Below are 72,089 nucleotides of genomic sequence, written 5' to 3' on the forward strand. Positions count from 1 at the left end.
TGCATTAAACTTTCAGGTTGTACTTGATGGGATCTAATTTGTTTTGTTGTAGTGTAATGGTAATGATTTGAGCCTAGGTATCTTAATCTTTATTACAGGTTCTTGAATCCATAATGATAAGAATTTAAAAAGAGGGGTACTCACTTAATGTACATTTAGTGCAAATAGGGTTTATTTAAATGAGAGAGTGAAGGACCCTTTCCCTGCTACCAGTTTCTTTTATGAGATAGGTGATGATGCCTACTTGAGCAAACAAATAGAGTGGGGTCTTATCATGTGTAAAGCTCTCTGAGATATTTATGGGGTCTCTATGTGGAGTTTAAACTTTCGTGACTATCATGGAGTTTCCTCCTTCCTGGTCCCAGATGAGAAACAGGTGCATCCTGGGAAGCCAGGCATATTAGACTGCAGATGAAGGGATAAAGTTACAGTGCAGGGCTGGCAGAAAAGTCCAGCTCACTGATGTCTTACTCCTTTACTAGATTCCCCACATTAGTTTCAGCTTAGTGGCTAACTGATTCCTATTCATATCTCTTATTTTTAATTGATTCATATTTCTAACCCTCACCTGATGTTTACCTTGAAGTTGTTCAGCTGACTTCCTGCTTTCTGGAAAACACATTGATGTTGTCTACCTGAAATTAATTGAAACTCTCCGAACTTTTGCCAAAATGGATTGTTTGGGGGGAGAACTCAAGTGCTCTGTGCTCATTTATTCAATAAAATCATCTGGTAAGGGTTAACTGCTGGCAAGTGAGGGTTGTGGTGGTTTTATCTGCCTTCTGATTGCTTGGGCAGGTGTATGTCAGCTGCTTTCTCTTGTGCTGAGGAGTCAAGGGAGTCATGAGTGGCTCCTGTAGCTGGAATAAATGCCAGCATGTCGTGCAGCCCTTGCAGCCTCTGGTAAATGCTGTGTGTGATTGGCAGGTCCTCCAGGAAGCAGCAAGGCTGGAAAGGAGACAGAAGGGAAAGTGAGAATGATATCAATAGCCTCCACGGGGGATTTAGTTTAAAGCTTGCCATCTTGTCAACATTGTTTCAATACGACAGCTGAGGCTTTTGCCAAGTATTGAACATCTGACCCCATTTGGCTTGTCACTTTAAGCTGTGCCTTATTCTAAATGGAAGGGCTGACCCTCTGAGAAGCCAAAGTCTGAATCTGAGTTTGGTTCATCACCAAGTTCACAATGATTATCTGAAGTTTGTTTGAACCTCAAGGGAGAATAAAATTGAACTGAAAATCTCACCCGAGCAAATTTCTCCAGTGATTTCTGGCCTTTCAGCTTTTGCTTAGAAATGACATGAAAGCAGGATTTTGTCCCCTGGCCATTTGGGATGAGAGGGAAGATCCCAGACATATCATATGTCCTTCTGGTAATAATCCGGCAGGGAAAGAAATTTATTTAATCATTTTAGAAAGAAATAGGCCATGAGTTTAGAGCAGATTTAAACATTGTTTCAGTTGTGTTTCTTTAAACTATAGCTATTTTAATATGCAGCAGTTTAGCATTTCCACTTCCAGAGACTAAGATTTTTCATACCTAAACTTTAACAGGTAAATGAAATTTACATTCTCAGAAATAGTCAATAAAAATGCTAATTTTGTAGTTAGATTTGGGTTGAAATTTGGGATCTACCACTTCCTGCAGATGAAACCAAATGCAAGTTATTAACCTTTCTGAAATTCAATCCATTTGTCTTTAAAACTGGATTGGCAATGCTTCCTATAGAGGGTGGGAATGAAGGTTATACATACCATCTATGCATAATTTCTAGAACACAATAAGTTCTCTATAAATGGTAAAAATTTTATGTTAATAGTAAAGCACAGGGTAGACATGTAATAAATGAAATTAGACTACTAACTTGCTTATGTCACAATTGCCAATCTCTTCCAAACCAAGAGGCCTCACTAAAAACAATCATTACAGTAACGAAATGATACTTTAGAAGGAGAATAATACACTAAATATTGCCATTTAATATAGAAATGTTTATAATAGAAAACTTATATTTGGGGCAGGCATTGTGGTGCAATAGGTTAAGCTACCACTTGTGATGTCTGCATCCCATATTGGGGTACCTAGGTTCCATTTCCCCTTCTATTTCCAACCCAGATTCTTGCTAATGTATATTCTGGAGGCAGGAGATAATGGTTCAAATACTTGAGTTCCTGTCACCCATAGAGATAGAGATCCTGGCTCCTGGCCTTGTCCTGGATGTTGAGGGCATTTAGAGAATGAACCAATGGATGGAAGTTTTCTCTCTCTCTTTCTCTTTCTGTAACTCTGCGTTTCAAATAAATAACTTAAAGACATTATATTTCACTAAACATTGGAGACTTTTCTTCAGTAAAATATGCCATTGTGAACGTGTCATTGGTGCTATGGTTAGGATGCTGCTTGGGAAGCTCACACTTCATTTCAGAGTGCCTGGTTCCAGTCCTGAATACCCCATTTCTGATTTAGCTTCCTGCTAATGCGTACCCTAGGACGTAGCATGTGATAGCCCCAGTACCTGGGTCTCTGACTCACAAGTGGGAGATCCAGATTTACATCCTGGCTTTGGTCTTGCTCTGTTCTTGCTGTCCCAAGTATTTGAGGAGTAACCCAGTGGATGGAAACTCTTTTACTCCTTCTCTTTTTCTCTGCCCTTCAAAAAATGGAAAAAATTCAAAAAGCTTTGATTTATTTATTAAAGGCAGAGTTACAGAAAGAAAGAGAGAGAGAGAGGGAGAGAGAGATATATCTTCCATTCACTGGTTTACTCTTCAAATGGCCTCAATGGCTAGGGCTAGCCTGGGCTGGAGCCAGGGGCTTCTTCTAAGTCTCCCAGGTGAGTTCAGAGGCTCAAGTACTTGTGCCATCCTTCTCTGATTTCCCAGGCATGTTAGCAATTAGCTGGTTCGAAAGTGGAGCAGCCAGGACGTGAACTGGTAGCCATATGGGATGCCTGTCCCATATGCGTACTGTCACAGGTGGCGGCTTAACGAGTTATGCCACAATGCTGGCCCAAATAAACATTTCTGAAAAAAGAAAGAAAATATGACATTCCACACTCCATTAGCCAATATTTTAACAATTCTTTAAAAACTGAAAGACATTCATGATGATGGTAAATGAGAGGCATTTTATTTTTGGGTTTGCAGATTATAATTTAAGGAGTGTTGTTCCTTGATTTCTTGCCTTCCTAATGGAAGAATATTACCTTGAATTGCAAACACCTATGCCAGGAGTAAGAGTCCCAAGCCAATCACAGAATCTGCAGTTGAACTGAAAATGTAGGGCAACTGATGATTGCAATATATTAACTAGTTTGTGACATTTCAGTGGGGCTGTGTAGGTAAACTTTGTTACTTTTACTAAAGAACTTAGGATTTCTCCAGACCACTAAATCTGTGCTTTGTACTTTCGCTAGTCTCTTCATTAGAAAACTGAACATTCTGAAATAAAGTATTAAAATTCTTTTAAGTTCAATATCAAAAGAGAACTACTTGTTATTAGTAGCCAGTAATTATGTTCTACTCTTTTCCCTTAAACACTAGTTAACGTTCATAGGAAAACAACACAGTGGACAGTTTTATTGCATTTAGTTCTCTAAAAACAGGCAGTTAATTTTCTTCAAAGGACAGAAAACAATTTTGTTTTCCCAAAGTTGACTAGTTAAGCACAGGAATAATCAAAGTAACCAATTCTGGAGCAAAAGCCAGTGCTTTATGAATCAATCTATTTACTAAATACACAAATTTATTTTATTTTTTTTAACTTTTATTTAATGAATATAAATTTCCAAAATACAGAATATGGATTACAATGGCTTCCCCCCCATAACGTCCCTCCCACCTGCAACCCTCCCCTTTCCCACTCCCTCTCCCCTTCCATTCACATCATGATTCATTTTTGATTCTCTTTATATACAGAAGATCAGTTTAGCATACATTAAGTAAATATTTCAACAGTTTGCTCCCACACAGAAACATAAAGTGAAAAATACTGTTTGAGTACTAGTTATAGCATTAAATCTCAATGTACAGCACACTAAGGACAAAGATCCTACATGACGAGTAAGTGCACAGTGACTCCTGTTGTTGACTTAACAAATTGACACTCTTGTTTATGGCATCAGTAATCACCCTAGGCTCTTGTCATGAGCTGCCAAGGCTATGGAAGCCCCCTGATTTCACCAAATCTGATCATATTTCGACAAGGCCATGGTCAAAGTGGAAGTTCTTTCCTCCCTTCAGAGAAAGGTACCTCCTTCTTTGATGACCCATTCTTTCCACTGGGATCTCACTCGTGGAGATCTTTCATTTAGTTTTTTTTTTTTTTTCCCGCAGAGTGTCTTGGCTTTCCATGCCTGAAATACTCTTATGTGCATTTCAGCCAGATCTGCATGCCTTAAGGGCTGATTCTGAGGCCAGAGTGTTGTTTAGGACATCTGCCATTCTATGGGTCTGCTGTGTATCTCACTTTCCATGTTGGATCGTTCTCTCCCTTTTTTTATCCTATCAGCTAGTATTTGCAGACACTATTTTTGTGTATGTGATCCCTTTGGTTCTTAGTCCTATCATTATGATCAATTGTGAACAGAAATTGATCACTGGGACTAATGAGATGGCACTGGTACATGCCACCTTGATGGGATTAAATTTATTTTTGTTTTAATAAATAGGCTTAAAGATACATTGCTCTTCACAAAGACAACTACAGATACTTTTAACCTACAATCCAGGAATATACAGCCATGCAACTCAGACCAATTAAGCAGATAAAAAATAAACTGGCTTCTTATCATAACTAACTTGTAAACACTGCAACCCTTCTCTCCAAGATGACCCTAACTGGGCAACAAAACAGTAGCCATGGGGAGCCAGACATCTAGCTTTGTGACTAAAGGGGAAACATCATAGGAAACATAGCAATTGAATGGTTAGTTGGTGAAATCAGGAAATTCAGTGTTAAGTGTCTTTCATTGTGTTGCTTCTTTCTTACTCTGGCTTTTTCTCTCTTTATTTATTTTTCATCTTCTTGAACACCTCATTTTGCCTTTCTTTTCTTTTTTTTTTTTTCCTTATTGGAACTATGTTTTCTTGAGCTTTTTTTAGACTCTGAATTTCTTTTGAATCCACAATGACTCAACCACAAATTAGGGAACATTGCTTCTGAGACCCATTCCCTGAGTTCAGTTTCTACTGGGGAAATACACCTGAGTCTCAGTCCTTTCCACACTTACCTCCTGGAAAAACCAATCTCACATCCAGGTACTCATGGTGAGTGGAAGGAGAAGAATCGTCTATACTTTTACAAAAAATACAGGATATGATGTAAAATGTCATAATGTCAGGTGGAGCTACCTAGACATCTTTGTTCGTTTTTCTTAGGTAAAAGGAATTATGGCAACTTTTCATTTTTTCTCTCATTCCTCTATGTCCAAGGCTGAAGGCAGATTAAACTATAGGGTCCATCACTTCTTCTGAACTGAAAAACCACTTATGCCATTTTTCTTCTACACAGCAACACAGAAAACAGTCTCAAGTGCTATGTAAGAGTCCACAAAAAAGATGAAGGAATTTGTAACACAGTGGCCTCCCATCTAGGGAGGTGAATAGCATTCTAACACTGGACACAAAAGTTTTGCTTTCTCACAATATCATTTCAAGTAAATCTAACATTCATTCACAGGGTTAGTCACTATGCAATCTGGCCCTTCCTTAGGAAAATGAAAACACATTTTAAAAAATGAGAAGTCCAAAGACTTCTGAGAAAGAAGTCAACACTTTCTTCTCCAGGAGAAAAATCTCTCTTTTATTTCAAAAATGTGGATTTACATATGTAAAAATTTGTATTTGAAAAGAAACCATAGTGAAATGAACCTTGATATTCTGTCTTTATGCTTCTTTAATAGCAAAATTGGACCTTTGATCTTATCTAAGAAATCTGTGTCACAGGATGAGCTAGGATTCGAATATATAAATATGTCACTTTTTAGCATCTCTTTTCATTTCAAATTAGAATGTAGATTTGGAATGTACTGCTTCAGTCCCAATTTGCTTATCATACTAGTGGCTGAAACTAGAAGACAATTTTGAAAGCCCTGCAGTCATCCATACTTGTCTTGAACAAAAGGTAAAGAATTCATAACTACAAACATCTAAGCACCTGTTTCAAATTAAACATTAGCCTTCAGCATGTAAAATAATTTCTTTCTAATTAGGCAAACTGCAGTAGAACAGTCATGTCAGTTGCTTCTTTCTTCCTGGAGAAGTCAACAGGAAAGCTGCTTGCCACGGGGTTCTCTGTTGAGTCTGAGAAGCAGAACAAAAGAAAAGCGGTCTTTTCCATCCCAAATCATAGAGGTAATGTACAGAGAAGAAATATCCACATTTCAAGAACAAGGAAAGTGACTAGATCAAGGCAGCAGGACTGCCCACTCTATGAGGCAACATAGAAATACTTGTCAAATCCTGAGCTCCAAATCCTGTTTTTCAGATGGATAAAGAGCACCTAAATGTCAACGAAAATGTTCTTCCTGTGATAGGGAACCTTGCATGGTCCAGTTGCCACACTTGGCCTCCCCAGGGTCCCTGGCATGCCTCATCCGCCAAATTTTCTCCCCATCATGTCATCTTTCATTAGGTTTGAATAGACCATGGGAAAATTACTACTTTGGAGCTCACTACGGTGCTGATCTGTTTTTCCCATCAGTAGGTCTCAAAGCCTTCGTGGAGCCTTTTCTTGGAATGGATTTAGTTAGGCCATTATACTTCTTCTGGCTGATGAACACATTCCCCGACAACTGGGAATCTGCAATAGTCTGTTCAGCCCCATCAGGAACCACTTGCTTTTCGGCAGCAGCATCCTGGGTCTGCTGGCTCTCACACATTTATTTTCTGAACTGCATCATCTGGATAACAAGATGTCGGGTCTCCATGAGTAGGACAATGCGAAGGATGGCATTAAGCTGTTTGATATAGAAGGCAGTGCTTGTATTTATAAAGACTACAGCAAGGAATGTTGCCTTTGGGTCCTGTATATGTATCTCTAGGTTTAATTAAATCTGTCATAATATGATCTCATATTAAAAATATTATGGGTTCCTTGCACAGTAGGTTAACTATAGGTAATGATAATGTACCACATATTTCTCTGAAAAAAGAAAGGATTTTGAGTGTTGTCATGACAAATAAATGTTAAATGTGTGATGGGCTATGTTTATCCTAATCATTACACCGTGTGTACATGTATTAACAGATCATCTGATACCTCAAATATAAACAATTTCTGTGCCAGTTAAAAAATTTAAAAATTGTATATATAAAAAAATTAAGAATACAAAAGAAAACCCTCGTGTATTCTTAGGAATTATGATAGCACGGAGTGACCATCTGCTGAAGTCCATTATAAGGTAAACTATCTTTTGGGTCAGTAGCTTCTGCTCTTTTTTTTTTTTTTTATAATGTCTTATACTTTAATCTATTCTCTAATCTCTGTGAATGCTTCTATCTCCACATGACTTGCAGAGTATACACTGGCCATAGTGTTTTGCCAAATATCTAATCTTTCCAATGGCTCCTGGCTTATATGAATTTTCTTCAAGGAAGACACCCATATCCAATATGAAATCATTTTATTAATAGTATTCATCACATGCAGACCCATAATGTTCTTGGTTTACTTTTAACAATAGCATCTCCTTGTTAGAAGTTGTTTCTTTTAATTCTCTCAAACATCATTTGAGACAATAAATTGTACTCTTCTTTGTCTCTTCATGACCATGGTCAATTAGTTTCTGCTCACTTTTCCATCTAAACCAGTGCTGGCTTGAATACCACTTCAATGTACTTGGCAGATTTCTAAAAAGTTAATTAAACAGATTTAATAATGACTAAAATCTTTCAATATTTTATTCTTCCTACTCTTTATTAACAATATATGGTCTCATCTTAAAGTGGTCATATCTTATTTCTCATTGAAAGAAGGAGTTAATACAGAATGTTGTAATTAAATTCCACTAGTTTAAAGCAATAATACATTGCATGGTGAGCACTTAGTTTTAGCCTTTAAATGTTTCCCATGTTTCCTAGTTTATTCTCATGGTGTCAGGTGCACAAACAACACAGACCACATCTTTAAAATTTTTTTGTAAAGATTTATTTATTTAATTGAAAGGCAGAGTTACAGAGAGAAGGAGAGACAGAGAAGGGGAGATCTACCATCTGCTGGTTCACTCCTTAAATTGCTGCAAAGGCAGCAGCTGGGTCAGGCTGAAGCTAGGAGTCTGGAACTCCATCTGGGTTTTTCATGTGGTTTGCAGGGGCCCAGGCACTTGGGCCATTTTCCCACTGCTTTCCCAGGCACATTATCAGGGAGCTGGATTGGAAGCGGATCAGTAAGGACTTGAACTGGCCCTCAATTGGGAGACAATGTCTCAGGCAGCAGCTTAATCCACTGTGCCACAATGCTGACTTCAAAAGACTATGTCTTTTATGGGCATATTATGAAATAAAATGAAATGACCATACAGTATGGCAATATCACTGTCCTGAATGTTCATAAAATTGCTGCCTCTAACTACATTCTTTTAATGGTATGAGGTTACATCATACCTATGTTTCTTTTATTTCCCCACTATGAAGTATACTAAAGAGAAGCTCTCTCAGGTAAAGTTCTGTTTAATTCTTTTGTTCCACTAGAAATCTTGGTATCTTGTTCTCTCCTCAGTTCTCTCTCTTTGCAGGAGTTTTGTTTCTCAACTGATCTCAAGTAAGGATGAAGAGATGGTTGCCTCCTTGGGGTTTTGTAAGTCTTTTAATGACTTCCACATTGTTCAAAGGCCTCTCTTCCCTACCTGCGATCTCTAGAAATCATTCCATTTTTTCCCCTGTCTGAACTTTGAACTGGTGGTTAGTATTTGAAAAGTGAAAGTTCCTCATCTACACCTTTAGAAGTGAATATCAATACAAGTTTCATGGTCACTTTTTTCCAAGGAAATGTGTCATTATATAACATAAGGAAGCTCATTAGTTGACAAAAGAAGCATGGACAAATTTAACCAGGGAAATAAAGGAAGCCTGGCAACCTGAGATAAAAGCCTGTTTTACAAGTTGTAAAAAGAAGACCATATTCTAGGTGTAGGAAAACCCTCCTAGAATTGTGCAGGGGTCATAAAATATACAATGAGTTCTCTGCTTTAAGAATGATACAATAGAATAATGCTGGGAAAAAAGCCAAATGATTTGTATTTGCTCTTTGTTCTCACATTTCCCTCTGCTGCAGCCAAAGGGCTATTGCCCTAGTCTCAGAAATGTTGAAGCATCCGAAATCCTGTTTTCTGTGAAGAACTAAAACATGACTATGTACTACATAAAGTGAACTTTCAACTGCTGAGCGTCTGATCTCCTGATCATCTTATAAGGGAAGGACAATCCATAGAGCTAATGAGAGTGTTTGATTTCATGTAGCAATATTCACAAAAAGTTGAATACAATGCTAAACCCCATGCATTGAATTGTAACTGAGCCCTTCTTGAAATGAATGCAGGCTCTTAATTTATTGAAACTAATTTTGAAATCATGGTACCATACATGCTGTCTACTGTAGAAATAATTTATAAACATTAATTGCCGGAAAGAGAGGAACCATTTGCTTCAAACAGCCCATCAGCAAGCTGTCCTTCCTGTTTTATCAGTAAGCAAAGCTGAGAGCCAATAACAGATGGAACTGTCCTTTGGTGGTGGCACAGAGCACTCATGAAATATAGCACAATCTTCCTCCAGTGTGTTATGTTTTTAACAGTGGAAGATCAGAAGCAGGGGTGTTGTGGGCTAGGATGAATGACTGTCTCTGATTAAACACGCTTTTCTTTTAGCAAAAGTTCTCCGCTAGATTGGGTTTTGGCAGATGATCTTGGTAGCTTGATATAGTGCCATTATAAACATGCATCCAGAAGATTCTGTGGAAAAGAGAGAAACCCCTGACTACCAATGCCTAATCTGGACTGTTAATGGATGAGTCAATTCTAGCTCTTTTAAATAGACATCCAAGATACTACAAAGCCACAGGTATGGCTGCCACAGATAGCTAGCTATATTTTTGGTACTCATTTGCCATCTGTCAAAATCATTTCATTCTCTTGCAATATTTTAGTCTGCTCAGTATAGCTATAAGAAGGCTAATATTTGCGCATTTTATGTGTGTGGGTATGTAGCTAAAATCTTCTGCATCTGTTGTTTGTACAATCCTATTCAAGGTTATTACTAGGACTGTGGAATCTGAATTTAGTATACACTTTTTTTCCTCAAAAGAAAATTATCAGCATAACCTAAATGACTATTATTTTTTTATTTATTTTAAAAGTGGGCATTTTATTTTTTTTTCCAAAGAAACCTTTTATCTAAGGAATACAAACTTCATGCAATCCATAAATACAACTTTGGGGGCCGGCACCGTGGCTCACTAGGCTAATCCTCTGCCTTGCGGCGCCGGCACACCGGGTTCTAGTCCCAGTCGGGGCGTTGGATTCTGTCCCGGTTGCCCCTCTTCCAGGCCAGCTCTCTGCTGTGGCCAGGGAGTGCAGTGGAGGATGGCCCAAGTGCTTGGGCCCTGCACCCCATGGGAGACCAGGAGAAGTACCTGGCTCCTGCCATCGGATCAGCGCGGTGCGCCGGCCGCAGCGCGCTGGCCGCTGCGGCCATTGGAGGGTGAACCAATGGCAAAGGAAGACCTTTCTCTCTCTCTCTCTCTCTCTCACTGTCCACTCTGCCTGTCAAAAAAAAAAAAAAAATACAACTTTGGGAACATAGTGATTCTTCCCACTCTACCCGCCCTCCCACCCACACTCAAACCCTTCTTCTCCTCCCCTCTACTATCTCCAGTCTTATTTTAAACTAAGACCTATTTTGAATTAACCTTATACACAGAAGATTTACACCATACTAAGTAAGGAGTTTAACAAATTCTATGAAAAAAAAAATGTTCCTCAACAGTTGAGACAAGGGCTGTTCAAAGTCATTGCATCTCAAAGTTAATTTCACTTCTCTTTTTTTAATTCTTTTTTTGATAAACTTTATTAACTTTAAAGAAGAATCCAAGCATGATACATCTTTTGCAAGCACTTAGACATAAGTATAGCTTATGAGTCATAAGAATATCCTTCACTTAATACACGAAAATTGGAAATCTCTGAGGAAGTTCTACTACTAATTCTCATAACACAATGCTTTGTGGACACAGGTCCTGCATGGGAAGCGAGTGTGCGGTGACTCTTGTTGTTAATTTAACAATTAACAATCTTATGTATGATGTCAGTGATGACCTGAGGCTCATGACATGAACTTCCTAGGCCATGGAAGCCTTTTGAATCCACAAATTCCTTTAGCACTTAAATAAGGCCATAAGCAAATTGGAAGCTCTCTCCTCCCTTCAGAGAGAAGCACATACTTCTTTGGCGAACACTTCTTTCCACTGGGGTCTCACTCACAGATGTCCTTCATATAGGACACTTTTTGTTACAATGTCTTGGTTTTCCATGCCTGAAATGATCTCATGGGCTATTCAGCCAGACCAGAATACCTTAAGGGCTGATGATGAGGCTCAGTGACTATTATAATTATTATTGTTTTTTTTTTTTTGGACAGGCAGAGTTAGATGATGAGAGAGAGAGAGAGAGAGAGAGAGAGAAAGGTCTTCCTTCTGTTGGTTCACCCCCCAAATGGCCGCTATGGACGGCGCACTGCGCTGATCCAAAGCCAGGAGCCAGGTGCTTCCTCCTGGTTTCCCACGTGGGTGCAGGGCCCAAGCACTTGGGTCATCCTCCACTGCCTTCCTGGGCCACAGCAGAGAGCCGGACTGGAAAAGGAGGAACCGGGACAGAATCCGACTCCCCAACCAGGACTAGAACCTGGGGTGCTGGTGCCGCAGGCAGAGGATTAGCCTGGTGAGCCGCGGCACCGGCCTCAGTGACTATTATTAAGGAACTTTTTAGGCAATCAGAGAGGAAACCATCATCAACTCCCCCCCTAGATCATTACTTAAGCCTATCTCACAATCACATTTTATAGTAGCCTTTCTTAGTGCTTTCCCCTCATCTGAGGTTTTTTTTTTTTTTTCACAATTATTGCATTTAATCGAGAACACATATTTGTACGAAGACTTGGTCACAACCCTAAAACTTCTCTAACTTCGTATTACACACAACATGGGATACTTTTATTGGCAGTGAAGAGGTAAAACACCACTGTGTCACCTGCAGTGTAGGAAATGTGCTCCCTTTATTCTGAGTTCTTGGGTAGACTGAGGGATAACAAGGCCAATCTGAAGCATCACCTCCAAGCAAGGTCAGCAAAGCCAGCCACAGGCGCCACAGAGGGTCTTGACGGCCGTGCTTCTGTCTGGTGACTTCCACCACGGAGTCTCTGATGAGGCAGCAGTGCAAAAAAGTGAAATCTTTCTCCCATCTTCTTAGGGTTCATGAGCATATCATATCCCTGAAGTAACTGTTGCCTAACTGAAGGCTCATGTGATTTATCTGCAAGAATCTTCAGCCGAACATCAATGCCCATATTTTTTAAAAATGTTTGTTGTGTTATTGGGCCCAGCGAGGCTACTTGTCCTTGTGCCATTCTGCGCAGGTAACTGAAGTCCACGTCAGCTGTTAGGTCTGCCATTCCTGGGGCGACCAACACATCATGCAGCTTGTGGCCACAGAATCCTCTGAAGGTATCTGTCTTTGTTCCATCATGGCCGTAATCAGCAATCAGCGCAGCACCTCCAGTCAGTGCAATACGTTGAGAAAGTTCCTGAATGACGACACCGGCGTCGGGACACACTTCAACGTGATCCCTTTTTTCATCGTGGTGTATGAAGGCTTCTGCTGGAGTGCACAAGGCGCCAAGACAAACCTCAGTTTATCAGAAACTTGCCGATCAATATCGATGAGCACTTCTCGCCATCCTTGTGGTGTTTTCTGAAACTTATGCACAGGAAGAACATCGAAGAATTCATGTGCAAGATAAAAGCTGTATCCTTTTGGGACATCTTGCAGATTTCGGTACCAGCAAACTGGAATCCCAGTCTTAGAAACACCTTTCATATACACTGGGGAGTCAGCATTCCGCTCTAACGGGACCTTCTCTTCAGTCAGCGTCACTGCTTGAATCTCACTTAGTTTTTGGCTCACCTCCACCAGATGTATGGAAATGTCACAGTTTTTCAGCACAGATCCAAGCTGACTAAACACCCTCAAAATATCCCCTGCGAGGGTTCCCCTACCAGGGCCCAGTTCCACCAGCTGGAAAGCTGCACTTTTTCCAGTGGCCATCCACTCACTAATGAACCATATCCCTAGCAGCTCCCCAAAGATCTGACTTATTTCAGGTGAAGTAACGAAATCTCCTTTTTCTCCCAGCATGTCACGGTACACATAATATCCCTTGGCTGGATTGGTCAACACCTCCTTCATGTACTCGGCCACAGTGATGGGGCCAGTGGACTTTATTTTATACACCAGATGCCGCAGCATCGGCGTCGTCGGGTTCTTTTCTGCCCGCTCATTCCCAGTGCCGAAGCATTTCCCTCTCCAAAGACAGGGAAAGACCCCGCGCGCCGCAGAGCACAGCCAAGCCCGGCCGGACAGCAGCAGGACACTCATGCCGAGCTCGGCTACCCGGGGACGCACCGCCTCATCTGAGGTTTTTAAGTCTGCTTCACTCCTTCAACTTTGAACACTGCTCCCATGTTCTATTAGAGTAAAAAACAAACAAACAAAAGCACCAAGGCTGCTAGATCTCCTTTAATAAACAACTGTAACCTACCCCTTCCAACTTTTAACAAACCTATCTACATTAATTCTTTCCTTCATTTTTCTTCATTTTTAAAAGATTCATTTATTTATTTGAAAGGCAGATTTACAGAGAGGCAGAGGGAGAGAGAGAGCGAGCGAGAGAGAGAGAGAGAGAGAGACAGAGACAGAGAGGTCTTCATCTACTGGTTCACTTCACAAATGGCTGCGACAGTCTGTTGTGCAGAGCCAAAACTAGTGTCCAGGAGCTTCTTATAGCTCTCCCAAGTGTGTGCAGGGGCCCAAGGACTTGGGCTATCTTCCACTGCTTTTCCAGAGACACATCAGCCAGGAGCTGGATCAGAAGTGGAACAGTCTGGACTTGAACCGGCACCTATATGAGTTAGCAGGAATGCAGGCAGTAGCTTTACCTGCCATGTCAGTGTCGACCCCCACCTTCATTTCTCTTTTGGGGAAAAATTTTTACCCTGTTTTCTCATAAAGTTAATGGAAACTTTGATATGTGTTGTAAATATTGCCTATTTCCATTCATCTTTCAATTATCTACTTAAGTACTGAAATTCCATTTTCTGTAAAATGCATACATTGATTGATTTGCATTCATCCCTTAAACATGAAGGAAACAAAGCATTGCTTCTAAATCTGTGTTGCCCTTCAAGCTACTAAGTCGTCCATTATTACAAAACTTCTTCAAAGACTCATCTACAGTTCATCTCATTGTATTTATTCTTTTAATTTACTCCTCTTTTTATTGCAGTATCACTGGCTGCTCCCCCATTCTCTGCAACTGTTCTATGAAATACACAATTCCTATCTATTGAGTGTTGAGAGTAGTAGTTTTATACTTGGTGTCTGAGAATTCTTTCTGTGCTGAGTTTTCAAGTCTTGGCAGGTGGCAAGCCTGTTTTTCCAAGGATGAACAGATTAGATGTGCTTTCTTTTTGCACCTAGACAGTCATGGCACAGGCATGTAATCTTGGCAATCAGATGGTCTTATCTGAGAACAGAGGAGAAATTATTCACAGAGAGTAGCAGAGGGGACAGGGGCGTCATAGTGTTCATACTCATATGAGTATTCATGAATTTTGATATTTTGCACCAAAAATAGACTTCTTTTAATTCTATTTTCCATGTTTTTTTGAAATTCTCTCATGTGTAATAAATCTTCCTAGTTGGCTGGCACTGCGGCTCACTAGGCTAATTCTCCGCCTGAGGCGCCGGGACTCTGGGGTTCTAGTCCCTGTCAGGGTGCCGGAATCTGTTCCGGTTGCCCCTCTTCCAGTCCAGCTGTCTGCTGTGGCCCGGGAGTGCAGTGGAGGATGGCCCAAGTGCTTGGGCCCTGCACCCACATGGTAGACCAGGAAGACGCACCTGGCTCCTGGCTTCGGATCGGTGCAGAGCCAGCTGCAGTGGCCATTTGGGGGATGAACCAACAGAAGGAAGACCTTTCTCTTTGTCTCCCTCTCTCACTGTGTAACTCTACCTGTCCCCCCCCCCCCAAAAAAAAAAGAAAAAAAAATCTTCCTAGTCTGCAGCAAAGGATCTCTGGCTGTTTGCTATTGTATCAGAAAAATGGCTCTTAATCTTGGCCTGCTCTTTGTTCTAGATTGTCTAGGAAATGCTATTCTTTTGAAGAAAAAAATTCCAAGAGCTACTGTTCTTTTATATCAACGGTTTAGCAAATGTCATGAACAGTGATATTACATTCTAGTGTAATGTGCTCTTAGGGGTCTACATTCACATAAACATGTTCAAGTACCAAATGTTATTGTTTTGACTTTGTGACAAAAATAGATTGCTTGCATTTCGGGTCATGCTGATAAAGTATGTCCTAGAATCTGGCTACACAGACATTTCATGCCAAGTATTTTCTGTATGTGAATAGGATGTGATGAGAATGCATTAGAATGTGAATAGAATGAAAAGGAACTATAAAATTCCACATAATAAAAATACAAGTAGCAAAAATGCTCTGGGAATGGGAAATAAGCAAACCTTTGGATTATCGTTAAGCACTAACTCTTAGCTACCCTACTTCCTGGGGGGCAGGGGTGAAGAAACTTTTTTCTAACAAAGGCTATTTGGTTATTTATGATATCATTTGCAGGCCATATAAAATTATCAACTTAATAATTAACCTGCTACAGATTTGTTAAATTTTGCCTTGGCAGGCAGATCTTCCCTACCTCTGCAAGGGGCTGAGAACACCAGCATCTCCACAGATCTGATCAGCATCCACAGATCAGATAACACATTGGACTTCAGTTTATAGTTGAATTTTGATCTGAGTGAGCCTTTAGTTACTCAGTCTTATAGTTATTTTTACTATTCCAGAACTAGTAAACAGATGGCAGATTCCCCAACTTGGTCCCTGAGCCATAGAATAGAGCTCATATTATAGCAAATGCCAGTCTTCCAGGGTTGTCCCTACTGAATATAGTACTAAAATCCAAAGCAATATTGCATCTGTAGGTGAAGCATTAAAAGTAAAAAAAAAAATTACCAAAGCATGAAATATTTGCATTGATGATTATTTTTGCATCTGAATTTCAGCCAGTGAAGAAAATATACAGGTTTGGATGATATAGAAACATTACATGGCTATCAATTGTACCCCCAGTTGTCCATTTCACAAATATTTATTCTAAACAAGCCGTGGTTCCTGCTCTGTGGTAGGTGGCAGGAGTACAATGATGAGCAAACCTTAATATAGTCTTTGCATTTTTATCACTGATATTTTAATGGTACAAAATAGACTGATCTTTCTCAATATGAATCTATGAGCTTGTGTTACAGGCAAATCTGTGTTGTCCATATGTTGGTGTGTTTGTGTGTGCAGGTGATTTGAAAGGACGTAACAGGCACGTTAGGGAATGTCTTTTTTCCTCAAGGGATACTTCAGATGAACTCTGAGGCTGAGATGGGCATACGCTGGACAAGTAAGGAGAGATGACTGAAACACCACAAAGTTATCTATCCAAATTCCTCAGCAGAGAAAACAGTGTGCCTCAGGACTGATTGGAATCAGAACACCTGGAATGTGTCAAAGTGGCAAACCTGTATATTTACATACACACAAACACACACACAAACACATTGATATTCCAAATGTGTTGTCATCCAATATGTCCTCATATATACAGATTTATATGTATAATATAATATAGATGTCAATGTTAAATACATATATATATATATATATATAGAGAGAGAGAGAGAGAGAGAGAGGGAGAAAGAGAGAGAAAGAGAAGATAGAATGAGAATGAACTCTGAACTTTGGGCCAGTGAGGGGCCTGACACATTCATATGAAGATGTCATTCAGAAAGAACATCTAGAAAGTGACACAACTTCTGCTAAAACTGGAGTAAGAAGACCAATATATAGTGAAGCTTGGGTAGAAAATGGGGGGAAAGTTTGTGAGGAAAAAACCCAAAGAAATCAGCAATATAAATGTATAAGTCATTTGAAGAAAGAGTGAATTGTTGAAGCTCACAGTGGAAGATCATCCACATCAGTATGCAAGGAAAATACTAATCATGTTATGTCATAATTGAAGATGACAAATGATTAACAAAAGAAACAGAAGCCAGCACCATAGACACCTCATGTGGTTGAGATTACATAATTGTGACTGAAAAATTAAAGTGGAATGAACTTTATTCTGCTCAGTGGGTCCCAAAGTGGTGCACCAGATCAGCTTCAGAGAACAGAGTTTTCAACAGAAATTCTTGACAAATGGAAACAAAATACTAAAGCATTTCTTTCAAGCATTTAAAATTTTTTTTTATTTATTTGACATATAGGGTTATAGACAGAGAGAGAGAGAGAGAGAGAGAGAGAGAGAGAGAGAGAAAGGTCTTCCTTCCATTGGTTTACTCCCCAAAGGGCCGCCACAGCAGGCGCTGCACCGATCTGAAGCCAGGAGCCAGGTGCTTCTCCTGGTCTCCCATGCAGGTGCAGGGCCCAAGCACTTGGGCCATCCTCCACTGCACTCCCAGGCCACAGCAGAGAGCTGGACTGGAAGAGGAGCAAACAGGACAGAATCCGGCGCCTATATGGGATGCGGGTGCCACAGGCGGAGAATTAACCAAGTGAGCCATGGCACCAACCCCAAACATTTTAACAAGAGATGAAACATGGCTTTACCAGTGACCCTGAAGATAGCATATAATCAATGTAACAATTACCGAGAGGTGGACATGGTCCAGCCAAGAAAAAGCAGATCCATGAGAAAAGATCATGACAACAGTTTTGGGGATGCTCAAGGCATTTTGCTTGTTGGCCTTCTAGAGGTTGAAAGAATGACCACATCTACTTACTAGGAGAATGTTTTGAGAAAATTAGCCAAAGCTTATCAGAAAAATACCTGGAAAACTTCATCAGAGAGTCCTTCTCCACCATGATAATTGTCCTGCTCATTCCTCTTGTAGAACAAGTGCAATTTTGCCAGAATTTCATGGCAGGTCATCAGACTTCTTTACAGCCCAATTTGGCACATTCTGACTTCTTTTTATTCTTTAATATTAAAAAAATGGCATGCATTTTTCTTTTATTAGTAATGTAAAAAAGACTATGGTAACATGGTTATATTCCCAGGGCCTTCAGTTCTTCAAGGAGGGCTAAATGATTGTTATTATTGCTTACAAAAATGCCTTAAAAGTTGATGAGGGCTCATGTTTACATATTTATGTTTATATGGCCTACAAGTTTATGTCCATTCAAAGTCTTTTGGTTGGTGAATTTAATACATTAAATTCAAGGTTAGTATTGATAGATAAGAACCAAGAGCCATCATTTTACTGATTGCATAATCAGTATGTGAGTTTGTTGTTAGTGAATTTGTTGGTGTCATGTGCTTCATGATGTTTACTTCTAATGCAGGGCACCCTACAGAATGTCTGGTAAGGCTGATCTGGCAGTAGTGAACTCTCAGTTTTTGCTAATCTGGAAAACACTTTATTTCTCTTTCACTTCTCAAAGATAGCTTTGTTGGATATAATATTCTTTGTTGAAATTTTTTTTTCTCTTTAAGACCTTGACTATTACCCCACTTTTTTTCTGGCCTGTAGGGTTTCCACTGAGGAGTCTGATGTTAATCTAATTGGTTTTTCTTTATGTATATATTGATGCTTTTCTCTTATGGTCTTTATGATTTTCTCCTTGTGATTTTTTTTTTATTTGACAGATAGTTAGACAGTGAGAGAGAGAGACAGATACAAAGGTCTTCTTTCTGTTGGTTCACCCCCCAAATGGCCGCTACAGCCGTTGTGCTGTGGCCGGCGCGTTGAGCTGATCCGAAGCCAGGAGCCAGGTGCTTCCTCCTTGTCTCCCATGAGGGTGCAGGGTCCAAGCACTTGGGCCATCCTCCACTGCCTTCCTGGGCCACAGCAGAGAGCTGGACTGGAAGAGGAGCGACCAGGACTAGAACCCGGCGCCCATATGCCGGAGCCGCAGGCAGAAGATTAACTAAGTGAGCCACGGTGTCAGCTCCCATCCTTGTGATTAAATTTTTACAGTTTGACAATAATATGCCTTGGAGAAGACCTGTTTTGGTTGAGTCTGCTTGGGGTTCTTCGAGCTTGTTGTGTCTGGATGTCTATATCTCTTTAAAGATCTGGGAAATTTTCAACTATTATTTCATTTAGCAGGTTCTCAATGCCTTTTTCCTATTCTTCTTTAGGAATACCTGTATTACAAATATTTGGTCATTTAATGGTATCCCATATTTTGCATGGACTTTCTTCTTCTTTTTAGTTCTTTTCTCTTTATTTTTGTCTATTCCGGTTATTTCAAAAAGCTTGTCCTCAAGGTCAGAAATTCTTTCATCTACTTGTTCTATTCTGCTGCTAAAGTTCTCAATCATATTTTTTTTTATTTCACTGATTGAAGATTTCATTTCCAAAATTTCTACTTGGCTCTTCTTAATGAGTTCTATCTCCTAAATAGTATTTGCATTCATGTCACTCATTGATTTGCTCATTTCTTTAATCTTTCTGTATTCTCTTGAATCTTTTTGAGTTTCTTTACAATTGTTATTTTGAAATCTACATCTGTTATTTCATAGATTTCCTTCAGTTCAGGATTTAATTCTGGAGGAGTATTGTGTTCTTCCGGAGGCATCTTGTTACCTTGCTTCTTCATGTCTCCTGTGTCCCTATATTAACTCTGACCATCTAGTGTATTTGTCCCTCTTTTTTTATGGAGTTGGTTTTACTGTAAAAGGCTTTATGGTTTAGCTGATATTCAAAGTATTACTTGGTTTGTTGCTTTGGCTGTAGTTCTAGGTGAGCCCAAAAGTGTAGTCTCTGAGTGATTTCTTTCATGGTAATTAATGTCAGCTGTGTCTATAAGTGGCACAGTAGACTAGTCTGCTGCAATTCATAGGCATAGAGGTGTTGCTTTGAGATCCATGAGGATTTGCGTGGGTGTGTACCTTTGGTTCACAGAGAGTTCAGTGTCAGTCTCATTGGTGATATCCAGGGCCTTTTTCTTGGTGCTGAGGGAGACAGAGGTAGCAGACAGCTTGTTCTACTGTCAAGCCTGAGTGATGCTGGGGCTTTTGGCACCAACAGCTGTGGCTCTAGGACTCTGTGACATGGATATACCATTCCTCAGTTCCTTCTAGGAAAGTCCAACAGATGCTGAAGCTTATAATATTAACAGCCCTAGTCCTAGGACTGGGGGATGTGAGTTAGACCCTGTTACACTCCTACAGGGTGACTACAAAGTATACAGAAGATTTTACACTGGAGTCCAGAGAGTTGGAATGCAGGAAGGTACTTCACTATATCCACCAGATAGATTCCAGTGGCATAGAGAAATTTAGAATGAATTGTTATAGTCTTGGTGTTTCACGGTATAGTGGGGTCATTACTCAGATTTCCGGGATGGGAGCAGATTTTTTATGGAGTGCTTCTAATATAAGCCCCCAGAAGCTAAGGTGAATCCCCTTACCCATGTAGAGTGTGTGAGTGTAGCTTTGGGACTAATGCCCCAAGACTCCCACGGTTGCAGGATACAGGGCATCTGTCCTTTGCCCCACATATTGCCCTGGTTCTACGATGCTTGTGGGAGAATAGAGGTGTGCTGTGTCACTTTTTGCTGCTGAATAAGGCACTCTGCAGGAGTGGCCAGAGGGGATAGGAGCAAGTCAGCTTCACTGCTCCAAGCTGGGCAATTTCTCAGATCAAAATCAACTCTCCAGGCTGAAGTAAAAGTCAGTGGGTGACTGTGGAATTCCCTCTCTGCTAAAACTGCAGGTGACAGGACATGCAGCAATTTCTCCCTACCTTGGTGTGGAAAGATGGCAGCTCACAGCCAGTGCACAGCTGGCTACAGTGTTATCTTCTGACTTTTCTCCTCTTGTCCCATGGAGCCTTCATTGTTTTCACCCATCAGACCTCCGGAAACATAGCCCTTCCTTTGTTCTTTGCATATCCCAGAGCAGCTTAAGTTATTGTGGCTATACCTTATTCAGCCATATTGGATCTCCAGACACAAAACATTCCATGTTCAATTGCATTTTGCATTATTTGTCTTAATTCTTCTGGTTTTGTTAATCTTGAGTATTAGGTATTTGATCAAGTAATTCAAATAACATGTGAAGTGTTTATCATTTATGAAATGAGTTTCTAATATTCTCTATTTCACCCTCATCTCCATTTCACTTTGTGTGAAATCACTATTTAAATTTACTCCTTGGCAGATCTGTGTTTAAATTCTTTATCTGGGAAGCTACTCACCAGTCAAGCCTGGGAACTTGGTGGAAGATGCTTGTGTCTCATGAACCTGAAGGTTCACAAAGCTGGTGATGTCTGTCTGCTAACATGTTTCTGATCCTTATAAATACTTTTTTTCTTTAAAGTGTGTTTTAGAGGCTGGTACTGTGGCTTAGTGGGTAAAGCTGCCGCTGGCTGTGCCAGCATCCCATATGGGTCCCAGCTCCACTTCTAGATGCTCCACTTATGATCCAGCTCTCTGAAATGGCTTGGGAAAGAAGAAGATGGCCCAAGTCATTGGGCCCCTGCACCTGCCTGGGAGACGCAGAAGCTCCTGGCTCCTGGCTTTGGATTGGCATAGCTACAGCCATTGTGGCCATCTGGGGAGTGACCCAGCAGATGGAAGACCTCTCTCTCTCTCTCTTTCTCTCTCTGGCTCCCTGTAACTCTGTCTTTCAAATAAATAAATAAATCTTTAAAAAAATTAAGTAAAGTGTGTTTTAATCCTTGGTATAATATGCACATGTATTGTGTGTGTTGTTGTTGCCTTAAGGCAAATAGGTGTCAATTAAACACAGACTTTTATTTTCATTATTTTACTTAAATGTAAATGCCAGGGGATTGAACTTTCAGCTTAGTCATTAAAGACACCTGTATCCCATATAGGAGTACCTTGATTTGATTCGCAACTCCAGGTTCTTTCTAAAGCAAACCCTTGGAGGCAGTAGTGATAGCTTGAGTAATTGAGTTCTTGCCATCCATGTGGGAAGCCTGGACTGCATTCCCAGCTCAAGTTTTTGCCCCCTACCCTGGGCTTGTAGTGATACTTGTGGAGTGAATGAGCAGATAAGAGTTTGTCTATCTACTTCTCTATTTCCCTGCTTCTCAAATAAATTTTAAAATGTTTAAGTAAACATCAGTTACTTTAATAAGCTAATAGTATTTTTAGCATTTCTCACAGTCTCCAATTGTTCTTCCCTGAATATAAAAATGCACTTCTGAAACCAGACCACTTGAGGGAAGCATAGTGCAAAGCTAGTGTTCAGTTGATTCTTCCTCATCCAGTGTAGACTGCTAAGTCTCTCTGCCACAGTTTTGTTGTGACACTAATGTAAGCAGACCCTTTGTCTGTCTGTCTGTTGGTCTATTCCCATTGTCAAATTCTTTCCTCTCTCCTAATTCCAGGTTTCCTTGTGAATTAAAACTTCTGTTGTTGAAACTTCCAAAAGCTTAATTAATAAACATGAAAACCAAATCAAAGCTGGCCCAATGCCCTGTCTTGCTCAACCACATGGGCATGCTAGGGTAATTGCAGTTATTCACATTTGGCTTCCAACTGACTCAATGAGCAACATTGCTTTTTTTTCCCCTTACGAGTACTGGAGCTATTAAATTAAACAGGTTAATGTGGCTACAGCATTTCACCCCCTACTATCCCCACAGCTATAGTAAATCTGCCACCTGTTTATTTCCATAAAAATTCAATTACACTCCACCAGTTATTCTTCTTATGCGAGCAATTATCTTCAGGCAGTATCCAGCCAAAGAAAAAGGGCAGCCTGGCCTGTTCCTTTCTCCCTCTGCTCCCGTTAGCCGCTGGTTGTTTCCTTAGCTAAGTGGCTGTGCACCTTCACACCAGTGAGAAATGAAAGAATAGATTCGACTGCTGGGCACTGTCATGACAGTGAAAAAGCAAAAACTGAAAAATCACAAACAAGCCTTCTGTCTCCCTCAACCCCAGCAGTGGGGAAGCTTTGCAGGCCCAGGGAAGCAAGCAGCAAGCCTGGCAGTCTGGGCTGCAGAGACGCTCTTGTGTTCTTTGATAATACACTAAAATGAAGAAGAACTGCTCTAAAAACTGTTCATTTTCTTGCTTCTGTATCTGTAAATAATGTGATCCTGTGGAGAAAGGTTGGTGAAATGCCACGGCGTCCTGGCTAAAGCAAAAACACAATCTTGGGGAGATGAAACCCCATTCATCTGGGCTGCACAGAAAATGCTAGAACCAGAGGCAGCCTATAGCAAGCACATTTCTTCTCCCCTTTGAGAGGAATGAGTCTGAGGTTGCTAATGCTGACTTTTCCTATCTCCCTTCCTTCCTTCACTCCTTCCTTCCTTTTTTCATTTCTTTCTTACTCCACTGCCCTCCACTTCTCTCCCCCTCTCCATTCCTCTCTTTCTATCTCTCTTTTTCTTTTGTGTCTGTTTTTCATTGTCATAGTTCTTTTCCTTCTCACAGCACTCTACTAACAAAAATAAAAATCACTAAATCTTGTATACAGTGATTTTCTCCAGGATCCAATTGCTGAAGAGAGATTTATGTACTTGCTTCCCATCAATCCCTCTGATACCATTGAAGCTGACTTTGTTTAAACAACTGATATTTATTTATTTATGGTAAGGATTTTTTCTATTTGAAAAGCAGTCACAGGGAGAGAGGGAGAGAGATCTTCTGTATGCTGGTTTACTCCCCAGATGGCTGCAATATTCAGGGTTGGACCAGGCTGAAGTCAGTAATCAGAGCCAGGAGTTTCATCCAGGTCTCCCACATGGGTAGCAATGTCCCAGGCATTTGTACCATCCACCACTCCTTTCCTAGGCACACTACTGGGCAACTGGATCAGATGTAGAGCAGCCAATATATGAACAGGTGCCTATATGGAATGCTGGCATCACAAGCAGCTGGTCCCATGATATACATATATATATATATATATATATATATGTATATACACACACACACACACACTAGGTGTATAAAGGTAGTTTAAGAACAGGTTAGTCTCTGAAATGACTATTAATTATATCATATTTGGGCTTGATATTAAAATCAATACTTCACATGTGGGCTGGTACCAACTATTATCAAGGTGTAGTTAGTATCACAAATAAAGAGATCAACAAAAGTGTGAAAAGAGAACTAAGGTGCAAGTGACAATAGGGATCTTGAGCCCTTAGCAAGGACAGGTGGGTGGAGGGTTTAGGTTAGTTATCCAAACTGACATGTGTCCCATATAATCCCTGGGCAGCATTTGCTCAGGCACCATTGCTGTACAGTGTTGGTAGATGTCAGGTGTCAGCCAATCCTAAAATATTCCCAGTGGATGGGTGAGTGGTGAGTAATATAAATCTCCTTCCTTTCTTCCTATATCTGAAGGTGTCTAGCATCCAGTGGCATTAGTATGCTGCTGAGGTAGAAGAATGTAATAAAGAGGACTTTGAAGGCAGTGTGTCACAGGAAAAAGATGCAATCTAATTAAATTTAATCTTCTTCTAAATGGTTACTCAAAAGAGAAACTCTGTTAGAAGTTCAAAAGGGTATATATAAATCCTCACCATACCTGGGGCTAACATATGGCAGTTGGAAGAGGGCAGAATTTAGAACCTGTGTTTCATCTTGATAGGGCTGATGGGATTTTAATGAAGACCAATATTCTGTGGTCCTGAGACCATATCCTCTGCTGTCAAGCAGGCTCAAGTTCACAGTCTTGAAAATTGTCGTTTTTCCTATCTTCAAATGTTCTCATGAGTCCTTTGCTTTTCAGTTCAAAGTAGACATTAAAATAGTTTTTAAGTGTTTATTCTTCATCCTAGATTTTGGGCAGATGCCTAATTTCCATAGCTTTCTTACCTCCTGAAGAGTTGCAGTCTTTTTGCCTGTGCCAAAATGAAGAAAACATACAGCTTAGTACTTTGAAGTCTGGGTTAAAGCAAAACTAAATGGACCATGTTTATCTGATCAATTAAGGCATTGCCTGCATCCTTAGTACTGATGTTTCTCATTTAAGCAGCATTCTATACAATCCTCAGGAAATTAACAACAGAGATTGAGTTTGGGGAAAGGGGGTCATTATACAAAGAAATGTGGGAAGAAAGTGAAAGAATTTGACTAGATTCCAATAAAAGCTCCATTAACTGACTGGACTCCAATATACACTGAAGAATGTCTTTGTAGAAGTAAACCATAGAAAAAATATCAATAAATGTTCCCCAAATAGAAGTTTTATTTAAAACTCATATTATGTAATGTGATCTAGTAGATTTAATAGCCTTTTGAATAATTAATGTTTTTAACTAAAAAAAAAAGACTTCATCTTTTTCTCAGAGATTAGTATGTGTGCAATTCAGTTTAACCATAATTCAACAAGAAGAGCTCTATAAATAGTACCATGATAAGTATAAGATTGAAAAAATAAGAAGATCATAAATTAAAAATCTTCCAGGAGTTTATACTTTTTTGATACCAAAAGCTAATCAAGACCAGTTAGTTAGAATGAAAAAAAAAAAAATGGCAGGTACTTGAACCCTTAGACTTTCCCTGGCCATCATCCTTTTCTATTATTCCCAGTAATAGTTTGAATTGCTCTTGCTTGGCTTCCTTTCCATTAGCCCATGACTAGTACAAATGATCTGCTCCAGAAAGACAGCTAACTAGTTCCTCAGAAATCCTACCAGGTCCATTAGTCCTTGGTTTGAACAATCTGTGTCATCGAACTAGCATCAACAGGTTTAAAGTGCAATAGGATAATGATTTTGTTTTTCATGTTTGAGACTCAGTGAATTTGCTTTCCAAATTCAAATATCTGGTGAGAGCATTTGACTGAGCTGTTAAGATATCCAAATCCTGGCCAGCGCCGTGGCTCAATAGGCTAATCCTCCACCTTGCGGCGCTGGCACACCAGGTTCTAGTCCTGGTTGGGATGCTGGATTCTGTCTCGCTTGCTCCTTTCCAGGCCAGCTCTCTGCTGCGGCCAGGGAGTGCAGTGGAGGATGGCCCAAGTGCTTGGGCCCTGCACCCCATGGGAGACCAGGAGAAGCACCTGGCTCCTGCCTTCGGATCAGCGTGGTGCGCCGGCTGCAGCACGCTGGTCGTGGCAGCCATTGGAGGGTAAACCAATGGCAAAAGGAAGACCTTTCTCTCTCTCTCTCTCTCTCTCTCTCTCTCTCACTGTCCACTCTGCCTGTCAAAAAAAAAAAAAAAAAAAAAGATATCCAAATCCCATATCAGAGTACCTCAAGTCCTCACTCTGGCTACTGATTCCAGCTTCCTGTTAATGCAGACCTTGGGAGGCAGCAGTGATGGCTCCAGCAATTGGATCGCTATCACGCAAGTGGAAGACCTGGATTGAGGTCATGGCTTCTGGCTTCAGCCTGGCTCTGCTCTGGCACTTGTGAGCATTTGAGGCATGGACTATAACAGATGGAAGAGCGCGCTCTCTCTCTCTCTCTCTCTTTCTCCCTCTCCCTGCGTGCTTGTATGTCTAACTCTCTGGTTTTTACAAATCAATCATTTGTCTCTAAAGTTGTGGCTTGGTATGAAAAGTAATGTACAACCTTTGGGTATGGGTTGTATTTTATATAGTGGGTTTTGTTTTGAGCCATTAATCTCTTTGGCTATAAATGGGGAGGAATGGCAAACATAAAGCTATAGAACTGTGCCTATTTGTAGAAAATTTATTTTTCAGTTTACTTATAATTCAAATTGTGTATCATCAAATGGATGAGAAAGAGAGAGAGAGAGAGAGAGAGAGAGAGAGAGAGATCTTCTATCCACTGGTACAGCTCCACAATAGCCACATTGGCTGGATCTGGCCAAGCCAGGAGACTGGAACTCCACCCAGTTCTCCAATGTGGGTGGTAGAGACCCAAATCCCTTGGGACATCTTCCACTGCTTTCCCAGGGACATTAGCAGGGAGCTGGATCAGAAGCAGAGCAGCTAGAACTTGAGCTGACATGCTGATGGAAGATGCTGCCATTACAGCAGTGGCTTAACCCACTGCACCAAAATGCCAACCCCATTTTCTTTTAAATCACATTTTAGGTTAATCAGCCTTATAACTTCACTTTTGTCAGTTTTGAAAGGAGATTAACAAATATTCTCCTATGTATAAATTTGATGTAACTGACTCCATTTCACAAATTTTGCTATTATTACTGTTTTCTGTTCTTGGTCAATCATGAAGCAAGATGTAATATTATTTTACATTTCAAACTACTACTATCCTTTCCAATACACTGTGTAAATCCTTAATGATATGTATATATTTCACCAAAATGCTTACATCGAACATCAAGCAAATTTTTTAAAAATTTGGGATTAGATTCTTACTTTCAAATTCTCTCTTTTGTACCACAAAGCAGCCTTCACTTTTAGAAGGCAGCTTGTTTATGAGAAAAATAATTAGCTATATTCTTTACAACTGCAAGTACATTTTTATTTGTCATATTTGTGGTTATTATTGTTTCAGTTGCCTTGAATGGACAATTTCTCTTGCTTTCTAGCTACTACTGTAAGAAGAAATGTCTTCAGGTGAAAAATCTAGAATTAACACCATTGTACTTGATAATGTCTTCTAAGATCAATTCATGTGGCTACTTTGGGATATATTATGCAATTAATTAATCCTAGCAGATTCTCCAGTAAGCATGTTGTTCAAAATAATTATTTATATAGTGTCCATTTCACTTCAACAGGTTTCCTTTTAGGTGCTTGGTTAGTTGTCACCGATCAGGGAGAACATATGATATTGTCCCTTTGGGACTGACTGAATTCACTCAGCATGATGTTTTCCATATTCCTCCATTTTGTTGTGAATGACCAGATTTCATTTTTTTTATTGCTGTATAGCATTCTATAGAGTACATGTCCCATAATTTCTTTATCCAGTCTTCTGTTGATGGGCATTTAGGTTAATTCCATGTCTTAGCTACTGTGAATTGAGCTGCAATAAACATTGAAGTGCAGACAGCTCTTATATTTGCCAATTTAATTTCCTTTGGGTAAATTCCAAGGAGTGGGATGGCTGGGTTGAATGGTAGGGTTATATTCAGGTTTCTGAGCAATCTCCAAACTGACTTCCATAGTGGCTTTACCAGTTTGCATTCCCACCAACAGTGGGTTAGTGTCCCTTTTCCCCCACATCTTTGCCAGCATCTGTTGTTGGTAGATTTCTGTATGTGAGCCATTCTAACCGGGGTGAGGTGAAACCTCATTGTGGTTTTGATTTGCATTTCCCTGATTGCTAGTGATCCTGAACATTTTTTCACCTGTCTGTTAGCCATTTGGATTTCCTCTTTTGAAAAATGTCTATTGAGGTCCTTGGCCCATCTCTTAAGTGGGTTCTTTGTTTTGATGTTGTGGAGTTTCTTGATCTCTTTGTGGATTCTGGTTATTAACCCTTTATCTGTTGCATAGTTTGCGAATATTTTTTCCCATTCTGTTGGTTGCCTCTTCACTTTCCTGACTGTTACTTTTGCAGTACAGAAACTTCTCAATTTGATGCAATCCTAATTGTTAATTTTGGCTTTGACTGCCTGTGTCTCCGGGGTCTTTTCCAAGAAGTCTTTGCCTGTGCCTATATCTTGCAGGGTTTCTCCAATGTTCTTTAATAGTTTGATGGTGTCGGGTCATAGATTTATATCTTTAATTGATGTTGAGTGGATTTTTGTGTAAGGTGTAAGGTAGGGTTCTTGGATCTTGCTTCTGCATGTGGAAATCCACTTTTTCCCAGTACCATTTGTTGAAGAGACTGTCCTTGCTCCAGGGATTGGTTTTGGATCCTTGATCAAATATAAGTTGGCTGTAGATGTTTGGGTTGATTTCTGGTGTTTCAATTCTGTTCCATTGGTCTATCCATCTGTTTCTGTACCAGTACCATGCTGTTATTTTTTTTTTTTATTTGACAGGCAGAGTTAGACAGTGAGAGAGAGAGACAGAGAGAAAAGTCTTCCTTCCTTCCTCTAAATGGTCACTACAGCTGGCGCTGTGCTGATCTGAAGCCAGGAGCCAGGTGCTTCCTCCTGGTCTCCCATGCGGGTGCAGGGCTCAAGCACTAGGGCCATCCTCCTCTGCCTTACTGGGCCACAGCAGATAGCTGGACTGGAAGAGGAGCAACCGGGATTAGAACCTGGTGCCCATATGGGTTGCCGGCACCTCAGGTGGAGGATTAGCCAAGTGAGCCACGGCCCTACCATGCTGTTTTCATTATAATTGTCCTGTTGTATGTCCTGAAATCTGGTACTGTGATGCTCCAGCTTTGGTTTTGTTATACAAGATTGCTTTAGCTATTCTAGGTCTCCTGTGCCTCTATATGAATTTCAGCATTTTTTTGTTCTACGTAATACTATTGGTTGAACTCTTTAATTTTTTTTAACTTTTATTTAATGAATATAAATTTCCAAAGTATGGCTTATGGATTACAATGGCTTCCCCCCCATAACGTCCCTCCCACCCGCAACCCTCCCCTTTCCCACTCCCTCTCCCCTTCCATTCACATCAAGATTCATTTTCAATTCTCTTTATAGACAGAAGATCAGTTTAGCATACATTAAGTAAAGATTTCAACAGTTTGCTCCCACACAGAAACATAAAGTGAAAAATAATAGATGATTTTTTAAATGATGATGAAATCAGATCAGACCTATTGTCATGTTTAATCCCAGTGAGAGTCAAGTTGGGAATTGATAATTTCTTCTTCTTTTTTTTTTAACAGAAGATCAGTTTAGTATGCATTAAGTAAAGATTTCAACAGTTTGCACCCCCATAGAAACACAAAGTGAAATATACTGTTTGAGTACTCATTATAGCATTAAGCCTCAATGTATAGCACATTAAGGACAGAGATCCTACATGAGGAGTAAGTGCACAGTGACTCCTGTTGTTGACTTTACAAATTGACACTCCTGTTTATGGCATCAGTAATCTCCCTATGCACCAGTCATGAGTTTCCAAGGCTATGGAAGCCCCTTGAGTTCTCCGACTCTTATCTTGTTTAGACAAGGTCATAGTCAAAGTGGAGGTTCTCTCCTCCCTTCAGAGAAAGGTACCTCCTTCTTTGAAGACCTGTTCTTTCCACTGGGATCTCACTCACAGAGATCTTTTATTTAGGGTTTTTTTTTTTTTTTCTCCAGAGTGTCTTGGCTTTCCATGCCTGAAATACTCTCATGGGCTTTCAGCCAGATTGGAATGCCTTTAGGGCTGATTCTGAGGCCAGAGTGCTGTTTAGGACATCCGCCATTCTATGAGTCTGCTGAGTATCTCGCTTCCCATGTTGGATCACTCTCCCCTTTATTTATTCTATCGGTTAGTGTTAGCAGGTACTAGACTTGTTTATGTGCTCCCTTTGACTCTTAGTCCTTTCATTATGATCAATTGTGAACTGAAATTGATCACTTGGACTAGTGAGATGGCATTGGTACATGCCACCTTGATGGGATTGAATTGGAGTCCCCTGGTATGTTTCTAACTCTACCATTTGGGGCAAGTCAGCTTTAGCATGTCCCAAATTATACATCTCTTCCCTCTCTTATTCCCACTCTTATGTTTAACAGGGATCACATTTCAGTTAAATTTCAACATTTAAGAATAACTGTGTATTAATTACAGAATGAAACCAGTCATATTAAGTAGAACAGACAAAAAAAACTACTAAGAGGGATAATGAATTAAGTTGTTCATTATAGTCAGGGCTATGCTGATCAGGTCACCATTTCTCATAGTATCCATTTCACTTCAACAGGTTTCCTTTTTGGTTGTACTCTTTAATTAACACACAATTATTCTTTGGTGTTTAAATTTAACTGAAAAGTGATCCCTATTAAATATAAGAGTGGGAATAAGAGAGGTAGGAGATGTACAGTTCAGCACATGCTCAATCAGACTTACCTCTAATGGTAGAGTTAGAAACGTGCCAGGGGATATAGCCATTTGGGTAGTGAATCAGTTAATGAAAGATATTTCTCTGTCTCTCCCTTTTTCTCTGTAACTCTGCCTTTAAAATAAATAAATCTTTAAAGAGTTCTTTATATGATTTGTGTCTGTATCTTTTATTTATAATTATTATAAAATATTAATATCAAACTCAAGTCCCACATTTCCTTTAGGGATTTTTTTTACATTGTCCAATTAATATTCTTCATTTGAAAATTCACATGAAGATGTTGAAAAACAGCATCCCAAGCTAGTTAGAAGTATTGCTGTAGATCCCCCAAATCTAAGTCTGCTCACCCAAAATACAGGAAGCCAATCACTGATGTCAGGGTGGAGGAAGGAATTAGATATTAGTTGCAAAGTAGAGAGCAAGGAATGGGGCAGCTATTGCTAAGTTCCCATGATCCCTAAGGAGTTAGGAGTGAAGTTAATACATAGGAATTAAAATTGGGGCTGATAGATGCATGTTTGGCTCATGTCCAAGTTCCTGATTGGTCACTGGTGCTCACGACCTTCCTTTGATTAGTCAGTGGCGATGGTCAGATGGACAGATGGATCTCATCTGCTGGTTCTGGGTGGGGGATTACATGTAAATGGTAGTTACCTTCTGCCCCAGACATGGAATTTCCCTGCCTACAGCTAGAATTTCCCTAAACACACTCCTGTAGACAATATTGGCTGGCAAGGTTTTATCTGTTCCAGAAACAAGTGATTTCTTGAGTTCAGTGATTACAACTTTGTTGGGCTAGCTGTATCATTCTCTCAATTTAGTGAATTCCTTTTGATAAAGGCCAGGCAAGTACACCTTGTGCTATATGCGGGGTAGGTAACAGATTGGGTCCTGCCTTTAGTTTTTAGGATTTTGGTCTCAAAGGTTCCAATTTATTTCACTTCTGAAAAGACAATCCTCTTCTGCAAGTTATTTGTCTATGCTTAATGCACTTCACCCATTTTTAAGAGTGAGTTGCTAATCGGGGTGATTCAGGCTCAGATGTGATTAGAAACTTCTTGCAGAAAATAATTATGAAGTGCTGATTATATGCTAGACATGATACTAGGTCTGGGCAATTTAATAGTCATAAAACTAAGTATTTTTCAATTTATCAAAAAGTATGGAATCTAGTGAGGAAGACAGGCAGATAGTCAAAGAGTAAAAGAAATACCTGCAGAAGTATAAATATGGTAAGTACTTGTCTTAGTCTATTTGGGCTGTTATAACAAAAATAGAATAAACCGGGTAGCTTACAAACAACAAACTTATTTTTGCAGTTCTGGATGCTGGGAAGTCCAAGATCAGGTATCAGTATGGTCGAGTTCTGGAGAGGGTGTTTTTCCAGGAAGCAAGCCCCTGGTTTCTTGCTGTGTCCTCACATTGGGAAGGCAAGAGCTAGCTCTCTGGAGTCTCTTTTATGAGAGCAATGGTATTCTTAATGATGATTCTGTCCTTATGGCAGAATCACTTCCCAATGGCTATATCTCTTATACAGGATATTAGGTTACCATATGTGAATTTTGAATAGGCACGTTCATACCATAGCAATATTTTAAAAGGAAGTGCATTATTACATAAATACATTTAATTGTTGGATTATTCAACCAAATGAGAACAATCTTTTTTGTAATTCCTGTGTTATGCTAGCAAGTAATGATAGCATCTTATGGTTTGGTTTAAGGAAGTATTATAGAGGCAGGCAACTTATAACTAAGCCATTAGCACTTCATATGGTGTTTTGATGTTTTTAGAATAGAAATAATTGTTTGGGACAATGTTCTATGAAGGGGGACGTTTGCTATGATGGTGGATTTAACAGACTTGATTAACTTTTATAAATAACTGTGGTGTTACTGTAGAGAGTGGTCTGGGGCTTTTGATGGAGAAGGCCAGCGGTAACTCCAAACAAAAGAAAGAAGCCAATAACAGAGCTGCTTTCCTTGGGAGTCAGAGCCAACACAATTAAAGAACTTGACTGCAAAGCTAGCTCCTAGAGCTCAAAGTTCCACTTCATATGGGCGCGAAAAACCCTAGCTAGAGTCAGGAAATTTCATTACAAAACAAGCAGGTTTTTGTTTGTTTAAACTGTAGTTGTAAACCATAAAACCAAGATAAATAAACAGATATTTACAGATCTCTATTGAGGGAAGACTTGAGGTTTTGGATTATTAGTACTGTGTTGTGGTAGACATCAGAGTAGCTATTAAAGATACCACCCATGTTTACCTTGTTGATAAAAATTTTGTTGGCTTTTACATTTTAACTTGCTTTGTAGCCTTGACACAAGGAGTCCTAGCATCAGTCCCTGCTAGAATAGCAGAATAAAAGATAGGAAGGAGAACGTTCATCTTGCCTCCAGAGCAGGTGTCCACGCTCCAGGGCATCAAAGGCTGAGGAAAGTTGAGATGGGGATGGAGCTTCTGGCCCTGATATTTTCTTCTCATGTGACCTCTAACATCTCCATTTTGGGACATATCAAGGAGAACAACACAGAGATAAAGGCACCTGGAAGCTATTTCAAGGCTGTGGAGTATCAAATAGAACCAAAACTAATCTCCAATGGAAATAAAGCTATGCACCGAAAGACAATTTTAATTCTTGCCTGATTAAAGTAACTTCTCTCCCATTAATCACATAGGGAAATAAATATAATGGTTGTGGCAGAGATTCTAGCTTTCTCACAATCATCACTCTCTTTTTGCCTTTAGAATCAGTATTCCCACTTTGTTCATGGCAGCAGTGTGCACAGTTAGCTAGAAACTGTTGGTGTTTGCAAGATAATATTATGGGGTGGATAATACAATACACAGGCAATCCCCATCCTAGGATGGTTTGATGTAGGATTTCTCCAGCTTATAATTGTGCAAAAGTGATGAGATTTTTGTAGACACCTTTTTTCTGCTACACTGAATTTGCGCTTTTCCCATGTTAGTGGTAGGGGGTACAATAATCGGAGATGCTGGGCAGCAGCAGTGAGCTACAGCTCCCCATCTGCTCTGTGGTCTTGAGGGACACAACTGGAGCTGCTATGTGCTGTGCTGCTGAGCCAGTGTGTTTCCTGGGTTGTGTGCTTTGCATGCACTTAGAATATTTCCAAGATACCATGGGGATTTATCAGGATATTAATGCCATCCCGAATCGAGGAGCATCTACACTAGTATCTTTCTTATATAACAGATTTGCATTGGATTCATTCAACTTTGGAAGTCTTTGAAGATTTACATTTATTTCAGTGGATGATGTATTTTTCATGCATTTTCAGGCCTCATAATGCTAAATATGTGCCCTGATTTACCCTGGTTTCTTAATGAAACCTGAATTCCTTTTATGAAGGGAATACAGGGCTTTAATATTTTTAATACTTTAATGTACAAAGAGACACATTTTATTTACAATACAACGACCTAACATGTGACATCTGCTATTTTTGGCCTGCTGAGTATTCATTCAATAATAAAACACTCCTGCTTTGCAATCTTTGAGTTTTCAGCCTATAGGATTGGGAGGAGCTGGCTACTTCCTGACACCAAGGCTGAGATGGCACCAAGTCCTGGACAGTAAGAGTCACAGGGATTATTGTTTCAGGGGTAGGAATGGGGCATGAGCATTCAAGTCTTCTCTCAGTGAGGTGAAAGGATACTACACCAAGATGATACTGATTCTCTTTTTAGTCTTCTCTTGGTGAGGTGAAAGAATACATACACCAAGATGATACTGATTCTCTTTTTAAAGGCATGGGAAGAGCCTGGCTGGGAAGGAAGCCAACACAAAGGATGGCAGAACTGAAAGATGGAGTACAACCACGTGCTGATGTCATACTTTCAGCGCTTGCCTGAAGCTGCTGCCACATCTGGACGTTTCAATTATGTGAAACAATAAATTCCTTTCTCTGCTTAACCTTGTTTGAGAGGTTGTTCTGTTACTTGTAATAGAAAGAGTTCTGATGATTCTGACGAACACGTGTATAACCTTCTCTTGAGAACTATGTTGGACTGTGAAGCCAGGCATAAATGAGAGCAGAAATAGAATAGGGAAAGAATTTAATCTAGTGTTTTAGATTTTACATGTTTTAAATATATTTTAGAGTTAATATTTGCTATCTGTTCAGACCTATTTCTGAAACTTAGGGGACAAAACCTTAATTTTCCACACTTATAGGCCCAGAAGTCTACAGAAAAATCACTTCTCCTAAGAGAAACACTAGTTCCTTTTAGAATCTGGACTTACCTATTACTAAATAAAGATTAAAATATAATAAATATGAGGAGAAATGGAAATACTGTGCTCTTCTACTCACTTCTCCCAATGCCATTCGGTCAGTGTACAGGGCAGGTAACCAGGCCACATTGTTGGGCGGTAGTTACTATGCAATAAAATCATATGGACATTCAAGCACAGCTTTTCATCTCTCTTCCACTTCTTGGTCCCATACAGATTGGTGGGTCAGTTGAATAAAGAATCATCTTAGAACATGGTACTTTTTTTCTGCTCTGTTTCTGTCTTCTTGTCCCTTTCCTCTTCATCTGTGAAAGTCACGCATGACTGTGCTGTTTTCAAGTCTTTAGATTGATAGAATTAGGTGTCTCTACATTTAAACTAGGTATTCCAGCTCACAGTTTACTAGAGATTTGAAAACAAGAATAAGGGATGTGTACACATTGAATATAAAGTTGCATTGTTTTGCAATCTACTATTATTATCTATGTGAACTTAATATGTCTACAATAATAATTAAGTAAATACATTTTTTTCATTCTACATCATCTACCAGAAAGTACAAGTCAAATGTCAGGCTTAATTTTTCTATATGTGAAGAATTCTTTGGCTTTCATAGCCTATATTCATAAGGTTTCCCTCAAGGGATCCCTGGGCTACTATCTTGTGGAGACTTGACGGGGGAAGAATCTTCTTATACTCATTCAAGTTATTGGAAGAATTTATTTCTGTGTAGCTGTATGGACTAAGACCATCACTTTTTGCTGGCTGTAAGCTGCAGGCTGCTCTCTGTTCCTAAATGTTGTCTACAGACTTCTACCACAAGTCCTTTACATAGGAGACCCTAATTCTGCTATTTGGTAATTCAAAGCATACAGGGAAGTTTTTCACACCAAGCTGACTAGAAATAATATTTTAAGCATTATTTTTAATGAGTTATTTTATTTATTTCCACTTTTTCAAATTTTAAAGGTAGAGTGAGAGTGAGAGCGAGAGCAGTGAGAGAGAGAGAGAGAGAGAGAGAGAGAATGTACTCCCCAAATGTCCAATGCTGGCAACAGGCAGGGCCAGGCCAGACTGAAACCAGGGTCCCAAACCCAATTTGGGTCATACACCTTCACATTTGGAGAAAGAGATCCAAATACTAGAGCAATCTCCTTCTGCCTCCCAAGATGTAATGGCAAGAGGCTGGCTAGGAAGCAGAGGAACCAGGAATCTAGCCAGCACTCAAATTGGCACTCCAGTTTGAGACACAGGCTTTACAAGTGGTGGCTTAGTCTGCTGCACTACAACACTTGCCCAAACTTTGCTTTGACATTGTAATTAAAAGAGAGCTTGTCAGCAACAGGAAGTTATCAATACTGGATTACTATATCCTGCGTTCTGGGTTTGGGATACAGGGCAATCTACTAGCACTCTCCATGACTGGTGTTATTTCTAAAAAGACTGTAATACGTTCTAAATGAAAAAGGAGGAACACATAGGTTTCCATCCTATCACTCTGTGATACTTCTCTATGCCAACACAGCATTGTTCTCCATACCTTTCTGCATTGGCAAATATTGTCACATTTTTCTCTGTGATAAATGAGCTTAGCTCATCCTTGTCTGCCTCACACACAAAAAACCTCCACTCATCTTTTTCATGATTCAGTTAAGCAACTTTATGAAGGCTTCTCTAACCCCGTTATCTGTCAATTGGGTGGAGTTGGATTCCACAATCCATGTGGCCATAATTTGACAAGAATTGTTATTAATCTCAGTCAACTCCACTTCAACTCATTTCACAACATAACATTTGCCAACAAGACATAAACTAAATTTCAATATGGGAAATGTTTTGGTTTTATTGAAACAGATGTCACTCCCTTTCCCATTCTATTCTTCTGGCATTGAAAACACATGGTGAATTGTGACAACATCAACCATCTTGTGATCATATGGAAATGGAAAGATACTCAAAAGACCTTTTCTCTTAATGAGACAAACCAACTTAGCAAGCACATTCTACTATTTGTATATGTATTAGAAAATGAAACAAGAACTAACTTTGAGTTCTTTTCCCCACTAGAGTTGGGTTAGGTTATTATTACCTGAATCCTAATAAGTTTTTCAAAATAAAATGCAACCTAATGCCTCTATATCATAGCACTGATTATAGAATGGTTAGTTACCAATTTAATTTTCTACCTACCATATGGCACCATGAGTGCATTCCTTTGTATTAAAAATATCACTGTATTACTTGTATCTAATTCATCTTAAAATCCATATGGGATTCTTATAAGATTACCTAGCACATTGAAAACATCCAGCAAATATATGTTAAGCAAATTAATAAATGAATAAAGATTTTATCTTCTAATTTTTAACAGCTTAACTGGAGAGAATAATGTATCCTTGCTAATCAGATTGGCTTATGTTGTTTAGCATGTTATCAACAGCTTAAAAATTAAGGGAAATTAGATGAATGAAATCTACAGGTGTGGAAAAACAGTTGAAGTTAAACTATTTGGTGATAAAAAGCAATATTCTAAATGAAACACTAAAAAATTTGGAAGAAATTCCTATTCGAAATGCAGGAAAATAAATAGATTTTCTAGCTCTTAGATTTTAAAAAGTTATCAAATCTACGATTTTGTAGTCAGAGTAAATCAGAAACTGTAAGTAACAGACCCAATCTTTTGCCTGCTAGTAGACACCTGTGGGTTAAAATCAAATGTTAAAGCAATGACAGAATGAAGAAAATTCAACTTGGGAAAGATGATCCCTGTAGATATGGAATGGATAAAGAGAGCACATTTATAACATGCAGCATATTTGAACCACTTTTTTTTTATTGGAGATAAATTAGATTTATTTGATGCAGTTTCAAAGGGAATAGGATAAAGATTTGGAGAAAGCGTGGATGCTTCAGTTTGAGAAATTGCAGCTAAGCATGAGGAAGATGTTGGCAACACAAACTTTTCAAAATGGAGTTGTCTGACTTATGAGGTCCAAAGTTGTGTTGATTAGTAGTGAATTTTCACGTGACTACCTATTAAGAATAACTACAGAGAATTTCCTGTTTGGGTTAGAAGATTGACTAACTTGCCTGTTAAGATGCTCTAGTGTGATCCATTTAAGTTAAACCAATTTGACTACTTCTTTCCTTTTGTTCTACAGGATGATATTGCTGGGCACCTTATGAAACAAAGTAACAAGTTGGTAGTGATTATGGGATAGTGTTGTCAACAACACTATTTGTTCAACTTGGTTTTTATAATGAAGTTTTCCCTAAGCTGCTATTTACTTACCTCAGATTGAAAATGTAATGCTCTGATACTTGATATCTCGAGTAATATGAGGGAAGCTACTTATACACATATGAGCATGCTTATATTCTGAGAAACATTAAACAAGAGATCACAGTTGCACGTTTGTATGACTATAGCTCAATTCTCATTTAGCTATTGTAGTTTTAGATTTTTTTAAAAATTTATTGCTTTTGAAGATGTAACCAACAGTGGACAAAAAAGTTTTCAAGCCCATCTTGTATTTTAAAAGCATTAGCTTTGCAGTCTCTGAAAGATGTTTTGACTTTCAGGGACAAATCTGAATTATGCAGAACGGGGATGAATTACTGACCTGATGACTTATGTATTTATGTTTCTGCCTAGCCTTAAGCCACATTAGCTACACTTCAAGTATTCAGTAGCTACCTGTGGTTGATAGCTTCTGAATTTCACAATGCTGCCCCAAATATCTCTGTGTTTTAAAGATTTATTTATTTATTTGAGAGTAAGAATTGCAGGCAGAGAGAAGTCTTCCCTTGGTTGGTTCGCTCCTCAAATAGCCACAGCTGCTGGAGCTGTGCTGATCTGAAGCTGGGAGCTGGGAGCTTCTTTTAGGTCTCCAATGTGGATGCAGGGATCCAAGCACTTGGGTCATTTTCCACTGCTTTCCCAGGTCAATAGCAGGGAGCTGGATTGGAAATGGAGCAGTCAGGACTAGAACAGGTGCCAACATGGGACATTGATTCTGCAGACAGAGGCTTAGCCTACTATACCAGTGTCGGCCCTTGGCCTAAATCTTTTAAAGGAGACCTGCATGAATCACACATAAGCTTCAACTGATTTGTCATGTGGACAAGCCCTCTTTCCTAACTCTACCTCTTCTTTCTCCTCTGTCTCTGTCTCTCTCTTTCCCAGTCTCCTTTGATCCTTTTTCCTCTCCCCAAACAATTTGCTCCATTTTTCACAAACCATTGCTTCAAATCTACTGTTGTTTCTTACAAAATACAGAACTGTAATTTAGTAGGTGTTATTAAATACTATATCACCAAAGCCTAGAATAGTTGCCAATACATAGATGACGATTAATAAAAACTAGTCAGTGGTATGAGTAGATGAATTAAACAGTGAATTCATCCTCTGGAATAAGTCATCCCACCATAATTTTGCAGGATATCTCCAATCTGAATAGAGCAAGGATTCCCCGGGGAAGAAGTGTCAGCTAGATGATCCAACTTAGGATGGATTTTTTCTCCCACAGGAGAATTTTTTAAAAAAATCTAATATATTACATTGTGGAAATTAGTGTTCTCTGCAAAATAACTCAGTTCTACTGTTAACTTTGATCTCATTATTAAGAGGTGTTAACTCTTTCCTGATGCAGTTTACATTATTTTTTTAATTAATTTTTTTAATTTTAAATAATTTTAAATAATTTTTTAACCAATTTTTTAAATTAATTTGAAAATAAGGAGATCCGGCCCTACTAATGTTGGTGGCATCTTGCTGTAAAAAGATTAAGCCTGTCAAATATATTTCAAATCTGTCTATTTCAATAGCTGCAACTTATTTTCTCTATCAGATAACCTGGTGCTTTAAATATGGTGGTTAGTCAACAGACATCATTGAATTATTTGGCGGAACCAACCATGATCCTAATCACATAGAATACACTACTCAATAAATTAGATCAAGTTCTCTGCCCTCATGGAACTCATGTTTAAGTGGAATAATGGAAAGGAAAAAAAAAACCATAAGCCACAGTCACAAAAAATTAGGAAAAAAATTAGAAGTAGAGCAAGAAAACAAATTTTGGGGGAATGATGGATTGCAACATTCCCATCCAGATTTACCAAGATATATTTGACAAATAAAAATTATATATTTAATGTATTTAACATGATGTTTTCATATATGTATACATCATGAAATAATTTAATAGGAAATGAATTAAAACAATTTATTCAATGCCATTATGTTCTGATTTCATACAATAAAGCATTTCTTAAAGATATATATATATTTATTTATTTGAAAGTCAGAGTTGCACACAGAGAGAAGGAGAGGCTGAGAGAGGGAGAGAGGAGAGGCAGAGAGAGAGAATCTTCCATCTGCTGGCTCATGACCCAATTGGCTGCAACGGCCGGGGCTGCACCAATCCAAAGTCAGAAGCCAGGAGCTTCTCCTGGGTCTATCACTTGGGTTCAGGGGCTCAAGGACTTGGGCCATCTTCTACTGCTTTCTCAGCTGGGTCTCAAATCAGCACCTATGGGATGCCGGAACTACAGGTGGCAATTTAACCCACTATGCCACAGCATTGGTCCTCAGCATTACTTTTAAAATACAAAGACATAGTGGTAATATGCACACATAATTTATTTGCATGAAACTCAATTTAGTTTATTTTTATGAAATTTTTACTTTTGTAATATTGCTTAGTAGTCCTTTAGTTTGGATGAGACTGACTTGTTATCAGCTGAAAGATAATTATAAAGGGCTTTGCAACCAACTGGGAAAAATACAATAAAGGAAAATATTATTGTGTGCCTCATTCTATAATATTTAGTTAGAATGTACAGAAAAATTATGCCAAAAATTTGGAGAAATTTAATAAATTGCTATTGAAAATACCAGTCATGACAAACCAATAATTACAATGAACTAAAAAGACGAACACAAATGAAATTCTATTTGAGAAAGACACATATAACATATAACATCACAATTACAGTAATTTAGAAAATAGCAAAGATGAAACAAGAAATATATTAACATAAAAGTTACAGATATAAAAATAGGGCTTTTCAGAATATATGTTTAAAATAAATGATGGAAGGGAGTTGCTCTGATGTATTCTGATTGATCCCAGATAATCAGATAGAAATTAACTTGCAATCACATATTAGCACAGCCATATGAGCACTGTAGATAATTCGAAAAAGCAAAACCAGATTACTGTGGTTTTTGATAGTAAAATGTGAATTTGAAATCATCTCTGACACCAGCAAGTAACCACCTGTGTTGGCTGCTGAACGTGAAGTGGTTACACCTGTAACCCAGTAGGGTCACTTCTGCCTTTAGAATTACCTGATTTTTGCTTACCTAAAGGTACTTCTTGATTATTTTAATTAATGAAATTGATTATCTGGGTTTATAGATCTGGACAGATGCTTTAATAATTATGCAATCCCTGATATATCACACAGCTTTTATAAGCATAAATGTGGCTTTTCATGAGTTATTAACAGTAATCCAAAGTTTTTGCTTTCTATCTTGATACCAATCTATTCTTCCACTCTGTTGGGAATGTAACTGTAGAGGATTAAGTGGTCTTAAAGGGATAAGGTTAAAATGATGACAAAAAACATTTGTAGAATTTTTCTTTTCTTTAAATCAAATGGGTAACAGAGAAATATCAATACCCGTAGTCTTGCAGCCCTAAATAATAGGAATATGAAAATAAATTACAGGGATGCAAAACATCAAATCTGCTATAGAAGCACATTAGTTTGGGGTCATCATTGCATGATCTTACCTTTAAAACTGAAGCTCTAGAGAGTTACGCTGCTGGGATAACAGTGTAAAGACCTCGGTGGACCTGCTCCCCAGGGAGATGAGCCAAACTGGTGACATATTAAAAAAAAAAAAACTACCATTTAAAGTCTCTAGAAATTGGCCAGCACCGCGGCTCAGTAGGCTAATCCTCCACTTTGCGGCACCGGTACACAGGGTTCTAGTCCCGGTTGGGGCGCTGGATTCTGTCCCGGTTGCCCCTCTTCCAGGCCAGCTCTCTGCTGTGGCCAGGGAGTGCAGTGGAGGATGGCCCAAGAACTTGGGTCCTGCACCTCATGGGAGACCAGGAGAAGCACCTGGCTCCTGCCATCGGATCAGCGTGGGGCGCCGGCTGCAGCGCGCTGGCCGTGGCGGCCATTGGAGGGTGAACCAAAGGCAAAGGAAGACCTTTCTCTCTGTCTCTCTTACTGTCCACTCTGCCTGTCAAAAAATAAAAAAAATAATAAAATAAAAAAGGTCTCTAGAAATTGTTCTGAAGGTATATAGCAAAGAAAGAAGCATTAATTCAGTAATGTATACTAAAACTCAGAAAGATAAGACTGTGGCATTTGAGCCATGATACCCAGTCTGGCTCAGCTTCCCTCAAGGTAGATGTGGTGAAAAGTCAGGACTTCCTCTCCCCTTAAGTCCAAATCAAACATTTTTTAAAGATTTATTTATTTACTTCAAAGTCAAAGTTACACAGAGAGGAGAGGCAGAGAGAGAGAGGGAGAGAAGTCTTCCATCCACTGGTTCACTCCCCAGTTGGCCACAACATTCAGAGCTATGCCGATCTGAAGCAGGAGCCAGGAACTTCTTCCAGGTCTCCCATGCGGGTGCAGGGGCCCAAGGACTTGGGCCATTTTCTACTGCTTTCCCAGGCCATAGCAGGATTAGCAGTGGAGCCGCCGGGACTCAAACTGGCACCCATATGGGATGCCAACACTGCAGGCTGTGGCTTTACCCACTATGCCACAGTGTTGGCCCTGCCCAATCAAACTTAACTTTTTGCACAGTGAAAGAAAGTTACCAGCATTTGTTCTTTCGTCCAACTACAAGTGGAAGAAACTAAATTCCTGGTGGGTATGGCTGAGAGGTCCAGCACTAACTTTTTCCATCCTATCTCTATTTATGTGATACTGACTCTATCCTATGCAGAGTATGAGAATATTTGGTTAGACCAAGATTGCTCTAAACTAAATTTTTTCATTGACTGAGATGTCACAAGGTGAGAAGCAAATAGGGAAGACTGGAGGCTGTGATCATGTTCAGTGCCCAAAGCAGCAGCTCAGAGGTCGTCCAGGGAAAGAGGCAAGTTGCAAGAAAAGAAAGCTCTGATATTCTCCCCAAAAGAACTTATAATACTTGGAACAGAGTGTGGAGAAGTTCAAGGGGCAAATTTGAAGAGATCTGCTAGGTTCAGAAAACTCTCAAAGGCTGGCCTCAAAAATAAGTGAGCAAGGAAGCCCAAAGTTAATTGAGTCAGACTGCTGAGCAATTTTTGTACTAGGACATTGTTAAAAACAACATGATGTAGTTAAGGTATCTTATGGTTAAGATCTAGAACCAAATGAAGCGGATACTTACCAGAAAGATCATAGAGTCAAAGCAAACAAAGTCTTAACAACTATTATCCCAGGATAAAGCAAGCATCGACAGGACAAGGAGAGAGGCATCAGAATAAACCAAAGCTTCCAACATTTGGGCTCAGATTTTGTTCCTCTAGATGGGTAAGAAAATATATTTCATTCATTTAAGATGTCTTATTTGAGGACCAGTGCTGTGGCGTAGCAGGTAAAGCTGCCGCCTACAGTGCTGGCATCCCATATGGGTGCCAGTTTGAGTCCTGGTGGCTCCACTTCTGATCCAGCTCTCTGTTATGGCCTGAGAAAGCAGTGGAAGATGGCCCAAGTCCTTGGGCCCCTGCACCCACATGGGAAACCTGGAAGAAGCTCCTGACTCCTGGCTTCAGATCGGCGTAGCTCTGACCATTGTTGCCAACTGGGGAGTAAATCAGTGGATGGAATACCTCTTTTTCTCTCTCTCTTTCTTGCTCTCTGTGTGTATATGTGTGTGTGTGTGTAATTCCTCCTTTTAAATAAATAAATAAATCTTATTTTTAGAAATTTGTCTTGTTTTAGCACTATATTATAGAAGCCATTCAAGATTATTTTGAGACAAATAGTACCTAAATACTTTTATATGTGTTTTTGCATTAAGGAGGAAATAAAGAAATCAAAGGCACTAAAAGAAACAACAATGCAAAACGACAGCAGCCACACATAAGCTAAGAACACTTACAATTACTGGAAATAAATAAGCAGTCACTGGAACAAAAAAAGTCTACTTCATGAGGTTTCTAGGTTGGATATGATCATGGAGAGAATTAGAAAACTGGATACTTATTTTGAAGTGTGCAACTAGAATATAGAACAGCAAGATAAAGAGAAGAAAAGGATAAAAGTAAGAAAGGAGGTTAAATTGAAAGCTATCAGAATATGTCTATATTAGGTGCCAGAAAAGTATAACCCACACGCTATATCAAGGTATTTCATTTACAATAGAATCAAAAAGAATAAATACTTAGGAATGAATTTAACAAAAGAAGTGAAAGACTTGTACACTGGAAATTACAAAGCATAAAAGATTACTGAAAGAAATTAAAGAGTTAAAGAAATAGAAAGATATCTATGCTATGAACTGGAGGGAAATATTGTTAAGATTTCAATACTACCCCAAATCAAAGTAATCTGTAGATTCACCATCAGTTTTATCAAAATGCTAACTTTTATTTTCAGAAATAAAAAGCTATTCCTCAAATTCATATGCAACTGGGAGATTCCCATTAGACAAAACAGTCTCGGAAAAGAGGAACAAAGTTGGAAGACTAACACTTCCTGAAGGAGGAATGTATCATATTCTTAGATCGTTGGAATTGCTTTGAAATCCAGATACAAACTCAAACATCTAGGGTTAACTAATTTTCAAAAACATTGCCTGATCCATTTAATGTGGGAAATAATAGTCCCTTTAATAAATGATCATAGAACAACTGGATCTCCATGTGTTTGAGAATGAAGTTGAACTCTCCATCTTATAACATGCATAAAATTAATTCAAAATGGATCAATGACATAAATATGTGACAAAACTTTAAATTAAAATATAGGTATAAATTTTCATAACATTGTATTTGCCAATATATTCTTATGTATTCCATAAAAAGCACAAGCAACAACATTAACAGATGAATTGTGCTTAATTATCAATTAAAATTCTTTACATCAAAAGGAATCATCAAGAAAGGGAGAGACAATTTGTAGAATTTAAGAAAGGATTTGCAAGTCATATATATGACAAGAATTTAAATTTCAGGGTACATAAAGAACAACAACTCATAACAACAAAAATACAATCAACACAATCTTAAAAGGGGAAAGAACTTGAACAGACATTTCTCCAAAGAACTATACAAGTGTACAGTGAGCATATCAAATGATGTTCAACATAATTAGTCACAAGGAAAATTCAAACCCAAACCACGATGTGATACCAGTTCACACTTCCATGTATCCCTATATTCACTGAAGCATATTTACAGTAACCCAAAATGGAAAACAATCCAAATGCCTGTCAGTAGATCAAAAAAGTATGGCACATACAAGAAGTAAAATTTTTTTAAAATGTCTTTATTTGTTTATTTGAAAGTCACAGTTACAGATATAGAGGAAGAGATTGAAAAAGAGAGAGATATCTTCCATCTACTAGTTCATTCTCCAAATGTCACAACAGTCAGGGGTGGGCCAGGCTGAAGCCAGGAGCCTAGAGCTTCATCCAGATCTCTCACGTGGATGCATGGGTCCAAGGACCTGGGCAATCTTCCACTGTTTTCCCAGGAGTATTAGCAGAGAACTGGATCAGAAGTAGAGCAGCGGGGACTGACCCAGCACCCATAAGGGATGCTGGCATTGCAGGTGGCAGCTTCACTCACTATGCCACAGTGCTGGCCCCAAGGAGTGGGATTATAATGAGCCATAGGAAGTATGAAGTTTTGATGGATACTTCAACAGAAAATGGCCTTGAAAGATTTTTCCTAAGCAAAATCAGCCAGACAAAAAAGGATCAATATTGTGAGTCAACTTATTGAAATATCTAGGATAGATACATTCACAGAGAGAGAAAGTAGATTAGAAGCTACCAGACATTTCATGTAGAGGAAAGTGGGAAATTATTGCATTAATACAGAATTTCTGCTTGGGGTGATGAAAAAGGTTTAGAAATAGAATTGAATATAACACAAAATTGCAAATATAATTAATGCCACAAAATTGTGCCTCTAAAAATGGTTAAAATGGCAAACTTTATTTCACACATATTTTGTGAACATAATTAAAAGCTTCAGAATACGTGAAAAATTCAGGTTGGTAGTAATGAGAAAGATGAGAAAGTACATTGAATAATGAAAATACATTTGCTTCTTGTAGAGGGAGGATAGAGACATTGAATAAAACTTAGCATTGCTGGGAAAATATTAAGTAAGAATTTCTATTAAAATTTATAAGTAGTCATGAAAAGAACAGAAATAGATTTTCTAACTTCAAATTGGGCAGAAAATAAATATCAGAAAACAAAGTAAGGGATCTCTGGATATTACTAGAAATTGATGTTAAGAAAAGCAGGCTACAAATAAGCTATGATTGCCAAATTCCAAGATGGAGGAATAGGGAAAGTGCATACTGCTCAAGTCTAGGGAATAATAATAGAAAGGAAAATGTAGGAAGTATATTCTCAGGGGTGAGCTATAAAACTGCAGTGGAAATTCTATGGAAGGAAAAGGGATGCCATGGATCTTTGTGGAAGGTGTGGCTGAGCAGCAATGAGTACGGACACAACACACTACCCCAGCAGCTGAGAGCCTGAGAAAGCACCAGATTTGAAGTGCGAGGTGAGATCAGATTTCGGTAAAACTTGCCACTGATGATATAGCCAGAAGGAGAGACTGGCATGAGTCTTGCCTTGGGACAGGGTACCTGCTAACCCAGTGATAAAAAAGGGGCATGTTTCTCTTTCCCCATCAACCTTCCCATGCAACAGTGCCCAGCAACTGGCTAGAAGAGGGCTGGTGCATTTTGGATATAAGTAGCAGCTGCAGCAGCTCTTGTCTGTGTGCTCAGCAACTGGCTGGACAAGAAACTATCTTGTCAGCAGTAGCAGCAGCAACAGCTTGTGTGTGCACCCAGCATCCTGCAGGCAGAAGACAGCAAAGTGAAATAAGTAGCAGCTTTGGCTGGTGACTCTTGTGCATGCATGTGATCCAGGAAATTTACCAGAGGGAAAAATTCACATTCTCCATTGACTTTGAATTTGGCTTGGAGGATTGACAGGGTTTTGGACACCCACGTAGGACTGTGATGTGTCACCAGATTCGGTGATGTGCCATCACAGATTCTGGAGCTCAAACTATCTAGGTAGAGCATCCAAAAGCAGCTGGTTCTGGGAATGTCTCTACCTCTTTGTGGATGGGACAGGCTAGCAGGGCTGAACAGATCCTCTGCAACCTTTGACTACGGGAGTCTTGTGTGCTGAGACTGTGGGAACTCTGTGACTACATGAGGGTGTAGTTGGACCTCTAGGCAATTACTATGAGAGCCTCCCTCGTTGTTTGGGGTTGGTTATTGTAGCAGGATCTGTGCTCACACTGAGGACTGCACAGACCCTTTGTGCAGTTCATGTGGCAGAGTGGATGAGTATTGCAGCCATAGTGGGATAACACCCAAGCATTGATCACCCTGGAAGAGAGGAGGTGAGGATGTGATTACATCAACAGTGATGATCATACCTATCTTTCTGCTAGAGAGGAGTTCTGCCATGTCCAACCTTGGTGTCACCCTGGGTATTCACCTCAAGCTGGAGCACTACTGGGTATTCATGGAAAGAGCAGACATACCACTAAGTCACAAAGGTATAGTTCAAAGATAAATGACATCAGATGAAAAAAACAAGTATTTCCACAGATGCCTAAAAATACATGCAGAAATTCAAGAAACAAGAATAAGGAAAACAACATGACTCCCCCAAAGGAACACAACAATACATCAATATTAGAATACGAAGATGAAGAGATTGATGAAATGCCTGAAAGGAAAATCAAAAGATAGGGTTACTTAGAAGCAATGGGAAGCAAATTCACAAATCAAAGAAATCCATACATGATGAGAATAAAAAATTTTCCATGAAATTGAAATTATGATGAAAAATGAAACTGAAATATTAGAAATGAAGAATTGCCAATCAGGGAGAACATATGATATTTGTCCCTTTGGGACTGGCTTAATTCACTCAGCATGATGTTTTCCAAATTCCTCCATCTTGTTGCAAATGACCGGGTTTCATTGTTTTTGACTGCTGTATAGTATTCTATAGAGTACATGTCCCATAATTTCTTTATCCAGTCTACTGTTGATGGGCATTTGGGTTGGTTCCAGGTCTTAGCTATTGTGAATTGAGCTGCAATAAACATTAATGTGCAGACAGCTTTTTTGTTTGCCAATTTAATTTCCTTTGGGTAAATTCCAAGGAGTGAGATGGCTCGGTTGTATGGTAGGGTTATATTCAGGTTTCTGAGGAATCTCCAGAATGACTTCCATAGTGGCTTAACCAGTTTGCATTCCCAGAAAAGATCTTCACCAAAACATATTATAGTCAAATTTAAGCAGTAAAACATAAACAAAAGATTCTTAAATGTGCAAGAGAGAAACTCCAGATTACTTTCAAAGGATCTCCAATTAGACTCATAGCTGACCTCTGATCAGAAACTCTGCAGCCAAAGAAAGAGTGGAGAGACATAGTCCAAATCTTTAAAGAAAAAAAAAACTCAACTCAAAATATTGTAACCTGTAAAGCTCTTATTTATGAATGAATGTGTAATAAAGACCTTCCATAACAGACAGATTTTGAAATAATTTATCACCATTCATCTAGCCTCATGAGAGATTCTTAAGGCTGTGCTACACACAGAAACACAAACAACATAGTCACATAGTCATCATTATGAAAGAATGTAAAATTATGAAGGAAATCACAGACTGAAAATGAAAGGATAAGAAAAGATATATAATGCTAATGAAAAGAAAAAATGAGCAGGTATGGCAATCCTAATATCAGACAAAATAGACTTTAACAGAAAAACTGTTAAAAAAGATAAGAAGCACAAGTATAATGATTAAAGGATCAATTCAACAGGAAGATGTGACTATAATGAATGTATTTGCGCCCAATGCCAGGGTGCTTGGGTGTTTGAAACAACTGTTAATGGATTAAAAGGGAGACATAGACTCTAATACAGTGGTATTGGGGGACTTCACTACCCTACTTACATCAATGAACAGATTGAATAGCCATAAAAGCAACAAAGAAGCAACGGAATTTATTGACACTATGGAGCAAGTAGACCTAACTGATATCTATAGAACCATTCATCCCACATTTGCAGAATACACATTCTTTTCATCAGTGCATGGAACATTCTCTAATATCAACTATATGCTAGGTCACAAATTAAGTCTCAACAAATTCAAACAATCAAAATCGTACCATGCATCTTCTCTGAGTGCAATGTAATGAAGCTGGAAATCAACAACTCAAGAATCTCTAGATCATATGCAACACATGGAGACTGAACATTATGTTCCTGAATGAACAGAGGGTCAAGGAAGAAATAAAAAAAAAAATTCTGGAAACAAGTAAAGATGACAATACATCATATCAAAACTTATGAGATACAGCAAAAGCAGTGTCAAGAGGGAAATTTATAGCAATTGATGCCTACATAAAGAAATTAGAAAGGTACCAAGTAAAAGAGATATAAATGCATCTCAAGGACCTAGAAAAACAACAACAAACCAAACCCCAAGTTAGTAGGAGGAAAGAAATAATTAAAATTAGAGAATAAACAAAATTGGAACAAAAATACAAAAGACCAGTGAAATAAAGAGCTGATTTTTGAACAGAGGAAGAAGATACAAATAAGTAAAATCAGAGATGAAAAAGGAAATGTAACAACACATATACAACAAAAATAAAAGAATCATCAGAAATTACTACAAAGAGCTCTATGCCAAAAAAGGGGGGAACCTAGAAGAAATGGATAGATTCATAGACACAAAAAGTCTACCAAAATCAAGTCATGAAGACATGGAAACCCAAAACAGACCAATAAACACAACAGAAATTGAATCAGTAATAAAGACCCTACCAACAAAGAAAAGCTCTGGACCAGATGGCTTCACTGCTGAATTCCATCAGACATGTAAAGAAGAGCCAACTCCAATTCTTCTCAAGCTATTCAAAATAATTGAAATGGAGGGAATCCTCCCAAACTCCTTCTATGAAGCCAGCATAACATTAATAACTCAACTAGAAGACGACACAACAGAGAAAGAGAACTATATACCAATATCCCCAATGAACATGGATGCAAAAATCCTCAACAACATACTGGCTAATCAAATTCAACAACACATGAGAAAGATCATTAACCTGGACCTAATGGGGTTCATCTTTTGTAGGACAGGATGTTTCAGCATTCACAAATCAATAAATGTGATGCATCATATTTAAAAATTGAACAAAAAGGTGATTATCTCAATAGATTCAGAGAAAGCATTTGATTAAAAAATTCTTTTGTAATCAAAACCTTAAGCAAACTGGGTATAGAAAAATACTTCTTGCCGGCGTCGCGGCTCACTAGGCTAATCCTCCACCTAGCGGCGCCGGCACACTGGGTTCTAGTCCCGGTCGGGGCGCCGGATTCTGTCCCGGTTGCCCCTCTTCCAGGCCAGCCCTCTACTGTGGCCCGGGAGTGCAGTGGAGGATGGCCCAGGTGCTTGGGCCCTGCACCCCATGGGAGACCAGGAAAAAGCACCTGGCTCCTGGCTCCTGCCACCGGATCGGCGCGGTGCACTGGCCGCAGCACGCCGGCCGCGGCGGCCATTGGAGGGTGAACCAACGGCAAAGGAAGACCTTTCCTCTGTCTCTCTCTCTCACTGTCCACTCTGCCTGTCCAAAAAAAAAAAAAAGAAAAAGAAAAAGAAAAATACTTCTTAACACGATCAAGGCACTTTATGACAAACCCCTAGACAGCTTTTTATTGAGTGGAGAAAAGTTGGAAGCATTTCCACCAAGATCTGGAACCAGACAAGAATGCTTACTCTTACCATTGCCATTCAATATAGTCCCAAAAGTTTTAGCCAGAGCCATTAGGCAAGAAAAAGAAATCAAAGGAGACAAATTGTAAAGGAAGAAGTCAAATTATCCATATTTTCAGATGATATGATTCTCTATATAGGGAAACCAAAATACTTCACTAAGAGATTATTGGAACTCATAAAAGAGTTTGGTAAAGTGGCAGGATATAAAATTAATACACAAAAATCAATAGCACTTGTCTACATAGACAATGACATAGCTAAGAAAGAACTTCTAAGATCAATCCTATTTATAATAGCTACCAAAAAAGTTACATAGCTTGGAATAGATTCTATCAAAAAATGAAAGATCTTTACAGTGAAAATTACAAAACATTAATGAAAGAAATAGAGGAAGACACACACAAAAAAACTGAAAAATCTTCCATGTTCATGGATTGGAAAAATTAATATCATCAAAATATTCATATTACTGAAAACAATTTACAGAATCAATGCAATCCCAATCAAGATATCAATGACATTCCTCTCACCTCTCTCTCTCTTTCTCTCTCTCTCTGCCTCTCCTCTCTCTGTGTAACTCTGACTTTCAAATAAATGAATAAACCTTAAAAAATAAGAAATTCCTCTCAGATCTAGAAGAAAGGTGGATAAAATTCATATGGAAACACAAGAGACTACAAATAGCTAACACACTCTTACACAATAAAAAAAGCCATAGGCTTCATAATACCAGATTTTTTCTTTTGACAGGCAGAGTGGACAGTGAGAGAGAGAGACAGAGAGAAAGGTCTTCCTTTGCCGTTGGTTCACTCTCCAATGGCCACCACGGCTGGTGCGCTGCGGCTGGCGCACCGCGCTGATCCAAAGGCAGGAGCCAGGTGCTTCTCCTGGTCTCCCATGGGGTGCAGGGCCCAAGGACTTGGGCCATCCTCCACTGCCTTCCCAGGCCACAGCAGAAAGCTGGCCTGGAAGAGGGGCAACCGGGACAGAATCCGGCGCCCTGACCGGGACTAGAACCCGGTGTGCCTGCGCCGCTAGGTGGAGGATTAGCCTATTGAGCCGCGGCGCTGGCCCATAATACCAGATTTTCAAACATGCTATGGGGCAGTCAGTTATAATCAAAATAGCCTTGCACTGACAACACAGATACGCAGACCAACGGAACAGACTAGAAACTCCAAAAATCATTCCACACATCTACAACCAACTTATCTTTTCAAAGGAGCTAAAATCAATCCTTGGAGCAACAAATGGTGTTGGGAAAACTGGATCTCTGTGTGCAGAAATATGAAACACTTTACACAAAAATATGCTCAAAATGAATCAAGGACCTAATCCTATGACATGATATGATCAAATTACTAGAGAACATTGGGGAAACTCTGGAAGACATTGACATAAGCAAAGACTTCTTGGAAAAGTCCCTGTATGCACAGGCATTCAAAATCAAAATAGGATTATATCAAACTGAAAAGCTTCTGTACTGCAAAAGAAACACTCAGCAAACTGAAGAGGCAAGAGAAAGAAAGGGAGAAAAAATTGGCAAAGTATACGACTGATAAAATATTATTATGCAGAGTCTATAAAGAGCTCAAGAAGCTCAACAACAACAAAGCACACAATCCAGTTAAGGAATAGGCAAAGGGCTTGAATAGGCATTTTTCAAAAGAAATACAAATGGTCAACACAGATGAAAAAATGATCTTTTGCAACAAATCGGAAGCAACTGGAAACTGTTATACTTAGTGAAATAAGCCAGTCCCCCCCAAAAAAACCAAATACTATATGCTTTCTCTGATCTGTGGTAACTGATAGAATACCTAAAAGTAATATATAGGAGTGAAATTTACATTTTTTTAAACAGGTAGAGTGGACAGTGAGAGAGAGAGAGACAGAGAGAAAGGTCTTCCTTTTTGCCGTTGGTTCACCCTCCAATGGCCGCCGTGGCCAGTGCGCTGTGGCCGGCACACCGCGCTGATCTGATGGCAGGAGCCAGGTACTTATCCTGGTCTCCCATGGGGTGCAGGGCCCAAGCACTTGGGCCATCCTCCACTGCACTCCCGGGCCACAGCAGAGAGCTGGCCTGGAAGAGGGGCAACCGGGACAGAATCTGGCGCCCCAACTGGGACTAGAACCCGGTGTGCTGGTGCCCCTAGGTGGAGGATTAGCCTATTGAGCTGCGGCACTGGCAAAATTTACATTCTGAGATTCAAAGATTGCTTATAGCCCTTGTCTCAACTGTTGAGGAAGAATGTTTTTTCTTCATGCTATTTGTTGTTCTTCATATTTTATGCAAAGGGGCTACAGCCTGGCAGAGACTGCTGCAGGTAATACTCGTTCCTTTCTGCTCCTCCAATCTCAGATGGTGGTGGCTAACTGCAGAGTAGTTATTGAACAACTTGGATTTTTTGTTTCTGACACCCCAGTCCTTCAGACTCTTTTGTAACTTTTTCCCTATATTAAATTCCTCTTCACTTTAAATATCAATTGAAGTTCCTGTTTTTCTCACTAGACAAAGACTGATACATGATGAAAACACAATACTACAGACACCAAACCAGTTTTCCCTTTATCTTCTTTTGCTCATTTACTCAAATTTAATTTAGTTTCAGTAGTATTTGTTTTAGTATTCCATTTATACAATAAATTTTCCTATTGATTTATTGCAGATAAAAAGTACATAAAACTTGGCTGGCGCCGCGGCTCACTAGGCTAATCCTCTGTCTTGCGGCGCCGGCACACCGGGTTCTAGTCCTGGTCGGGGCACCGGATTCTGTCCCGGTTGCCCCTCTTCCAGGCCAGCTCTCTGCTGTGGCCAGGGAGTGCAGTGGAGGATGGTCCAAGTCCTTGGGCCCTGCACCTGCATGGGAGACCAGGAGAAGCACCTGGCTCCTGGTTTCAGATCAGCGTGGGGCGCCGGCCGCAACGCGCCGGCCGCGGTGGCCATTGGAGGGTGAACCAACGGCAAAAGGAAGACCTTTCTCTCTGTCTCTCTCTCTCTCACTGTCCACTCTGCCTGTCAAAGATAAAAAAAAAGAAAAAGAAAAAAAGAAAAAAAAGTACATAAAACTGCACAAGAATGTATCACAACTCAAAGTAAGAGTATTAAATCAAAATAGAAATAACAAATTTTATACTTCATAGTTTGATATATTAAATATGCTAAGTCTTCCTGGGATTTCATTCACGTAGTGTAAGTGTTAAAGTGACTTAAATGAAGAGAGGCATCATGTAATAAGAAACTGTTTCTTCTTTTCTAAAAATTATTTTCTGGCACATATGGAGGAAAAATGATGATTATATTTTAGCCAGAAGTCTATTTTAATATTGTTCACTAGATTCCACATTAAAGATTTTATTTTTATGATTTAATTTTTTGTTCAAAATGCAGAGTTACAGATAGAAAGGGAGAGACAGAGATAGAAATCCTCCAGCCACTTATTTACTCCCTAAATGGCTGTAATGTAATTTTTCCAGGGTGTCTTGGCTTTCCATGCCTAAAATACTCTCATGGGCTCTTCAGCCATATCCTAGAATTTTGAGAATGGTTGGACTTCAATCAGAAGTAGAACTGAATATTTTACTGCACAGAAAATTAGTACTATATGAGAAAATTTTTAAAAGTTCATGGAACATAGACTTAAGAGATAAAAATACAAAGTATATTCTTCAATACAAAGTCCATTAAGTTCAAGAAACTTTTTTGTTAGCGATGGTACCAGCCATGAAGTCCATCCCTGAAGTACTGAGATACTTGAGGATTTAATAATGCCAATATAGTATTTTTCTACATCATTCGCTGAAGAAAAATAAGTGCCCTTTAAATATTTTTAATATTGGGAAATAAAAAGAACTCAGAAGGAGCCAAATCAGGACTGTACAGTGTGCGTTTAATGATTTCCTATTGAAAATCTAGCAAAACTGCCCTCTTTTGTTTAGAGGAATAAGCAAAGCCTTGTCCTTGTACAGAAGGCTCTCTGGTGAATCTTTCCCATGGGTAATTTTGTTAAAATTTAGCTAACTTGCTCAAAACACTTTCCTAATAAGCTGATATTATGATTTTTTTGGCTATTCAGAAAGTCCACAAGCAAAATGCTTTAGACATTGCAAACTGCTGCCGTGACCTTTGCTCTTGATCAGTCTGCTTTAGCTTTCACTGGAACAGGTCTACCTCTTGGTAGTTACTGTTTTGATTATCTTTGTCTTCAGGATCATACTGGTAGGGCCAAATTTCTTCTTTTCTAAATTCTTTGAGGGGCCGGTGCTGTGGCATAGAAGGCTAAGTCTCTGCCTGCAGAGCTAGCATCCCATATGGGTGTCAGTTCAAGTCCTTGCTGATTCACTTGCAATCCAGCTCCATTTTAATGTGCCTGGGAAAGTGCCAGATGATGGTCGAAGTACTTGGGTCCCTGCATCCATGTGGCAGACCCAGATGAAACTCCTGGTTCCTGGCTTCAGCCTGGCCTAGCTCTGGCCATTGAAGCCTATTGGAGAATGAACCAGCAGATGGAAAAATATGTCTCCTTTTCTCTGTGTGTCTCTGCCTTTGAAATAAATATATGAATAAGTTTTTTGAACAAATGCTTCAGGATGTTGAACTTACTTGCTTAAAATTTCCTTCGAAAGCTTTACTGTTGTGTGCAGCTGATCTGGATGCAACACACAGGCATCCATCTAACCGAAAATTGTTCCATTTTAATTTTTCAGTCACAATTGTATAGGCTGGAGCAGGTATGTGGCCTAGTGGTTAAGCTGCAGGTAAGCATGCCTATGTCCCACATATGTATACCTGGTTTGATTCCTATTTCCAGCACCTGACCCCAGGATCCTGCTATTGCAGACCCAGAAAGGCAGCAAGTGATGGCGCAACTGTTTGAGTCCCTGCCAGCCATGTGGAAGATCTGTACTGTATTTCCAGCTTCTGGCTCCAGCCTGGCCCATCCTGGAACATTGCAGGCACTGGGTAATAAGCCAGTAGATTGGAACTCTCTCTTGTCTGTCTTTCTGTTTCTGTCTTTGTATATCTTTCATCTCTCAGCCTTTTAAGTTAAAAATAAATTATTATCTAAGCTGAACCAATTACGATGTCCATGGTGTTGCCTATTGTTTCCAATGTTAATCTTCCTCCTTTTCAATTGGAACATAAATGAGATTATTTGTTCTTCCCAAATTGACATGGGCAATCTGCTGCTGCAGGTTTCATTTTGAAGAGTGTCTTGTCTGTTCTTTAAAGAAGTTATCCACTTGTAAACTACTAATGGAGGGGGACATGGACATGGTTACCTTTTGTGAAGCACCAATAATTTCATCATTTCTTCTACCCAGTCTTCACCATCAATTGAGTGCACTTGCTTCAATTTTAATAGAATTCATGTTGCTCTTATAGTGATTCATTTTTAACTGTTTTATTCTTCTTAGTGCCTCAAACTAGATTCTCCTCAGATATGATATAAGTTTGCATAGGTTTATTTTAGTGCAAAAGTGTTAGAATCTATGAACATGCGTCCCCTAATACATGTTTCTACAAATATTTTGAAGATTCCTCATATGTATGCATGCACAAATGACATTTGAAGTGGTATGACTGTTCTGCACTTCCTAACATGTGATTGCTTCTCTATTGGATTAGCACAGATCATTTCAGATGGTATAGCATAATGGGCAAAGGATGTGGGTTCCAGATGCAAGCTGCCTGGCTCCAAATCCTGGTGTCATCATTTATTGTACAGTGATTTACTTAACCTCTCTACTCCGGTGTCCTCATTTGTTAAATGCAGTTGGCAGAAAATGGACAATGTACACATGCACTTAGCAAGATATCTTCTCCAATTGCAGATTCCTCCCAGCCAATATCTTACCACAATATGATTTTTAGAATTGAAATGCAGACAACAAAATTTCCAGGTCAACACGTTGCCCTTCAGAAAAGGCTCTTGAAGTCTATTATGTAGATTTTATTATTAAAATCTGGGCTTTCAATTGTAAAGGCAAACACTTGAAAACAGTTTTTAAATTCCAAAAATTTTCCTTTATAAGTCAAGAACAAAAGCTTGTAGGATTCAACACAAACTTTTTATGATACAACGTGAAGTAGGAAGGAAATTTTAGGGGCAATTTCCTGCAGAACAGGAGTTAGATAAAAACCTTTCCTTAGTTAGGTGAAAGCATTAAAACAAAGCAGGAAGACTGCTTTCAGGCTTTGGTGAGAAGCTTACTCCAATACCTGTGGTAATTTGGGGAGAAGAACATGTTCTATGTTCCCTTCTGAGGGGGAAATATTCATAATGTATATTTTATATGAAGGTCTTGCATTCTCAAAAGAAAACTTGCAAATTGTTCCACTATATCCCACAAGTCTGAAAGATCTGGTGTGGAAAAAAATCAATAAATTGCTTCATGCAATTTCTATTTTTCTACTAATTCTCTGTTAGTAGAGAGTACAAGATTGCAAAGGATGATGGTAAATCATAAACAACCTTGGGTTAAAATATGAAGTAAGCACTAGTGTATATGTCAAGACAGTGCTGGGGGCTCTTGGCATTAGCAAGAATGCAACAATGCTAGTGTATGTGCAGATGCAAGATAGAACCACTTACATCAGATGTGGAGGCAGAACGAACCAAAGCTGACAAGATGACTTATAGAAAGGTGGTAGCATTCCTTGAAACTTGAAGAGAGGTTTGTAACATACATTTCCCCCTTGTTTATCTTGTGATGCCCTGCTAGCAAATTCGTCTTCTCAATAATTTTTATTTCATATAATATATACATATGTTATCACATTGCTAGAAAGTTTGAAATATGAAGATTCAGAGTTTTTAAAAAAATATATATATTTGAAAGGCAGAGTTACAAAGAAAAGAGAGAGAGAGAGAGAATGAATCAAATGAATCAATCTTCCATTCCTGGCTCACTCCACAGGTAGTCACAACCACCAGGGCTGAGTTAGGCTGAAGCCAGGAGCCAGGAGTTTCATCCAGACCTCCCATGTGGGCAGCAGGTCCTCAAGAACTTGGGCCATCTTCTGCTGATTTCCCAGCCTATCAGCCAGGAGCCGGATATCAGGGAGCTAGACTGGAAGTGGAGCAGCCGTGACTCAAACTGGTGCCAGTGTTGCAGCTTTATGCACTATGCCACAACACTGGCCCCTATCTGAGTTTCTTAAGTTTATTAACTAAATATAGCCTCAGAGAGATAATTTCAACCAGGTGTGACCGAATTACCTGTTAAAATCTGGAACACACTTTTCAAGGGGTCTCAGAGAACAAGTGAAATGCACTAATACAGTACTTTTTTTCACATCTGAATCACAATGGATAATTTCAACTTTGCTATGAATAAAAATATTATGAACCCTTTACAGCAAATTACAAATATTTATATATACAAATACTTATAGGTCATCCACACTAAAACATGGTAATATGAAGGAAAGGAAAGGCGTTTGCTTCCAGGGCATTTCTTCCCTTTTTTCTACTTTGTTGATGCTCTGCAATTTCTCTTCTCTTTCCTCCAGTATCTTGACCCAGGCTGTGTAGGGCTGAGATATAACTTCATTTTAAAACTTACTTTCTAAATTCCTAACTATCACATTTGCAAACATTTGATATATCTTGCCTGAATTGTGTAAAATTTTATATTGCCTTCAGTTTTTATTGTTCAATTATATTCTTCTGTCATTTTTGTTTCTAGTGATAATATTGATGACTTTTGTAAATTCTGTAGCACTCTTTCTAATGTAAGAACCCTTAATCCCACTCTTCTCTGTTTCTGTATTTGTCCTGTTGCACGATCAGCATTCTGGATGATGTGTCAGTAGGAAGGTTATTGTAAATCACCTGTGTCAGGATGAGTCACTTTGTGCTTAGAGTTGAGCTGAAAAGTAATTCCTCATCACAGCAGGGGATAACATTTCCTTTTTAACCATTAAATGTTCCCTTGCCAGCAGCAGCTAGAATATACTGCCCAGTAAATATTTTCCATCTAATATTATGCAAGCAGTAAGAATTCTGTATGTCCTCAGGTAAAGATCTAATGTAGAAATGATGACACTTTTCAATTATGAACTTTTTGTAAACACTGAGAATACTATTTTTGTGTTGTTTGTCCCTTAAGACAAACTAAACACTATTCTTCAACCAGAAATCTATTACCTGTTGTTTTATTCAGTGTTCAATAGTTTCATTGGATTTGGAATATATGGATTATATGTAAATGAACAAGTTAATTTTCCCAGTTGAGAAAAGATAATCGCAAAATAACCAAACTAAAATTCAACACAGCAATTTTGATTACCTTTCTACAAACAGTTAGAATGTTATTTTCTGAGCTGCAGAGCAATTAATGACTAGAACTGCAGGAAGTATTTAATTGGATATTGATTTAAGGCCAAGCTGTTGTTTGGCAAAGGCATTGCATTATAATTAATGGACCTTAACTGGACTTTAATTTTTCTATACTGTACCTGATTTTCATGTGTTGCAATAGCAACTCTCAAATTATCCATATGGGAGAATTGAATTTTTCCTATCAACTTTTAAAAATTTGACTGAATTTTTAGTCCACTCAGAAGACTTCAGATTTTGATAGTAAATCCAAAGACTGCTGCATTATGAAAACACTTGAGATTGCATTCTCTCATTGACATATTGTCAATTAGTCAATAAATCCATTCAAACAAGTTTAAAACAGAGAGTTATCATTAGTGGCATGGCTTGTTGAGGAGGACTGCACCTTACACTTCCTTGGAGTTCTGTAGAGTAGATGATATGACTGAATGCTAACTTGAAGTACAGAGGAAGGGAAACATTTTCTTTCAAGGACTCATCTGTTATAACATCCAATGACTGATTAGTCCCCATAAAATTTAAGAAATGTACGCGTTTGTAAATTTTTAAACAGTCATCTTTGTATTGTCTGGTTTGGTACATTAAGCTCAAGCCTTGCTAGGTTTATGATAATTATTTCAATTTTTATCAGTTTGGAAGAGTTGATTAAATATATAGCTAATGCATAGTATCAGTGGACTCAGTTGGGATGCAAAGATGAAGAACACATAGTTTGAAGTGGCTGCCACCAAGTGTGTTACAGTCTATTTTGAGCACAAACATTGCATAAATAACTAAATCACAAGGTAATGTGTATATAGGCTATCATAAATGATGATTGGTAATAAAATCCATATACAAGATACTATAAAATTATCAATAATCTCATTTTCATTGTCCTATTTACAAGTTTTTATGTTTCCCTGTATCTGCCCCTCTAGATAAATACCTTAAATTTCAAGTCTTATCCATGTTACTAAAGAGCTGCTGCAAAAGATTCTGGATGTAAAAGGCCCTTCAATCTCATCCTGCCATTTCAACATGTGAGACTAGCTGTTTGTTTCTGCTGCGGGGTGTTTGGGGAATTTGTTGTAATCCCAGCAGCAATTTCAAGTTTGGCAACTGATACTCCTTTTCTGAAGTGTGGAACAGCTACTTGGTGTCAGCTCCCAGGAGACAGAACACATTGAGGAGAAAGCAATGGAACACTTGCACAAAGGAATATACTGGCTGAATTTTAAAACACTTCAATGGATTCAAGACTCCAGTAAATTTTAATGATCATGTAGCCCAGGGCACAACTGACTGAATCTTTTGGGAAGTAGGTATTCAGGATTAACCATGCAGTGTTTTGATCTGAAACACTGAGTGAACTTAAATTTACTCTGCATCTTCAATCAGGTGGTTTGAAGAAACATGAAGAAATTGATTGTATATTTATTTCTGTTTTAGATCAGCCAAGTTAAAAAGCATACAGAGTTAACATTCTTGTAATTGTGTTCATTTTCTTCACTGATTAGTACATTCTAGAGGTAGAGCTCCGTGAGAATATGCATGTTCTTATGGAAAAGGCATTCATTTCTCTCTCCGTGAATGTGTTTTATATGTAACTAAGTTTGAATGTCTTTGAACATTTGCAGAATTGTCAGTTCACTTAGAGAGTTGTATTTTTCCTTCTTTAGACACTAATGTTTATTTATTTGAATTTTATTGGTAATATGTGAGAATTTTAAATCCTCTTGAGTATGTGTGCTTGTTTGATCCAATTTCATCCTTCAGCAATTTTACAGAAAATCATTTTATTAAATACTAATTATTGGTATATTAGTCCTAATAGATGGTGCCTTTTATTTTTTCATTAAAATGTTTTCACTATGAACACTAACAGCTAGTAGCTAATAAAATATGGAATATTGTAGTAGCAGAGGAATTTTGGACTCTCAATTTCTTTATGAGTTAGAGATTGGGAAGTAAATACTCAAGGAATGCACTATTAGGTACTGATAAGAATAGGGCTCCCTGGGAGAAGAGATGGTCATTGGGACCGAAAGTACCTGTGGATTATGGAGTTACCACTTCAGCCACAAGCAGGGTCAACTGAATAAATCGAAGACATCTTGGCCAATGGATTATTTTATTTATTTATTTTTTGTGACAGGCAGAGTGGACAGTGAGAGAGAGAGACAGAGAGAAATATCTTCCTTCTGTTGGTTCACCCCCCAAATGGCTGCTACGGATAGCACACTGCGCAGATCTGAAGCCAGGAGCCAGGTGCTTCCTCCTGGTCTCCCACGCAGGTGCAGGGCCCAAGCACTTGGGCCATCCTCCACTGCACTCCCAGGCCACAGCAGAGAGCTGGACTGGAAGAGGGGCAATTGGGACAGAATCCGGCGCCCCGACCGGGACTAGGAGCCGCAGTGCGGGCCGGCCAATGGATTCTTAAGCGAATAAGGGAATGAGTGAATGAATGATGAAATGAAAGGACTGCAGTTCAACCAGTGACCACCAGGAGCAGTCTGGTGCTACTCAGCTCTGTGTTTCACATGTTCACAGCAGGTCAGAGAAACACGGCTGGGGCATACATCTATGTAACAATAGCAGTGAGTGTCTCAATGTTTACAGTGGAGGACCTCTAGGCCGGGGCCTCGTTTCGCTGGCTGGGGTGTGTAATGACTGAGAGCACAGACTGTATCTAGAATACCCCCTTTTCAAGGCTCAGTGTATTTTTCTTCAATCTAAGTAACCACAGCTAAGTAACTTAAGCCCACAAATCCTTAATTTCCACTTCTGTAAAAAGAAGATAATAATTATCCTTAACTTGTAGGAATGGTTTGAGTCTTTCATTAAATAATACAGATGTGAAGGAATTTCTAAGTCAGGAACATTATTATTATTATTTGTATACAATCTTGAATGATTTTTCTATTTTCCTTTTGTAGTCTTTACAATTTATCATTCTATAAGTGACGCTCCGCATTTACAGCACTGATCGTTAACATTTTTATCTGGTGTTCCCGTTCCTCAGACAGTCACATTGTGATCTGATACACTTTGCTGCTGTCTGCTGTCCCAATCGTGGTGTTCTCTCCATTACTCCATGTGGTCCTTGTCACTCTTCCTCTCTGAAATTTCTAAATGAAGGATAGGATCTTATTGCCAATATTCATATCGCCACTAGACTTAAAGCAAGTCTGGCTTTCTCAGTTTCTTAATATTAAAACAATACTATTATTGTTTCTCTTTTTCTTATGGATATCTGCAAGATTACCTAGCAATTAGAGGGAAAATGAGTGTGGGTGTTTAGAATGTGGTACCCACAAATGCCTCTCACTCCATTAGCAGTCAGCCTGTGTCCCTGGCTCAAACCACACTACCGTCTTCTTCTCCAGGTGTATTTGATGATCATTCAAACTTACACCTTAAGGTTCAACAGTTTGTCTTCCCCAAACCCCTTAGTTCAACTAATAATTTAAAAATACCAACTATTAATTCAAAAGGTCTCTTTATCATTCCTCTACACTGTCACTTCCGTAAACAAAAGGAGGCAGATTAGAGATGCTGGCAGGTTGGCAGATGGTGAATATAGCAGAACTATCCAAATGAAGAAGTCTCAGAGCCTGGAATTTTGAAATCAAAGCTGCCCTGGACCATTCTGTTGTTACAAACGCATATGATAATGCAGTAGTAAACAATCTGACTGTTTTCTAAAAAGATTTTGTTCGACTGAACCTTGTTTCCTTGACCTTTAAAAGTGGATTAGGAGGGCCAGCACCGCGGCTCACTAGGCTAATCCTCCGCCTTGCGGCGCCGGCACACCAGGTTCTAGTCCCGGTCGGGGCGCCGGATTCTGTCCCGGTTGCCCCTCTTCCAGGCCAGCTCTCTGCTGTGGCCAGGGAGTGCAGTGGAGGATGGCCCAAGTGCTTGGGCCTGGCACCCATGGGAGACCAGGATAAGTACCTGGCTCCTGCCTTTGGATCAGCGCGGTGCGCCAGCCATAGCGCGCCAGCCGCGGTGGCCATTGGAGGGTGAACCGACGGCAAAGGAAGACCTTTCTCTCTCTCTCTCTCTCTCTCTCACTGTCCACTCTGTCAAAAAAAAAAAAAAAAGTGGATTAGAAGAATGTCATATTATAAAAATTAAAATGCTTTTCCTTTAAATGTGGTTTCATTTTCCCTAGAAGGCTTGGTACTTTGGCTATACACAAGCTGTTCTGAAGGGGCTGAGTGTATGTGTAGTTACTGACTCAACAGGGGAAAATATTGCTTATTTTTTTAAATAATAAAATCCAATGGAGTGGACTAAGGACAATTCATTTTTTCTATGAGAGATTTGAGGGAAAAAATTACTACCATTCAGTAGAATCGATTTGAGCATCATTATGGGAAAGAAAGCATATAGAAGAGTGAAATTATGGAGAGGCAAAATGATAAAAAGAAAAGGCATACTCTGAAAACTACAATATTTCTTATTCTTAAAAGGAATATGAGAATATGAAATAACGCAATGACTTTGAAAGCAGATGTGCAATACTGTGTGTGCCATTCCATTGGTATAAATCATAAAAATGTTCCATAATATAAATGTTTAGGACACTTTTATTGAATCACTGCAACAATAATAACACACGATGAAACAAAGGCATCCATATATATGCTGATTAAAAACAGCAACACACTGTAACTACTGCACAAACCGTAAAATATTCAGTTCATGTTTGTTGAGATGCAAAGAGGGTCTGTTTTAGCTTTATAGGTGCAATTTGGCTAGAAAGGAGGTGTACATGAAGCAGATTGTTAAATGTTCTTTTACTGTTACTCCTTGCTTAACAAGGTGCCCCAGTATGATGAAAGGGAACTATAACTTGGGCTTGAAACACTCTTTTAAATCATTTTGATGAGTCTGAAGGATATTGACCCTTCTCCATACAAAAAAGTGCCTTTGCTTTACGAATCACTTTGATGATTATAAAGACTATTGTGTAGCCGTTGATCAAGGTGATGTATCTAAATAGTTGCAATGGTTACCTCTGAGTTTAGTTATGTCTGTCTTTCATCTGAATGTTAAACTCAGAATATAAGACTCTAATGAGACCTATAACTAGCTTGTTAAGTAGCTGTAACAACATCCCATCAAATCGTCATTTTTCTTTGTACATGGACTACATAACTACACATGACTGAAAAATGTTATTTTCATGGTCAAATGTTAGGACTGTGGTATGGTGTGCAGCTGGATAAGTGCCACTTGCAATACTAGCAAGCCATATCAGAGCACCAGTTAAAGTCCCAGCTGTTCTACTTCCAATGCAGATTCCTGTTAATGTGCCTGGAAATGCAAAAGATGATAGCTCAGGACTTGGTCCCCTACCACACATGTAAAAGCTCCTGACATTAGCCTGGTCCAACTCTAGTTATTGCAGTCATTTGGGAGTGTACTAGTGCATGGAAGTTGTCTCTTTCTCTCCATCCTTCCTTCTGTCTTTGATGTTCTGCCTTTCAAATAAATAAATAAATGTTTAAAAATCTTAGGGTTAATTGAAATAATATGGCAAAGCATACTATGTATTTCTTCCTTTACTTGTTTTCTTCCCCCTTACAATGTTTGTCTTTTCCCCTCTCCTTTGGAACATCATGTTTGTAGCCAGACTTAAGTTATCTTAATTAAGTTATCAATTTTTTGGACCCACAGACTTTAAATTTTCTAAGTAGCTTGCCTAAATTACTTTTGCCCCTGTAACTTTGGAGATAGTACATTTTGTTCCTTAATGTCTTTACATTTCATGCTGATCGCACAAGCACTCTTGCTACAAAGTTGGTAGGAAACACTGAAATTGGGTCAAAAGCACTGTGCTCAGAACTGCTTATTTTGGAAACTCCATACCTCTTCACCCACAGGCAAGTCTCCTTTTACTCAAAGTCCTGTAATGATCAGAGGAATTTTAGCTTTGTGCTAATGACTCTGTGAATCAATTACTTTAACTCCTTTCCTCAGTAGTGCATGAATCTATCTATAAAATTACTTGGATAGTTTTGAAGGTTTTGTACCAACCTACTGCTCTCACTGAAAAACTCCCCATACATATAGAGGCGCATCACATACAGGGAGAGTATTTTGTGTCCTACCTATAAATTTGCTCTTAGAACATATCAAAAGAAGAAGGAGTATACAGTTTTAGCTCTTCTACTCAGACTGATTAGAAACATATTTAGTCTTTAGTCTTCTCCTCGGATCATGATCAGTAGGCATAGAGATTACTTTGAGTTAACACTAGAAGTATTCTCTCTTGACTCCTTCCTTGTTCCCTTCTTCTGTCTTCCTTGGGATGTCTGTTTTATTTTGCGTATTTCTTGTGTAATTAAACTCACTTGTCTTAAGTTCTGTTGTCTTCCCTGGAAACAGTACCAGCAATCTCATTTTGCTCTGAGTTCTTCAGAGTTGAATTTTAAGGACACTGGTGGTTTGAAATGTTTCAACTTGCAAGAGGTGAGTTCATTTCCTAAAATTCTCTTTCCTGTATGTTTCTGGTTGTTGTGGGAATTAAGAGAGATTCTTGTGGGAGCATTGGAGCCTGAGGATGAAGTAGTACTCATTTGGACCTCACACATACTCATCTGGGTCTCAATCTGGTGTGTGAGGCAGCTGTGGATAGCTGCCCCACCTACTACCAGAATCCTTCAGCTTCTCTGACTTCTGGGCCAAGTTCCATGAAGAAGGGCTCAGGCACCTGCAGGACAATCTCTTTACCCAGGTCATACTGCCAGAAAGAACTGATAAAGTTTTCAATTTGTTCTCCTGGCTCCAGCTCATGCTTGTGAGATCTACCTTATCCTTTATCTCTATCACATTTGGCCCATTGTTCCTTCCTAACTGTCTAACTGTGAATTCAAGCTCCAGAATCAATGTGAAAACAACTGCTTAATCTGCTCTTAAATTTTATAAGGCCAAATTCATGTAATAAATCAGTCAATATTTATCTAAATACACACACACACACCCCTAAGGCTTCTGCTTCTCTCATAAGTCCCTGACACTAATTTCATACTGAAATGGTTCCAAGAGAAAAAGTTATTGAAGTGGTAAGGCTGTGTATTTTCTGGTACTAGTTCTTTGCTTCAGTTAGATCTAGAGGTTATTAATAATACTTTTTCCAATGTTTAGGCTAAAAGCCACAAGGTATACTATGCAACAGAAAAGTCACATCAAGTTTGGGTATTTATTATCAAATACTAATGGGGAGGCCAGGCTCTAGGTGACCAAGTATTTGCTGCCTTAAAAAACTTTCCTGAAGATATGAGTACAATGGCATTCATTGTCCTCTTTTGACTATGCTGCACAATCTGGGGCAAATTCTCAACTCAAAGTCTGCACGTGGGAACTGAAAGCTTCTATGATCTCCTTTATGTCACGTCATCCTGAAAATCAAATCCAAAGTTTAATCTTAAGGGTGACTAGATTACAAAGCAGAGGATTTCCTAGTCACATGCTTCACAGGGTATCTTCTGTTAAAGCACTGATTTAGGAAGGAGTGGGATTATGAAAATTGGAATATGAGTATATGGGCTTATTTTGATGGTTCCAAGGATCATAAACTTTTAAATTTCACAGTCCTCTGGCCATTTAAAGCAGTTCTTCCATCCTTGCCTGAGGAAGCTGTCTCTGGGAAGGATTTTTAAAGACTTCCCTTAGATTAGCTGACTGGCAAGGCACTGCTGATTCCTCTCTGGACACACCTCCATAACCTCTCCTTGCCTCTAGACCCTTTGTCAAACTCAGGCCCTGTGACCTGTGAAGAGGGTCCTATGGACCAAAAGAATTCCATGATTTTTCCAATGTATAGTGATAGAAATATGAAGAATATAGGTGGGAAAGAACCTTTATAATATAGAATCAAAACAGAAGAAATATAAAATTGGACTAGGATGAATTTACTGATATGAGTCCACTAAGCAAAAATTTCAAATTCAGTGTCTTGGTTTGAGGGTCTAGGAATTGCTATAACTTTTTACTAGGTTATTTGATTGAAATATGGACCCAAAGTTAGTCTATGATAAATATGTTAAAATAGCAGAATCTCTTTTGTAAACTGAAGAGAAAGGAATGCAAAGGCTGATGAAGAGAGGAATGATAGGATGAATTTATCATGTAAGGGCCTTCTTAGCCCTGGGATGGTCCAGAAGGCCCTCTCTGCTGCAAGATTTTAATAAATATATTCTTGAAGGTTTCTGTGATGGCTCTTTTCTCCAGACCATATGTTATAATGAGGACTCCTATCAACAGACTAGAACCCTCCAAAATAACAAGGATAATGGGATTCCATGGTGGTAGGGGACAATTAGTGGCATCTAATTGACAAGGACAAGGTAAACACGCTTATCCTGATAGAAAACAGAGTGAAAACCACTATCAACATGGTGTGACCCACAGAGATCTCTGGCATTGGATAATTCTGGGGTCGGCATTGTAGCATAGCAGGTAAAGCTGCCAACTGCCATGCTGATATCCCTTATGGGCACTGGTTTGATACCCGGCTGCTCCATTCCCCATCTAGCTGTCTGCTATGGTCTGGGAAAGCAGTGGAAGATGGCAGAAGTGCCTGGGTCCTTGCACCCATATGGGAGACCCAGAGGAAACTCCTGGCTCCTGGCTTTGGATCAGCTCAGCTCTGGCCATTGTGGCCATTTGGGGAGTGAACCAGCAGATGAAAGATTTCTCCCTCTCTGTTTCTCTGTAACTTTGCCTTTCAAATAAATAAATAAATCTTAAAAAAAAAATTGATGCTCCCCCAAACTAACATAAATTAATTCTTGTTATTCAGATTCTATATTTGAGATGTTGCCTACATGCTAAAACTTATTCATAACCCCAAGTCATGCATGGATGTACAAGTATGCAAAGTAGTAAAAATTTAAAAAAAATCAACCAATAAACAAAAACTTGAGTCACCTGATGCCCACATTCCAAGCTGAGATCAAACAAGGCAATACTCTACTTTTTTATTCTTGCTCTCATATTGTGAACAAACACTTCTTTCATTGTCATGTTAATGAAACAGCTTCTGCATTTTTGTACATTTCATTGATTATTGGTTTTGCTCTTCAAAGTGGCCCACAATCAGGGCGCTACAGTACAGTTCATTGTTGCTAAGTATAAGAATATTGTGATATACAGTAAAGAACAACTGTACATTACAACTCATGTCCACATTTAGCTTATTTAATATATGTATTTATTTAATATATATTTAAAATTTATTTATATATTTATTAAATATATATTTATTAAATATATGTATTTATGTATATATATTAATATATTTATTAAATAAGCCTAATTTGGACATGAGTTGTAGTGTAATTTGCAATCAATTCATTGTTAAGGAATAAGCAATATATGAAATCAGGTGTCTTTAAACTGAAAAACACATTAAACAAGGTTATAGTCGATCAGTTGACAAGAATATTTTTACCTGAAGCTTATAGAATCTTAACCCTCTATTTCCCCTGGCATGAATGGCTCAGCATTTCCTTACTCAGTGTTCATGATGATTTTATAGAATAAAACTACTGTAAATAATTACAATCAAATTTAGGTAATATTGAAGTCTTATTTGATTTGTAAAAGTAGAAAAACCGTAAGTCTGGTGAACTTGATTCATGAAAACACAGTCACAGCATATTAGTCATTTCCCATTCTTGAGCCATTTTGGAGACCCAAGATTCCTTTAATAAAAATAAGTTAGGTTCCGGAGAACTCAAGGGGCTTCCATAGCCTTGGAAACTCATGACTGGTGCATAGGGAGATTACTGATGCCATAAACAGGAGTGTCAATTTGTAAAGTCAACAACAGGAGTCACTGTGCACTTACTCCTCATGTAGGATCTCTGTCCTTAATGTGCTGTACACTGAGGCTTAATGCTATAACGAGTACTCAAACAGTATATTTCACTTTGTGTTTCTATGGGGGTGCAAACTGTTGAAATCTTTACTTAATGTACACTAAACTGATCTTCTGTTAAAAAAAAAAAAAAAAAGAAAAGAAACTATCAATTCCCAACTTGACTCTCACTGGGATTAAACATGACAATAGGTCTGATCTGATTTCATCATCATTTAAAAAAAAATCATCTATTATTTTTCACTTTATGTTTCTGTGTGGGAGCAAACTGTTGAAATCCTTACTTAAGGTATACTAAGCTGATCTTCTGTATACTAAGATAATCGAAAATGAATCTTGATGTGAATGGAAGGGGAGAGGGAGTGGGAAAGGGGAGGGTGGTGGGTGGGAGGGACGGTATGGGGGGGAAAGCCATTGTAACCCATGAGACGTACTTTGGAAATTTATATTCATTAAATAAAAGATAAAAAAAAATAAGTTAGGTTCTTGTGAAGAAAGTTCTTGCCACAATGCCAAAAATGTATAATGTTAATCACTGCACGACTTTCTTCAATAGGCTCTTCACTCATTTACCAGAGTTTTTACACATTTCTGGGAATTACTGGATACTGGCTTTGATATTATATTAATTACAAGAAATCCTAAATGTCTATGTGGTCCACCAATCAAAGAAGGAGATTTTGGAGGTCACATGATGAATGGATTTGGGCTTAGGTTTGCATACAGGGAGTATAATGGGTCTTCAAGCCTACTCTCTAGTCATTTACCAACACTGAAATGCATAATTGAAAAATACATATTCAGGATTTGGTGTTCTAACCTGTGGTGTAAGGGGATCCACTGGAACAGCCTCTATAAGAACTAGTATGAACTAAGAGAAATACTACATTCCTGGAAGGATTATGGACATCAGTGTCACCAAGAAGAACTTGAAAGATTCAGTGAATATGAATTCCTACCACATCTCCACTGGCTTATTTGCCATGTCCAAAAAATGGGTGGATTTTGAAAAATGACAATGAGTTATTGAAAACTAAATTAAACATAGATTTCAGATGTGATTTTACTCTGAGTTCAAAGGAACTCATCCCCTCCAACTTGGTACACAGCTACTAACCTATAAAAAGACTATAAGTATATTTTCAGTTGGAAAGGCTAAAAATATATTTTTCCTATTTCAGGGGTATATCAGCTGCCAAGCCCAAAGTTATAATCTGTGCCACAAGGAACTTGATCAGTTTCCTTCCATAGGCCAATACACTTATGGCCTACATTGATGTATCATTATGATTGGGCCTGGTATATAGGTAGTATCAGCTATTCTAGACACATTGACAAGACACTTACATGCCAAGTGAGAAATAAATCCCATAAAAGTTGCTAATATTCTAGCTTGCTAAAAATTCCATCTATCCAATAATATGGGCCTTGCTGAGTTATCCCTTTTAAGATGATGAGCAAATCACTAAACACCATTCATCCAATTACTAACAAAAAGAACACCCTTCTTGGCATCTTTGAAATTTAAAAGCAGTGTACAACTCACTTGTATGTGGTACTCTGACCCATTTATCAATGGGCAATAGCTTTGAATGAGACCTAGAAGAAGAGAATGCTAAAGGTCCAACTGCCACAGAAAGTGCTGTGTCACTTCAGCCATATAACAACAAATCTAATGATATCAAATTATCCATGACAGGGCCGGCGCCGTGGCTCAATAGGCTAATCCTCCACCTTGCGGCGCCGGCACACCGGGTTCCAGTCCCGGTCGGGGCGCCGGATTCTGTCCCGGTTGCCCCTCTTCCAGGCCAGCTCTCTGCTATGGCCAGGGAGTGCAGTGGAGGATGGCCCAGGTGCTTGGGCCCTGCACCCCATGGGAGACCAGGAAAAGCACCTGGCTCCTGCCATCGGATCAGCGCGGTGCGCCGGCTGCAGCGGCGGCCATTGGAGGGTGAACCAACGGCAAAGGAAGACCTTTCTCTCTGTCTCTCTCTCACTGTCCACTCTGCCTGTCAAAAAAAAAAAAAAAATTATCCATGACAGATGGGGAAGCTGCTGGAAGCCTTAAGTGCCACCTAAAGATGATATACAATATGACATGTAGGGTTTTGGAGAAACTCTGGCCATCTCCTAAAAATACTGTAATATCATCTGGAGACCAGTTTTTGGCTTGCCACTAGATCTTAGTAGAAACTGAGTTCTTAACCATGTCCTCTATGCTATCATGTGCCTGAGCTCCTCCTCATGGACTGTGTGTGGTCCAACATCTTATGGGATAGTCAAGCATGCATCTTAGCACCCCATAGCCAAATGTAACCAGGTTCTGAAGGCACACGTACATCAAATGAGAATTCAACCTATACTAAAGGATTCACAAGGAGATCCTTATGCTCACTTGCCTG

General features: G+C 39.0%; 1 pseudogene; it reads right to left on the reverse strand.

Annotated features, from left to right (window-relative positions):
• Positions 1–12,091: 12,091 nt before the first annotated feature.
• Positions 12,092–13,672, reverse strand: LOC100344587 (protein arginine methyltransferase NDUFAF7, mitochondrial pseudogene; annotated as a pseudogene).
• Between the last annotated feature and the right edge of the window lie 58,417 nt (positions 13,673–72,089).

The sequence above is a fragment of the Oryctolagus cuniculus genome, chromosome 8, assembly GCF_964237555.1.
Source record: "Oryctolagus cuniculus chromosome 8, mOryCun1.1, whole genome shotgun sequence".
In the NCBI taxonomy this organism is placed as follows: domain Eukaryota; kingdom Metazoa; phylum Chordata; class Mammalia; order Lagomorpha; family Leporidae; genus Oryctolagus; species Oryctolagus cuniculus.